Genomic DNA, 72,089 nt, shown 5'->3' with positions numbered 1-72,089 from the left:
GAACTCGTGCTGCAGAGGCTGCAGATTGCTTCATAGTGCTGTGCTTAACCCTTTGTGCCCCCAGGAAGGCCCTATTTTTACATTTTAAAAGTACAGGTTTATATTAGGAAAAGGAGAAAAAGAAAGGGATCTGCATAGTCCCAGGGGGCAGGAGAGCTGTGAGCTAAGTATACTGTTATCCAATTTTAAGGAAGAGGAAGTTAAGAACATTTCCTAAGGTCACATGGCTAGTAAATGTTGGAGTAAGGAGTCTTACCCAAGTCTTCCCAGGCTTGTCTGTCTCCAAGATCTATACTCCTCTATTATAGCCAAACAGCCAGACTTGTCTTTGTATCACCAGTCATCTCTCTTATGCCTGGATTAGCAACGGTTGGCCTTGGCTTCCCTACACAAACTTACTCATCACTGGTTCCCACAGGAGTTACCTTCTGGCTTTGAATGATCAAAATTTGTAGTTTCCTCTTAAGGGACTCATAGCCAATTATAAGCAGTTAAAAATCACAATACTGAAAGGTAGCAGGTAATGCTTATTCCCTCTTTTTCCTGCCCATTTAAGATCAGGCTTTGCAGGGTGAGACTGCTAGTAAAATTGTCTTCCCTCCACCTCCACTCTGTCTCACACACACACACACACACACACACACACACACACACACACATGCCCTTGTTAAATGGTGTTTCGGGACAGCTCTCCTTCTACGTGTGCTTATTCCTCCACTTCCTGTTTGAAGAAACTTTTTCTCAACCTCATCCCAACCTGCTCTCAACTCTTTAGGTCACCCACAGCTATTTTTTCTTTAGTTTTTCTGTTGACTTTCACATTTCGGTCTAAGATATTCTGTAATCTTTCATACGACAAGGATAGATTCTTTTCACTGAGAATCTTTTTTGTCTTAGCAGCAGACTGATGCTGCTCTCATTTCCACAGGGGCTCTGTATCCTACCATCTGATCTCTGTCCCCAAAGGAGCATTTTCAACTGGCGTTTTAAAGACCATGAAAATAACTTCTAATTTCCAGTTATCAGTAGCACGGTACTTACCAGAAAAGGTTTCTCACCCTTCACTCTGGTCCAGGCAATTACAACCACAGTACTGGGGAAAAAATAACTTGAGGTTTTGCTTGAAGGACCGCTTCCAGCTCATCTTGAGAAATCATATGGAATGATAATTTTCAGAAAATAGATATAGAAGATATTGTCCGGTTTTCACATGGGAAAAGGCTACATTACAGAACCCTTTGCTAACCCCTAAGAGTCATCATGAATTCACAAAAAACAAATCAGACCATTCTGCTCTTATTTTCACGTTTGAGAGAGCTGGTAAATTAGAGAAGTAAGACTTAAACTCAGCTCTCAATACCGTGGTATGTGACAATCGTGGATGGCTGGTGGGGTAGTTATAACTAAACTTTCAGGAATTATACATATAGTCAGTCCACATTAATCTGTTTCAGCTTCTTAAAATATAAAAGAGAAAGCTTCAAACTGAGCAATTGTTACATTTAAATACTTAAAGGGCTGTTGTGTGGAAGAAGAATTAGATTTCAGAGGGCAGAGCCAGGAAAGTGTGTGCAAATCACAGGGAAGCAGCTATTTGCTCCAGAAAGAAAAGAGCTAATACTCAGGACAGAGTTTCTGAAACTTGGGTCATGTACAGGCTTATTAACAGAAAAAAAAATTCTTGCAAATCCCTAGAAATAATTTTCTGTTACGTTTCTTAATTATAGGCATACAACTAGGTATGCAGTTACAGTTGTACACATTTATAAATTATATTTATAGGCCACATTTACAAATGTGTAAAGTACAAACAAAACTACAATGTCAACAATATTTATATAACTATTTTAAATATGAGACATGATGATGTTTTGCTGAAATAAATTCACAGCATGAATATGGCACTGATGACTTCTGTCTTGGACACGGAGAGCACTGTGAAAATTGTAATAAACCAAACCAAACACGTTTATTTTTCTGCACCCCAGAGATATTTCACTTCTGAAGCACACTATGATGTCACTTTCCTGTACCAACCGGCACTGCATAGGCTGTGGTCATTTGTCACCTGTTCAGTCCAACTTACTCTTTTCTTATTGATCCTGAGCAGTTAAATTAGAAATACTCTCACAATATGTAATAAACGAACTAAGCACTAAAAAATATCTGCTGGTGGCTCTCTGATAAAAAAAAATCTACCTTTGTGAAAATTCACAGACTGTATGACAAAAAGAGCGAACCCCAATGTCAAGTATAGGTTTTTATTAATAATATTCTAATGTTAAAGGTCATGAATGGTAATGAATGTGCTACACTAATGCAAGGTATCAATTACAGGGGAGACTGGTGTCAGGGGAAAACTCAATTTTTCTGTAAACAGAAAACTACTCAGAAACAAAAAGTTGGGGACCTCTCTTGTGGCACAGGGGGTTGAGCATAGCATTGTGAATCTGTCCACAGCCTCTGTAGCACCAGTTTGATCCCCAGCCCGCCAGGGAGCTACCCACATGGCACAGCAGACCTCTCCTGACTCGCCTGCTGCTCCCCTCAGCAGTGTATTTCAGTAGATCTGCCCTTTCTGCACCCCCTCTGTCTCTGGTGAATCCTTTTTCCCTCCTGCACCTCTGGCCTATACCCCAGTTCTTACATGAATAAATTAAAAAAAAAAAGTTGGGCCACCCTGGTGGCACAAGGGTTAAAGTCTCAGCTCTATGAAGCTACTGCCAGCCACTATGACATGAGTTCCATTCCAAGCCAGGGAGCTAGCCCACATGGCACAGCAGACCTCTCCTGTCTCACCCACTGCTCCCCTCAGCAGTGTATTTCAGTAGATCTGCCTGTTCTGCTCCCCACTTTGTCTCTGTGAATCCTCTCACCCCCTACACCTTTAGCTTACAGCCCAGTTCTTATATGCATAAATAAATAAAAATCGATCTTTTAAAAAAGGTCAACTAATTTTTAAAAAGCCATTTACATATTAGTTCTATTTTTTTTTTTTTTTTTTTTTGGTGGGACCCTTGCCGGTGGCCGGGGATCGAACTGGCACTGCATAGGCTGTGGGCAGCCTTGCAACCCAGCACTCAACCACTGTGCCACTAGGGGAGGGGAGGCCCACTTTTTTAGATTGTTGTCCAAATGAAAAGACAAAAATGTGTCCATCTTTTCTATACAACTCTTACACGTCCAAGAACAAGCTACATGTTCCAGGTCCTCCATTGTATTTTAAGTAGCGTTTAAATGAGGGTTCAAGAATGGATTGCATTCTTCTGAAAGCCCATTAGAGCCTCTTCCCCATGTTATCTGGAAGGTAATTTTCCAAAGATGTTCTTCTGGGGAATTTTGCTTTTTGGAGTGATCTTTAATTCCAAGATTGTATCATTTCAGTTTTTATGACGACTTAACCTGAATTGATTTGCTTTGAGGTCTACTTTTCCTTTTTTTCTTTTTTTAAGATTTATTTATTTATGCATACAAGAGCTGGGGTACAGGCCAGAGGTGCAAGGCGGGGGTGGAGGTGGGTGGGTGAGAGGATTCACCAGAGACAAAGCGGGGTACAGAACAGGCAGACTGACTGAAATACACTGCTGAGGGGAGCAGCAGGCGAGACAGGAGAGGTCTGCTGTGCCATGTGGGTTGCTCCCTGAACTGCCAGGGATGGAACTCATGCTGCAGAGGCTGTGGATTGCTTCATAGTGTGATGCTTAACCCCTTGGGCCACTAGGGAGGCCCTGAGGTCTACTTTTCACAGACTGTGGCAGTGACCTGATGCCAGAACAATAAATTTGTAGCTTAGTCTTTCTTCTTTCTTCGATTTCCCACAACCCTGTCCAGATAGCAACAATTTCATTTAGGTCAACCAATTGTCAATTTTTGGTTCTGGGAAAGAATATCTAATAAATCCTACTTCATTCCAGCAAACCAAGAGCACATTCCTTCTTGATGTCTAGCACATTCCGCTCTGAGCTAAGTACCATAGTTACAACTCCATCTTACATCTCAGGTCATCCATTTTCTGACTATGTTCTTAGAGAAACCCTAGAAGACCCCTCTATTTCAGTTTTCTCTGTGGAAAATATTTTTTTGCAGGAATCTGAAGCCAGGAGATAATCTACAAAATGACTCTGGTAATTCTAAACATTTTATTTTTTTTAAAGATTTATTTATTTATGCATACAAGAGCTGGGACACAGGCCAGAGATGTGGGAGGTGAGAAGACTCACCAGAGACAGAGTGGGGAACAGAACAGACAGACTGACTGAAATACACTGCTGAGGGGAGCAGCGGGCGAGACAGGAGAGGTCTGCTGCGCCATGCGGGTTTCTCCTTGGCTGGCCAGGGATCGCACTAGTGCTGCAGAAGCTGTGGATCGCTTCATAGTGCGGTGCTTAACCCCTTGCGCCACCAGGGAGGCTCAATTCTAAACATTTTAAAAACATTTATCACACTTTATTAATTCACATGTGTATACCCTAGGAAATGACACCGGCATTAAAAAAAATTGAGTCCCATAGTTGCAGAGCATGTAACATCCTTCTGCAAAGTGTCAGTTCGGTCTAAATATTTAATTTCTTTATTTGGGGCAGCATTCCTAAATTGGAGTAGAATAATTTTCCATTTGGAAGTAAAGAAGCTACTTATGAAAGTAAGTGTTCTAGTTGTATTTTTTTTTTTTTTTTTTGGTGGGACCCTCGCAGGCGGCCGGGGAACGAACCGGCGCTGCAGAGGCTGAGCCCAGCGCTCAACCGCTGCGCCACCATGGGAAGCCCCAGTATCCTCGTTGTAAAGGTAGAAATAGATACCCATGTTTTCTGTTCCTGCCTGTCTCTCTCCTAACAGCAGTCTCTCCCCATTCAGATTTCTCAGGTCTGATTTGGGCTGCCATAATCGATAGCCTGCTGAGAGGACGGCTCTTCATCGCCACCTACCGTCTGCTCCGAGAACTGCATTTGCATGTCATTCATCCCAGCCCCAAAATCCACCAAGGGGAATTAGTCTCCCAACTGCAGAATGAGAAAAGAAAGAATATAACGGAAGAGCAAACGAACATTCAAAGGTTCTGAGGCACAAGCCTGAAAAATGAGTCACCAAAGGCAATCGGCTCTATCTCTATTTGGGTTACTTCCAAAAAGGAAAACTTGTTTATAAAAGATCACAACCAAAGTCCAATAAGTTAAAGGGAAATGATATTTTCAATGTAATAATAAGACCTACTAATTATTCTCAAGTTGAATTAAAAGCGGTCATCGACTAACGTTTCTATTAAGAGATATAAATACATTTGTTTTTATAATTGCTATCCCAGATGCTCACTGTTTGAAAGGTTAGCAACTTTGAACATAGTAGCAGTCTTTAAAAAAAAAAAAAATAGAACGTATCTCCCTGATGTGTTGAGATTCTTTTTTTTCACTTCAGTGGTAATTATTTCATACTTTCACCAATTTCAGGAAAGGGTGGGTTAGAGTCAGGGGCTTCCTGAGACTTTTCAGAACAAGAATTCTCATGAAGTAGTGTGTTTAGAGAATCGTGTTTTGGAACATACCGACCCCATGTGGTATTATCTTTGTCACATTTTGCAGTTTTGTGTGAAATTTATTTTTAATCTTTAACAAAGCATGCCATGTTTACCTTAAGTTATGAAAAAGTGTAATAGTTTAAAACAAAACTTTTAAAAATAATTAAATATACAATGAATGCTGAAACATAAAAGTCAGACAGAATGTTACCTTAACAAGAAAGAACTTCCTAAAGATCAAAAGATTGTTGTTTGTTTTGTTTGCTAAAGACAAGTAACAAGTACTTTCACTTTAAGGGATTCTGATGGCTACCAAAAAGGGTTAGGAGAAATTTTTATTTCTCTACCTCCACCGAAATAAAGATTTCCCACCCTTCACATTCACACATTTGGACAATTTACTTATGGACATAACAAAGATGCTTAGAAGAGTGGAATGCTAATAATTGACTGACAGCGCCTGAATCAAGTCAATAGCATTTTTGAGCATGTCTTTTAATCTTATATAAAATTAAGGGGAATTTTATAGGTGTAGTGGCAGAATGGTCACAGGGCTGGTTCTTTATGATCGAGCAGACCAGACGGGTAAAGTAGTCCTGGAGCCCTCGGTGGCTTTCTCAGGCATTTATTGAGCTTTTACATGTAGTGCAGCAACCAGGTACACGGCAGTCAGGGGTACTGTGGGGCCAGGAGGCTGGCAGGCCTCCAAGCCCAGAGTAAGTCTTCACTCTGGGCTTCTCTGGCATCCTTTCTCCCCTTCTCTCTCCTGCCTCTTCTCGGTGCCAATATCTCCATACTGAGCCACAAGCCCAAAGAAGTAAACAACACAGCTTACAACAATGTAACAATTGCAGGTGCCTCATCAAGCAGGGCAATCCTAATGGTGGGAGGGCAGAAAAGCCTAAAAACCATTTACCCTACAATAGGCGAAGCAGGTGAAGAGACAGTACCTTTTGCCTTACCTTATTTTGTGTAGGAGCAGCGAAGAACTAATGCAGCACTGAGTAGAACAATTGCATGGGCTGCTGAATTCAGTACTGAAAGCAAATGCTTTGAATTCCATTCACTTCTCTGGTTGAGGTGATTTTAATGCTAAAATTAATGGGACTCACTGGGCTTTTAGAGATGAAAACCTCTTTTCTCTAAGAACTTATAGATCTTCCTTTAAGTCCCTAATATTAGTTAAGGAAGTTATATAATGGCATGTCCGAGAAGGACAAAATGGAAATGTAGTTCAGCTCAATTTGTGGTGGTTTGTAAAAATCTGTACCTTTCTTTATGGAGACATTGTAATTAACCAAAGCAACTTAGGGTGGTGTAAGATCTGATCATTTCCAATCTGCACATTGAATCTTTATGGGCCCATATTATATGGGTCCTCTCAATTCCTACAAAAATATTAGTCCAACAGAAACAACAGTTCTTTTTATTTATCTTATATGTGTTCTTCTGAACAATTTCAAAGTGTTTTGCTATTTTATAAGTATTTATTAACTTATTTGCTAATTGCAAATATTCGTAGTACTTAACTTGAAAGGCTGCTGTGAGTGTAACAGGGTGGTCCCCAGGAAAGGGGTTTGAATTATATATATAAGGAGCTCAGCACAGGGCCTGGTACTAAATGATAACTGTAATTAAGGTAAGTAAGGTTATATGTCCAAGTCTTGAAATCAATTACAAGGAACCTAAAAGGTGTTAGGCAGCAGTTGAGGGAAATCAAACACTTACTTTCAACTTCTGTTATAACCTCATGGAACAAAACTGGAAGTTCTTGGTAGAATACTCAAAGATAGGTAGACTACAGGTTCATACTGGGGTGGGAGGGGGAGAGGGAAGAAGGTCAAAAAGCAAAGAGAATGGCCCCGATAAGTGTAGAATTCACAGAAAATTGATGCTGAAGAGGGTTTTGTTGACCCAATCATTCTCTAAAACCTTGCATGGGACTGAACTAAATTGCAGTGTGTGATAAAGGATATTCCGCGACTTCAGGAAATCTTACAGAAAAGACCCAAAACAAAAGTAAAAACCTCTCATGGTTGAAGAGCAGCAATGCACATACTGCAAAAATTGATACTCCCCAAATCCTGGCTTTGGAATGCACTGAGTCAGCAAGTTCCTTTGTTTGGTTTAATGTAGTTTGATGGGAAGCAGTATGGCAGAGCAGTGAATAAGGTAGTTCAACTATTATGATTGTTTTAAAATGTATGCTTAAAATATATTTCATGGTATCATTATAAATTTCTTGTGATTTTTAATTGGCATTTCATAATTACATACCCCATAAGAACAGCAGGCAGTTCATATGTATTAGAAATAATAAAAGTAAGTTTTGAAAGTATTGAAGACAGAGGAAGGGGTTAACCTTATAATGGAGGATTTAGGAAACTGTACTAATTATTTTGGGTGGACTAAGTTTGTTATAAAAAACTTGAGGGCCTCCCTGGTGGTGCAAGGGATTAAACACCACACTGTGAAGCTATCCGCAGACTCTGCAACACAAGTGCAATCCCTGGCTGGCCAGGGAGCTACCCACATGGCACAGTAGACCTTCCTGTCTTGCCTGCTGCTCCCCTCAGCAGTGTATTTCGTTCAATCTTCCTTTTTTGTCCCACTCTGTCTCTGGTGACTCTTCATACCCCCCACACCTCTGGCATGTACCCTAGTTCTTATATGCATAAATAAATAAATCTTTAAAAAAAATAAAAGACTTGAAAGAGCATTGCTTTGGTTTGAGGAAAGGTGAGTTTGGGTCATTATCTAGTCAATATGTTTTATATGTAGATTTTTATTTAGTTTTCAGTTGATTGAGTAGGTAACTTAAAAATTCCTTCATTTCATCCATGGTGTGATTAACATTAATATCTGGACTGAATCTGCAATCCTTTCCCCAGTGTTGACTCTATATATCCTTTTCAGTCCTGTATGTGGAGAAGCTTTCACCTAAGTGGCTAATTCTGAATGAGGGTAGACTGTGCTATGGGCTAATTCTATCATCTCTATCGTATATTAAATTTCTTTATAGTCACATCCTGATCTGCCAAAATATTAGTGAACAGACAGTTGTAGGTCCAATCCCATAGCTCTAAAACCAAAATAGAATTTCAGGTTCTTGTAATACAAGTGTTATCTAGATAAAACTATATCTAGGTCTTCCCTGACAAGTTATATGATTCAGTGCTTTGTTTCTATAAACTAAAGTTAGAAACTCAGAGTGACTCATTTTTCTTTTTTGTATGCATCTAAGTGTACAAGGAAATCAGACTTCTTCTGGTGTTGCTTTCTTTAAGAGAAAAAAAGGACATGCTCCTTCTCAAGTATCCTTTTTAGGTCAGCAATTTTGAAGTGCAAGACTTATTGGTATCCGAGCGGAAAGGGCTGATGCTCTGATTTATCACGACTCCCTGTGAGTGGAGTTCTTCCATGGCTGGAGAGAGGAAAACATTGTTGTACTAATACTGAATGTGCTTCCTGTGTAAAATAACCTTTAACTCTGGAGATCCCCCATTTTAATGAGCAGGGACATAGTGGAAATAGAAGGAAGTCTAAACACCCCACTGGCAGCCATTCTCTCTCCGGCAGGTCAAGCTGCAGCCCTCCACATGACAGAAATCACTGCTAGGGGAATGCTCAGCTGTGCTCCCATGTCTCCTGTTTTAAGATATAATACGGTGATTGTTTAAAAATGCGTGTGACATTTTGACCTAAGAAGGTTGAGTTTTATCCCTCAGGGAGCATGAGCTGGAGGGACCACTCACACATCTTTCATGTGGACAGTAGGGAGTCTGGTCAACTGCAGGACCAGCTTGCAAACCCCCAAGCAGACTTCAGGTTCTGTCTCTCCATATCTTCACTGTGGAAACACTACTGAGCCTAAAGTGCTGCCCTAGGTGCTGGAACTTCTCTTTCTACGCAGAATTTGAAATGGAATTCCCTGTACTGAACAAGGGGAAAACCCAGCAGTGTTTAACTAAAGGAACGAACTTTGTGGGTATATATGCGTTTTTTTTTTTTTTTTACAACCCCCTACAAAGCCCAAATCTTTAAGTTCTGTGGAAAGGGAGTCGTTGTGATGGGAAATGAAGCTCCAGAGCTTCATGCTTCCATAACTTCCTATCACACTGGCACTACCTGTCCAAATGCAGACATAATCACATTCTCATAATCTCAGCAAACTACACCTTACTGATACACTCAGTATTCCCAGGATACACTTAGCACTGGCTGATGAACACGAGAGCTTTCCACAGGTCGATCAATGGCATGTCTGCCTCCAATTCCCTTGCAGATTGAGTCTTCTTAAAAGATATGTCTGCTTTTTGAAAGGTGTCTGAGCTGGGAGAGAGAAGAGTAACAGAGCTGGTTATTTTAATCTCTTTCCAATTCTGTCCCATTGTCTCCTCCCTCCTCCCCACTAGGCCTCAGGTCTGCAACTCCCTTAAGTCAGATCCTCCAATTAATCTTGATTTGCATCTGTTTTACCTCCTTATCCCTAGCAGTGAATGGCCTGTCAGTGAGTGCAGACCAAAGCTAACGACTTGAGTTGTGAGTTTCATGTGCCTTAAACTGCACTACTGGGTCTTAGAACTCTAGCTAACTCTGACATGATTGTGTCACAGTAGAAGGAACATTACCTGATAAATACACATTACCTTAGTGTCTAATAAATACTGACCAACTTCTGCTTGGTATTTGATGTTTGTTCATGGATTGCATACTCTTAGACACCAAGAAAGTCAGCATTCTACTAATTTGATGTGCAATCTTTGACAATCTTCTAGCCTGCATTTATAATTTCCTGGATTTCTAAAAAGAAATTGCTCTCTCATCATTCTTGAAATGGAATATCCATGTACTTATATAGAATTGTTCAGGACTGTATCAGAGGATCCTAAAAACCAGAAGAGAAATATCTTCTAAAATTTCACTTGAGGGTAAATAATCTGAAAGTTTCTGTTACATGAAATCAAACTAGGATATATCAGCTACACCTAAAATGGTTTTGAATCATAACCACAGCTGACTCCTTTATTCTTACCTCCTATTCACATTCACGTGTCTCTGTTTGTAAAGGTTACTCAGGGGAAAACTCTGAATACTGTTAGGTAATATATACTCTCCTTTTGCCTCCTGCTTCTTTCTTAAAGTTCTTTCTCTTTGAAGGATCTTCCCTATGACCAGAGCTTCAATTACCAATGATACGTATATGTCTCATTTATTTGTCTCCTCTGGGTGTCAAAAACCTGTATATTCATTGTCTACTTGGGATTTCCTTTTGCATATCTCAAAGGTACAAATCCAACATAAATAAAGCAGGACTCAACATTTTCCTTCAAAACCTGGCACTTTTCAGTGTTCCATAGCTGAGTAAATGCCACTATATCCACTAAATTGTCATCTTGAAATCTTCCTCTACCTGGTGCCCTATAGTCCATCTATCATCAGAACTTGTCATTGATTTCTGAGTAGTTCTGAAATCCATCTTTTTTCCATCTTCAAATTGCTCCCATTCTTTACTTTAGCCTCCTCCTTATCTATGCCACACCTACTCTGGCCCCTCTATCTACAGGACCCTGCATATTCTGGCCCTCTAATAGCCTCACTTTTCTGTTTCAGTCACACTGGCCTTCTTCTGGTCACTCATTTTGCTTCTTTCCATTTTCACTTGGTTAACTTCTGTTCCTTCAGCCCTTGGTTAATTTTTAATCATCAGATCAGAGAATCCTTTTCTGATCCCATTGATGAATTCAAATCTCCTTAATAAGGGCCATTTATTTCTCTTTTGTGGAGTTTGTTGGAGTTGCAGTTTTTGTTTGTTTGTGTCTTGTTTGACTCCCTGATTGATGTGCGCTCTCTACAAGACTGAAAATCCATAAGGATAGAAACCATACCTAGCAGGCATTATGGATCCACAAAGTAGCAAAATAGACACTGTAATGAAAAGATAGTTGGATAACCAATTAATAAAGTGGTTATTCACTAGCAAAGGCATGGGGACAATTTATAAATGACATCTATAATAATGAGCTAAAACAGAAGAATTTTGTGGATTAAGCTGTTTATTTATTAATTTCTTTTTAAAGTGATTAGGTATCATTTTTCAGGCATCAAGTATAGATCATATACAAATAGTGTACACATTTTTTTAAAGATTTATTTATTTATGCATACAAGAGCTGGGGTACAGGCCAGAGGTGAGGGGGGTGGTGAGAGGATTCACCAGAGACAGAGTAGGTAGAATGATCAAAACACACTGCTGAGGGGAGCAGCAGGTGAGACAGGAGAGGTCTGCTTTGCCATGTGGGCTTCTCTCTGGCCGCAGGGGATTGAATTCATGCTGCAGAGGCTGCGGATTGCTTCATAGTGCTGTGCTTAACCCCTTGCGCCACCAGAGAGGCCCAGTGTACACATTTATAAAGAAAAAATGCAAATAAGCTTTTGGAGTTAAGCACTAAGATCCTTCAAGGGAATTGCCAGTTTTTTAATGGCTGCTGTACCTGTGCATTCAAAAGAAAGAGGAGTTTTTATACATATACATAAACCAGACTCTCCATATTCTATTAACTAATAAAAATATTTTCTATTAAAATTAACTTCCTGAGGGCCTCCCCGGTGGCACAGCCGTTGAGCGCTGGGTTGCAAAGCTGCCCACAGCTTCTGCAGCGCCCGTTCAAGCCCCGGCTGCTCCCCGGCCACCCGAGGAGGGTCCCACATGGTGCGCAGACCTCTCCTGCCGCCCGCTGCTCCCCTCAGCAGTGTACTTCAGTCCTTCTGCATGCGCTGCTCCCCGCTCTGGCTCTGGTGAATTCTCTCACCCTCCCGTGCTTCTGACTGTACCCAGTGCTTGTATAAATAAATAAATCTTTTAAAAAAAATTAACTTCCTGCACTTGAATGACTTTTGTCCTAACAAGATGAATACATTTTCACAGTGTTTCCCACTCAAAATGAATTTCCTTGAGGATTAATAGTATGGCATGGGAATATCAGCAATAGATATAATTTTCACATGATGCTCCTTTTATTTTAAGATACAGGCTTTTATAAAAAAGACAATATGGATCACAACAAAAAATTTTACAAAAGTAATTCCAATATGTACAGATTTTCAATAAATTTTAGTTGAGGATAAATCTCAACAAATTGTCTTTAGTCAATGATTCATCACCTTACTAATCATTAACTTAGGCATGATCAAAGACAAAGCATAGATATCTCCATGTATGTGGCACAAAATAACAAGTCGTCATTTGAGAAATATTATTAGGCACTTATTCCATTACAAAGTTGTATTAATACTAACAAAAAGTTGAAATTACAAAAAGAACAAAAGCTCATTTAAATACAATAGAGGAAATGATAAAAAAATAAGAGCAAAAATAAGTGATATAGGAAACAATATTCAGTAGGAACGATTAACAAAGCAAAATGTTATTCAATAAAAAAATTAATAAAACTGAAAAACCTTTAGCAAATTGGTGAAGAGCAAGGCACAATTTTACAAAAGAAAATCACAAGCAGCAATTACAGACAAAATATTACAAGCAATTTATCAATAAAATTTTAAAACTTAAATAAAATGGACAAAATCCTAGATACATGAAATTACAAAATTGACTTTAAAATTTTTAAATCTGAGCTAAATATCAGCATTGATAAATATCAGTGCTGATATTTAGCTTGTATGCAACTATACAGCTGTGGTGTTTGTTCAGTGTCAGGGTCTGTTCTAATTGGTTGGGGCAACCATTGTAGTTGTTGTTTTGTTTTTTTTTAAGATTTATTTTTATTTATTTCTTTGTTTGTTTATTTGTTTATACAAGCACTGGGTACAGTCAGAAGCGCGGCAGGGTGAGAGAATTCACCAGAGCCAGAGCGGGGAGCAGAGCAGGCAGAAGGACCGAAGCACACTGCTGAGGGGAGCAGCGGGCGGCAGGAGAGGTCTGCACGCCATGTGGGACCCTCCTCTGGTGGCCGGGGAGCAGCCGGGGATTGAACCGGCGGTGCAGAGGCTGCGGGCAGCTTTGCAACCCAGCGCTCAACCGCTGCGCCACTGGGGAAGCCCTGTAGTTATTGTTAAATAATTTGATTACCATCCAACTGATATCACTATTTAACATTTTTTCCACAAAGAAAACACAAGGATAGGGTATTTTTTTAATCAATTTTTTAAAATTTTTTTACATCATTGTTTATTTTTAAACAATATTTGCTTGCCCACTCCCCTCTTCAGGTGTAGTCCCCATAGAGTTTCCTTCACCAATGCACCCGTGCACCATCACCTCAGACTCCTGTGCTTCTCCCTCTGATCCCTCCAACACCAGGAATTTTTATAGACAAATTAATCAAGATTCAAGGAACAGATAATTCCAATCTTGAATTCTTTCAGAACATAAAAGGAAGATCAACCCCTAACTAATTTTATAAGACTAGTATAACTTTACACAAAAACTAGACCAAAAAAAATAATATATATATATATATAGTCCAATTTTTGTTATTGATCATGAATGCAAAAGTCTTAAACAAAATATTAGTAATTATATTGGTCATTGAACTGAGCTCTTTTTGACTTTACTAGCACCCCATCCCTGGGCCACAAGGACCACCACACAAGTTCTGGCCGACCTGGCTGATCTCTAGTTAACTAGACCTTTCTGCACCTGTGACCTGCATGGTTCTACCCTTGATTCTGTATGTACTGTATCTAATCATACCCTTACTTGTTTTAATACAAATTTTTTTTCTTTAAAGATTTATTTATTTTTTATTTTATATATATTTTTCAATTTAATTTTTTCAATTTTATTATATATATTTTTACATCATTTTTCATTTTTGCACAATGTATGCATTTTCATCTTGGTTATAGTCCCCATATAATTTCTACCCCCCCTTTAGTGTGACCCTAATCCCTCCTTCCCCCCCCTCCACAGTGTGTCTCTGGTTTATATTTGCTTGTTGATTTTGATTTTTACTTTATTATAATTAGTCTTTTTCCTGGTCCCTTATATAGGTTTTCTAAATTCTTCCTATGAGTGAGACCATCCAGTATTTTTCTTTTTCTTTCTGGCTTATTTCGCTGAGCATGAGCCCTTCCAGCTCCATCCATGCTGCTGCAAATTGCATGAGTTTATCTTTTTTGATTGCTAAGTAATATTCCATTGTGTATATGCACCACTTCTTCTTGATCCAGTCATCTATTTTTGGGCATTTGGGTTATTTCCACAGCTTAGCTATTGTAAAGAGCACTGCTATAAATATAGGGGTGCAGGTGCCCTTTTGAATTAATGATGCTGTGTCCTTTGGGTAAATACCTAGGAATGGAATTGCTGGATCATATGGAAGCTCCATTTTCAGCAGACTGAGGAATCTCCACATAGCTTTCCATAGTGGTTGGACCAATTTGCACTCCCACCAGCAGTGCAGGAGAGTTCCTTTTTCTCCACATCCTCGCCAACATTTATTGTAGCCAGTTTTTTTAATCTGTGCCATTCTCACTGGTGTAAGATAGTATCTCATTGTACTTTTGATTTGCATTTCCCTGATTACAAGTGATACACAACCCTACTTTTTCTACTTACCTTCTCACTCCTTGCCTGCTCTCCAGCCTTTTCTGGAATCTCTCAGCAGGCGACTAGAGTCAAGGCAGTTCTCATATTTACTGACTGTAGTAAATAGTTTAGACCCAGGGCTAATTGTGCCCTGGCATTAATATCACTCAGATCCTTCCACCAGCGCTATCAAACAAATAGCCATTGTTTACTGAGCTACTTGCTCTGGAGACTACCAGGAGAAAAATGGGGAGTAGGCTTTAGAGTCTAATGAGGATCGGCACATGTGAAAACAAGAATAGCAACAATATGTTACGGATGCTGTGATGCAATTGTATGTGTGTATGGAATGGGGCACAGACTGTCTATTCTCCCTGGAATGGGGGAAGCAGGGCGGTACAGCAAGTCAAGAGATGTCATGCAGAAAGTAATATTTACCCTAAGGAGGAGCAATAGAGCATCCCGGAAAGAGGGAGAACAGGAATAAAAGTACAGAGGCATAAAATTAATGCCATTTCAGAGAATTCCAAGTAATTTAATCTGACTAAAGGATTTAAGAATGAAGTTGGCAGCAAGATCACAGAAGGCCTGTTTGCCATTCTAAAGGATCTGGAATTAATCCTGTAGGACAGGCCACAGGCGCTATTAAGGGTTTTGAAAGTAACAGATTTGAATTTTAGGGGACAAAACATCTCTGGCAGCAATGAGCACAAAGGTTTGGAGTAAGGCAAGGAGCTCCTCAACGCTCAGATTCCGCTAACCACAATATCCTGTTTCCTAGGCAATTTGACTGAGACACCTTGCTAGGATAATAGACAATATCTTCTCCCCCTCCACACTCTATTGTATAAACTTAGTTGTACACTCTAATTTAATAAATGGAGTGAGGTTGAACAGCCTTTGGCATAAATCCCAGATACTGAAACAGTGAGAAAACAACAAAACATGAAACACGATATCTATCCATAAATCCAATTGTATGGTTAGAGTTATGGAACATTTTAAAAGTTATGATTTCCCTGGCGAAGTGTCAAAAAAACATACCTTCAAAAATTATTCAGAACAGTCATTTGGCAAGTAACCATGCTGACAGAATGAAAAATGTTGAGTAAATAGCCTACGTGTAATTTACCATTCCTAAAGAAGTAAAGGAAGGATGTTTCTTAAGGCTTCAGAATTATATACTTTATTAAATAATAATATGGTTATGAAAAAAACAAGGGGAAACGTCACAGATGACTTAGGAGTAGAGTCAGTCTATCGTTTTTTAAAAGATAGATATATTCTGTCACACAGAAGAAGGTCTTTGAATGGATACATTTCCAGTGGTTACCCCTGCTCTCGAAATTCTCTTCTTTTTTTGTCTTACGGTGTTTTAAATTTTCTACAATGAGTATGCATGGCTTCTAGAAGGAAAAACAAGAAAGTCAAATACACTCAAAATGCCTTTGGAAGTCTTTTTTCAGCTTTCAGATTATATCAGTCCTTAGATTCTGATTAAGTCTGATGTAAACAGCTTTTGAGATAACTTTCTTTTTTCTTTTTTTTTTTTTTTTAAAGATTTATTTATTTATTTCTACAAGCACTGGGTACAGTCAGAAGCGCAGGAGGGTGAGAGAATTCACCAGAGCCAGAGTGGGGAGCAGACAGGCAGACTGGCGAAATACACTGCTGAGGGGAGCAATGGGCAGGGCAGAAGAGGTCTGCGCACCACGTGGGACCCTCGCCCCGCAGACGGGGATCAAACCGGCGCTGCAGAGGCTGCTGGCAGCTTCGCAGCCCAGTGCTCAACCACCTGCGCCACCGGGGAGGTCCTTTTGAGATAACTTTCAAGGGTGCTTTGAATATAGGCAAATGTTCTCTCTTCGAGCCTTTGTCTTCAGGAAATAAATTTTTGAATTTTCAAAAATACAAATAATTCCTCTCAATTACTTATGCCATGGCAGGAGAATTTTGATACTAGTATCTGAAAACATCAAGTATATATGCATATTACAGAGGGCTCTGTCATTGGGTTCTAAAAGGTACCATGCAATATCTATGGCAAATATGACTTTTGAATTAAATTTTTCTGGATCTAATATTTAAAAAACTCTATGCCCCTACATTTGGGCTGGCAAATGAAGGGAGGAGGGTATGATAAGAGAAACAGGTCTAGAATTTAAAAGTCATGGCATATAATCTACAAACTGTATGCGCCATAGGCAAATGAATAAAGACTCTTTATGCTGGAAATAAAACAGACCTGAAATAAGGCTGTGAAAGCATGGAAAACGGAATGCTAACCTCTGCTGTGACTGATGCAATGCAGATGAAAATAGTAAAACAAAACACCTGGATACAAGAGTCCATTCTAGTATTCATTCTCAAAACCCAGCTTTTCATAATCAGAGGGCACTCTTTTAAAAGAAGCTCTATCTGAAATGACAGTCAGCAAAGTATTTCAGAAGAAATATGAAACACTCATATCTTAGGGTTAAAGAAAAGGGTCTGTCAAATAAACTTGATGTAAAGTATTCTCAATCTCTTAACACATATCGAGGAATTTACAAAAACAGATATGTAAATATGATTTATCTTAAACTAAGCACATTGAAACTTTCCCAACACTATATGAATTTAGATCATTAAAAAAAAAAGAGTTGGACGTATTATTTATAATTTATAGATTCTTTTCTAGTTCTTTGAAGTATAGTGATTTTCTTGAACTCACTTCCCCAACCTTACAGAGGGGCAGTTGCTGAAAGTTACAATAGTCTATTTAGTAGAATATAACAGTCTAATTATTAGGTATCTTGGAGAATACGTTTTATAAACCTTTTACACTAATTCATTTTTTGCTCCCATCTTTCTCAAACAATGGAACCCTTGCGCTTCACCTACCCTAAATTCTAAGGGAAAACCATTGCCACCAACTGGTCACTAGTCCCTCTCCAAATCTCCCCATTCTTATTTCAAAGCTCAAAAGAATCCATTAGGTTGAGAACTGTCGTTGAGATGGGGAAAGAAAAAGACTTAGCAGGTCTGACCAAAATGTGTAGCCAGGAGGGAGAAGGGAAGGTTAGGTATACTGCACACCTTGAGGCTCTTAATGTTGGTGAATGTCAAAAATGTAATTTGTGGTAGGATGCCAGTTTTTGTTGAGGGTTGCCCTGAAAGGAAAGGGATAGTTGGAACCAGGTAGGGATTTAGGATCATTGTTGACAGAGTTGAGCTTTATGGTTGAGTTCCAGGCACAGAAGGTGATTCTAGAAACTTCTCCAAATAAGTTATTTGAACCACCATATATGCTTCCAATCTATTTCCCAGCCATGTTAGTCAGTCAGTCAGTCAGTCAGTCAGTCAGTCAGTCAGTCAGTCAGTTAGTGTGCCTATTAGGCACAACTATCCATCAATCCATTCTTTGCCACACTTTTCACTCAATAAACATATATTGAGTGTTTTCTACATGTCAGATGCAGACTTAATAACATGTAAGGTAAGATATAGCCTCTGCTCATAGGAGCCTGTGGGGGAGAAGAAATTGATAGATGTGGAAATAGGTTACTGTAACCAAGTGTTAAAGGATATGATAAAGTGTGCACAGGTTCCATTAGGGGCATAAAGGAGAGGACCTAGACTTCTCTACTCCATGTACTCCTCTGCTGCCATTCTCTGCTCAGCCCCTTCACCTGTTACTTCTCTTCACAAAATCTCGACATTCCATCCCTTAGAACATGCAATTAGACTGCTCTGGTCTTCTGAGTTATTGCCACAAGTTCTCTTTTCCACATCTTAGCCTGAATGGAAATTCTGCTTTCTCATAAATGATGCCACTTACCTCAAAAGTGTGCCCAGTGGTATTTACTTTCTCCCAATTTCCCTGACTCGTATGTCATCACAACCTCTTGTTCCTCAATACTTCTGCTTCTTCACTAACATTATCACATTAACTACTTTGTCTAAAGATCACATGTCATCTGCTTTACACCACCCTTTCTCTATTTTTGGAGGGATGAGGATTCAATAAATCGTAGGAATCTTTCAAAAATCAGCATGCTTTTACATCTCCTAATAATCAACCTCAGCTATCAGCTGGCTGTACTCATTTATCTGCTTCTCACCCATGCTTCATTATCAGAATACACTGTAGACAGGAGTTTCTTCCACATCCAACAACATGCATTCAGCAAATATTTGTGCCATGGAGCGAGTATTCAAGAATAGACAGATTGTAATTCCCATCTTTGAGGAGAGTGCAGTCAACAGAAATAAGCAAGTACAAAGGCTTTCAATACAAAGGCATGTTAAAAAAATTTGAAGTCAGGGGGCTTCCCTGGTGGCTCAGGGGTTAAGACAGAGCACTAGGAAGCTATTAGCAGCCACTGCAGCACATGTTCCAATCCTGGCCAGGTAGCTGACCCACATGGTTCAGCAGACCTTTCCTATCTCGCCCATTGCTCCCCTCAGCAGAGTATTTCAGTCAGTCTGCCTGTTCTGTTCCCCACTCTGTCTCTGGTGAATCCTCTCCCCCCTCCCATCTCTGGCCTGCACCCCAGCTCTTGTATGTATAAATAAATCTTTAAAAAAAAATGAAGGCAGAAGCTATTGAGACATAAACGAAGGGGGTATTATTGTAGAACTTCCTGTTCACTTTCTGAGCCCCTTGTACTATCACCTAGAACCCCTAGAACCCCTAATCACTCTTCACTGATGGAAATATGGAGTAGAAAAATTGGGGATAGGTGTACTCGCAAGGTCAAAACCAGAGGTGGGGGTAGGGATGATGAGTAAGTTGTTAAACTAATTATGGAAGTTTCCAGGAATCTGAGGTGGGGCCAGAAAAGGTTATTATAGAGAACCAACCCAACCAACTTCTAAAGCAATAAAATTCCACAAAAGAAAAACCCCTTGCCCCCAAGAATGCTATGTAAGAATGTCCCATTTTACACAATGTTTCTTGTTCTGCAAAATTCAGATCTTGTTCCAAGACTGCCCACCTGTGTCTATGCAGGCATCTCTTTTAATAAACCTGTCCTTTTCTAATGCAGCTCTTTGTCCACCTGTGTCTATACAGGTACCTCTTTTTCTTTTCTCTTTTTCCTAACAAACCTGGCCTTTTAAGATGCAGCCTCTGCCTATTTGTGTCTATGCAAATGTCTTTTTTCTTAATAAACTGGCAGTGTGCTGCTGAAGGGGAAACTGCTAAAATCTTTCTCAGAAGGACCCAGGAACCCAAGAACCCCATGCACCAAACCCCAACATTCATGAATCTGCTTTGTGAACACCTCATTATCTACACTGTGTTTCTGAGATTTTTTGCAGAAAATGAATGCAACTCTATTGACCCAGTATATTACAAATTGATGTTACTACCGGCTCATATCCTTATGGTTCTGAACAGTCCTTTTAATTCACCTTATTGATTTTCTATTTCATGATCCATGTTGAGTCTTCAATTTTCTGGCTGTTCTAAAACTACCACCAGATCCTTTCATCCCATCAAGATTAACAGTGTTGGGGCCTCCCCTGGTGGGGCAGCGGTTGAGTGCTGGGCTACGAAGCTGCCCTCAGCCTCTTCAGCACTGGTTTGATCACCAGCCACCGCGAGGGTCCCACATGGCATGGCAGACCTCTCCTGTTGTGTCCACTGCTCCCCTCAGCAGTGTATTTCATCACTCTGCCTGTTCTGTTCCCCGGTCTGGCTCTGATGAATTCTCTCACCCTCCCGCACTTCTGACTGTACACAGTGCTTTTATAAATAAATAAATAAATCTTAAAAATAAATAAATAAACAACACTTTGTGATTTAAAAAAAAAAAAAGATTAACAGTGTTGACTGGTTTTTAACTTCCACAACATTCCTTCTCCACAGTGTAGGGCTTCTTTCTTCATCAAGTTTTCCATCTTTTCCCCTGTTCGAGAAACAGGCCACTTCCATGATTAACTGCTCCATTTCTACCCTTGCTCTCCCCTCATACCTACTCTGGCTTCTGAGATATCTTTCCTTAATCACACCTTCTCAATGATTCTCTCTCCCTGGTATCTTCACTCTTGCATCTTCACTGACTCTTTCCAACATCTCCCTAATAAATGTTAGTCTTTTTAACTGTACTTATGAAACAAAACAAAACCCAACTTTTGTTCAAACCAAAATCCTGTTTCTCTTTTTTGGGACTGACAATTTTCTGGGAAAAAAAATCTATGTCATTTAACTGCAAGGTTAATATACAAAGTCCATTTTTTTAAAGATTTATTTATTTATGCACACAAGAGCTGGGGTGCAGGTCAGAGGTATGGGAATGGGGTGGAGGGTGTGAGAGGATTCACCAGAAACAGAGTGGGGAGCAGAACAGACAGACTGATGAAATACAATGCTGAGGGGAGCAGCGGGTGAGACAGGAGAGGTCTGCTGTGCCATGTGGGTCACCTCCTTGGCTGGCTGGGAATTGAACTCATGCTGCAGTGGCTGGCAATAGCTTGATACCACTGTGTTTAACCCTTGTACCATCAGGGAGGACCCCAACATCCACTTCTTTACTACTAATTCTCTCATCCCTAGCAATCTGGTTTTTGTTCCCACCATTCTACTTAAATTTTCATCAGAAGACCATGAAAATGACATCCCATTTGTCAGACTACAGTGATTTTCCCACAATCCTGATACTTGACATCATCGGTCATTCCTATGCCTTGACCGATCTTCCTGGGCTCCTTAAACATTCCTTAAGGGAGACACCTCTCTGCCTCTCTTCTCTATACCTTTTTTATGCCTCTTCTAGCTACTCCCAAAGAGAAATTCACTACATATAAAGACCTTTCTGAGTGCACACACCTTTCTTAACGTCTGCACACACAGCATGCAAGGCACTGTGCTATACAGACACACCAGTCTTTAAGAAGGAAGCCAAGCAGGTTACTTTTCACTGCTTCTAAGTCTTTCCAATATCCTGTATTACCTTAATTTACATTTTTATCCTCTCTGGCTTGGGCTCTTGCAGCTCTCTAAATGGGATCCTGGTTCCTGTCTTCTCCCTCATGTTGTAACCAAGTTAATTGTTTTTTTAAATTTTTTTGTGTGTAGAAGATGTTTTATTTATTTATTTTTTACGTGACGAAGATGTAGGGTGTAGGCCAGAGGTGGAGGGGGTGAGAGGAACTATCAGGGACAGAATGGGGAGCAGAACCAGTGGGCTTTACTGCAATACACTGGCAAGGGGAGCTGCAGGTGAGACAGGAGAGGTCCGCTGCACCGTATGTGGGTCAGCTTCCTGGCCTGGGTTCAAGCCCAGGCCATAGTGGTGACACAGCACTGAGACTCAGCCCCTAGGCCTCCAGGGAAGACTTATGATTTTTTTCCAATGTCAAATGTTTGTGAAAACGCCTCATTATTTTCTATAAGAAAAAGTCCAAAACCCAAGCCATTTCTTCCATTGTTATCTCCTCTTGCTCTTCTGAATTCTAATCAGATGGAAATGTTCCTTACTGTTCAGATTGTAACTTGCCCTTTGCAAATTCCAGCCTTTCCCCATTTCCTCTCCCTCAAGTGCTATTTTTCCCTCTTCCCAATCACTTCCTGACTCAGTTCCTTTATCTTCTTGAATGTTTACCACAATGCATTATAAATATGTTTACATATATATTCCCCCAAGAAAATAAAAGCATCTCAAGTACAGGGAAACAGCTTTTCATTTCTTTAGTTCCACAATGTAGTACCAAGCAAATGTTCAACAAATATTTAATGACTGAACTGTGAGCAATCACCAAACATTACATTGATTAAAAAAAAAAAAAGTGGAATATTAAAAATTTCTCTTCAGGTGGAATTGAAAGGAAAATATGCAAATAAAACATTCAAGCTCAAATTTCATGGTAACATGGATATTATTTGCAAGAAACAGAGGACACATAAGGACAGCAGTGCAGAATACTTAAAAAATACTCAAGGGGCCTCTTTGGTGGCTCAAGGTGTTAAGCACTGCACTATGAAGCAATCCACAGCCTCTACAGCATGAGTTCGATCCCAGGCTGACCAGGGAGAAACCCACATGGCGCAGCAGACCTCTCCTGCCTCTCCGGCTGCTCCCCTCAGCAGTGTATTTCAGTCAGTCTGCCTGTTCTGTTCCCCACTCAGTCTCTGGTGGATCCTCTCACCCCCTGCATCTCTGGCCTATGCCCCACCTCTTGTACGCATAAATAAATAAATATATTTTTTAAAGATTTATTTATTTATTTATATAAGCACTGGGTACAGTCAGAAGCGTGGGAGGGAGCAGAATAGGCAGACTGACAGAAGTACACTGCTGAGGGGAGCAGTGGGCGCAGCAGGAGAGGTCTGCGCACTATATGGGACCCTCGGTAGTGGCTGGGGATCGAACCGGTGCTGCAGAGGCTGCGGGCAGCTTCACAGCCCAGCTCAACTGCTGCACCACCAGGGGAGGCCCAATAAATAAATCTTAAAAAAAAAAATACTTAAAATCTGAAGCAGTGCAGAAACTTCAAGTTTGCAGGACCTTGGCACTGGACATACATAGGACCTAATGATGGGGTTTTGATGAGATGTTGGGATTCAGTAAGAGGGTGTCCTTGAGTTAGTTACCTATGAGAAAAATTTTGACAGAGTTCCCCTTTCAGTGGCACACTACAAATTTACTAAGGAAAAGACTTTTGCATAGACATATTAAAAGGATCGGCTTATTAGGAAAAACAGAAAGGAAAAAAGAGACAACTGCATAGACACAGGTGGGCCCAGAGGTGCTTCTGCTGATGTTTTTAAAGGAAAGGTTTGTTAAAAGAGATGCCTGTATAGACACAGGTGGGCACTCTTAGGACCAGAGCTGCATTTTTCCAGAACAGTTTTTCTTTTTCTCGTTTTAAAGATTTATTTATTTATTTATTTATTTATTTATTTATTTATTTATTTATTTATACAAGCACTGGGTACAGTCAGAAGCGCAGGAGGGTGAGAGAATTCACCAGAGCCGGAGTTGGGAGGCCCGAGAACAGTTTTTCTTGGCAGTGTTCTTTTGGGTATTCATACCTTTGTGGACTAACAATCTCCATTTCTGTAGCAGTCTGTGTGGAAGAATTTTCTATAGCAGTCCATATAGCAGTCCAGTGCCTAAGGATTTCCTGTGCCTACAAATTTCCATAGCCAGTATAATGACTATTTTCGTTATTTCTTACCTCCACCTCTAGTTTCTGGCATTGTGAAGTTTCCATTCCCTATTTTTTCCTCTAATCCTCCATCACTATCACCTGCCTCCTTAAAGTCCTTCAATGACTTTCTAAAGCTAAAACATCACCCTTAATCTGGCATATATGGGCCTCTGTAATAAACTTTCTTCTACCTGCTTACAACCTCATCTCTCACTACTCTCTACCTTACTATCTGAACTGCAACCTCACAGGCCTTTCCCACTTCAGACTGTGTACAAGCAAATCTGCCAAAAATGTTCTTTCATATACTCTACTTCATCTAGTTCATGCTCATCCTTGGCTATCAGTCAATGATTCTTTAAGTTTTCTTCATTATATGGTTGACAGCATAAAGTAATTTTTACATATTTTATTTGGAAGACAATACAATATAGTATTATGACCTTAATAATGGGCCCTTAGGCCTATCTATTTAATCTCTTGTGGCATGGTCTATGCTTGTAAAATCAGGGTAATAGAGTGGTCACTTCATAGATTATGTTACGATTCTGAAAGGCCTTTGTCTGGCTTCCACTACTGAATTCCATACAAGTTTTGAAAGAACCAACAATAAGTTTCAAGCTAGGAACTTTTATTTTGGATCACCCAATAGCAGAGGGGCAGCAACTGCCCTGAGCCACTTATAGCCAGGATGTAGCCAAGTTTTGAATTTCAGTTTTTATGCAAGGGAGGGTCACCCAAGGGTAGTGTCAGAGCATATCTGGAGCTGAGGCTATTTTGAGCATGTGCAGTGGGTGATCATGTAGGCTATACACCCCATGCCTCATTAGAATCTTCAGTCTCCTCCCAGGAGTGTGCACTTTAGCATACTAAACACTTCAGGTCAGGTTCTTTTTTTTTTTTAATTTTTAATTTTTAATTTCATTTATTTATTTTAAAAGATTTATTTATTTATTTATACAAGCACTGGGTACAGTCAGAAGAGCGGGAGGGTGAGAGAATTCACCAGAGCCAAAGCAGGGAGCAGAGCTGGCAGAAGGACCGAAGTACACTGCTGAGGGGAGCAGCGGGCGGCAGGAGAGGTCTGCGCGCCATGTGGGACCCTCCTCCCGTGGCCTGGGAGCAGCCGGGAATCGAACCTGTGCTGCAGAGACTGCGGGCAGCTTCACAACCCAGCACTCAACAGCTGCGCCACCAGGGGAGGCCCTACTCCTGCTATCTTGAGGCCTATAGCTCTCTTTTTGTTTCTCTTGTGGCGATAGGGCTTGCAGCTGGTGAGGATGTTGGTGTGAGCCTGTACAGTCTCTCAGGAAGGGAGTACACAGACAATTCTCCAAGTTCCTTCAGCATTGTTGAGGTTGTAGCATTGTATTTTAACTACTTTTACCTCTAAAAGATCTAGAAACATTGTGATTCCCAGGGAGACAAATAGTCCTGCGTATATCTGACGGATTAAGGAGCTTAGGGCTGAGTGATAGGGAGGTATCCAAGAGGATTAAGAAGCATGATCAAGTTCCTTGCTCCTGCCAATGGCATTTTCACAAGTATTAGGAGCCTAGGAAAACTGTGTTTCCTTATTGGTGCATCCAGGGTATGATTTCCACCATGGCAGGGTTCCTGAGTAGAATGCCAGGCAGCAAGAGCTTGGGTTGGAGTACAGTAGGTTGGCCAAGGAGTGGGGTAGTAGCAGGGTTTGAGGCAGCTGGACAGGAACACTTGGTAGTGGCTATCTGAAAAACTGCCTTTACCAATGCTTGTGAGTGCACTGTGGGACAAATTGAGTCCCACAGTTATCACATGGAATGCAAGCCAGGAGATGAGGATGTTTGTAAACCATCTAAAGGCTGACAGGAACAAATATTTAGAATTAAACTCGAAGAGCAGCAAGGTGCACTGCAATAAAAGGATTTGGGAAGAGTCTGACTTATCTAGTTAGTTGGAGGGAACTGATTTCAGTCCAATTTGCAGGTTAGTCCCACATATTTGTTATGATGTGGTACCTACCAGGATGTGTATGGCAAATCCAACAGGCCTGAGGATAGGTCTGCCAAATAAGGTCTTGGGTACGCCCCCCTGCAGGTGTTAAGAGCTCCAGCAGTGGGTGGTACTCTAGGTCCAAATCCATAAGGTTACTTACAGTTAGGGGCAGTTTCAATAGCAATTCATCTTTAGCAGCCACTACTGCAGAGGAAAAAGTTCCAGGCAATGAGGCACAGTTAGAGAATAGGCTGAATACAGGCTAGAAGATAAAAGAACAAATACCCATGCATAAGGGCAGATACAGGGTTTTCAAGTTAGGATTACTTACTTTCTTGGGGTTTTCTTTTAAACAGCATAAAAATTATTGAAAAGATTAAGGGACATACATTATATAAAGCACTTAGCATTATGTTATATGTAGTAAGAGCCCAATATTGGTAATTAGTTGTCAGCCCAATATTGGTAATTAGTTGTCAGCTCCCCTCCATCACCCTTTTCCTCTACTCCACTAGCTCAGGAACCACATCAGCCTGATTCATTTCTGTATTAGCACAGCAGGTCTTCCACATGTGATTAAAAAAATAAACTGGCACAAAGTCTGGCGTTCTACTTTTACCTTGCTACCTAAACGGCTGCATTAAATCATGCATCCTACCTAAGATTCATTTACCCTTATGAAAATGTAGTATTTACCCCAAGAGGTTTTGAATTAATTGAGGATGCATCTACCAAGGCACATTGCACATTTTTAAAGATTTATTTATTTATGCATACAACAGCTGGGGTACAGGCCAGAGGTATGGGGATGGCGTGTGTGTGTGCGTGTGTGAGAGAGGATTTCCCAGAGACAAAGCGGGGAGCAGAACAGGCAGATCCACCAAAATACACTGCCGAGGGGAGCAGCGGCCGAGTCAGGAGAGGTCTGCGGCGCCATGTGGGTTGCTCCCTGGCCGGCGGGGGATCGAACTCGTGCTGCAGAGGCTGCGGATAGCTTCATAGTGCTGTACTTAACCCCTTTCGCCACCAGGCAGGGAAGCCCCCCCACATCGCACATTTTCAAATGCACAAAAGGCGAAGTTTATTATTAATTCAGCGAAGCTCCCGAGTCTGTCTCCCCTGCAGCACGTCTCGCCCCGACTCCCCTCCCCCCACTCCCTGCACACACCCTCCCTGCGCCCTTGGCCCCCCAGTCCGTCGGGGCCTCGGGCGTGGGAGCCTCGTCTCCGCGCGGCTCCCTCAGGGGCCCCGCGCCCTCCTTCCTTCCTCGTCCGGACCGACGCACTTCCGGCGGATGTGGGGGGCAGCCCCGGAAACGGAAGTGATCGGGAGGCCGCCTGACGGTAACGGCGCTGACAGGCCGCTCGCGGAGCTTGTTGAAAATGGTGAGTGAGCCCCCGGGTGACCCGAGCGCCCGCGGGCTGGGGCCGGGGCCCGGCGGGAAAGGCAGCCGCCTCCCAGCCAGCCCCGCGGCGGCGGTGGGGACCAGGGCGCGGACGAGCGCGGCCTAGGGCGCCATGATCTGTCGAGTCATGGGGACTGGGGTTGGTGGGTCTCGCCCAGGCGGTGCCCGGTGGAGGTCCCGCCAACAGTTCTTCCACGTCATCTTCTTCCATCGCTCTCTCTTCTCTCGGTTTGCGCCCTTCCACCCCTGAGTCCCCAGGGTTCCCTGCCCCTTCCCCGTAGCTGCGGGGAGGAGGAAAGGACAGAACCGAAAGTGCCGCGGTCCGTGGTGTGGCGCTGCCGACTGCCCTGTCGGGAGAACCCCTGGGGGCCCAGAGGCCTCAAACTCTCTGCCTACGCTGACCCTCGCACAGCCCTGAAAAGCCACAGCTAAAGGGCCTCTCCTGTCGGCACAGCGGTTGAGCGCTGGGTTGCGGAGCTGCCCGCAGCCTCTGCAGCGCCGGTTCGATCCCCGGCCGCCGGCGAGGGTCCCACCTGGCGCGCGGACCTTTCCTGCCGCCCACTGCTCCCCTCAGCAGTGTACTTCAGTCCTTCTGCCTGTTCTGCTTCCCGCTCTGGCTCTGGTGAATTATTCTCTCACCCTCCCTCGCTTCTGACTGTACCCAGTGCTTGTATAAATAAATAAATAAATCTTAAAAAAAATAAGCGACAGCTAAATGGAGCACAGTTTGAAAACTCATTTTTGTTCTTCAGACAGTTTTGAAAGCTTGGTAGTATGCTAGATGTTGGGGGGGGGGCACATAGCAGACTGTGGCTTCTTCCTTTTGTCATTTTCCTCCGTGCCTCTCTTTCCCCCCCTTTTTTTACACTTAAAAGTTGTGATATTTGGGAAAGACCGCCGAATGGCCTTTGACCCCGACTTTGATGCCACAGAAAGCTGCTGTTGATAAATACTGCTCATGACTGTGAAGAGGTTTTATAGCCACTCTCAAATGTAACTAGTGATAACTAATTTTCCATAGATTTTTTTGTTTTCCTCTGCTACTTTATTGGGAACAGCAAGTACTACTCTTGATATTTTACAGAAGGAAACTGGGAAAATTAGAACAGTGTAACCCCTTTGCTTTGTGGAAGAAGAAACTTCTGTCATTTTTCAATACAGCAACCTGGGAGAAAGAGAATGTTTTGTAGGAAAGTAACAGGAGATACATTTGGAAAAGTGAAGTCATACAACTGTAGTCCTGTGTTCAGGAACCTGGGGCAGATAAGTGGCTTTATGCCTTGGGCACGGTAACCTGCGTTAGTAACCTGCACTGTATTCCATTCTTTTCCGGATGGACCATGATTTCTATGTCGAGGAGTTGAAACTGTTGTGTGGGTGCTTGAATTCCAGGCTAAGCACCTTGGACTTTTCTTCAAACAAGACATTGGTGAATCAGTGAAAGTTTTTTTTTCCTGTTCGTTTGTTTGTTTTTAGTAGCTTTTGTTGAGGAGGTTATATAATGTATGTATTAGGCAAACCTTGGTATGCAGAATTAGAAAATGAAATCGTCTAGAGGAAAAAACACCGAGTAGAGAGCTGTTGGAAGTTATCCGGCATGGGAACCTGCGCTAGGGTGGTATATTAAAGAAACCCTGGACAGGCTAAAGTATTTTTCCAAATAAAATATACAGAGGAGTTAAGATATCAATAAAAAGTTGGTTTCGTAGAATAGTTTCTTCAAGAATAGTGTAAGGCTGAATGCTAAAATATTTGTAGCTGCTTTATGTTTTTCTGCAGAATTGCAGGAATTTGTACTTGAGAGATTTGCATGGATATTGTCAGTATCTTGTTTTTACCTGTTGTAACATTTATTACATTTTATTTGATTGTTTTTATAGCAGTACCAGGAATTTCTGAAATTCCTTTTTTTTTTTTTTTCTTAGCTACTGTGACCTGTCTTCTACCTTCCCTGTCTTTAATATTTTTCATTTTGTGCTTACCATCCCAAACTGAGGGAGAAATCTTTTTAATGAAAGTAATTCTGAGCATGCAGTCATCCTTCTGAGATGGTCAATTTCAGAATAAACCCAACTTTCTTTGTATGTTTAAGACTTTTCATTTTGCCAGTCCTTTGCTCCACTCAGGTATTTAGCCAATCATCTCAAACTACCTGTTCATTTATATTTTTATACCTTTACCCATGTTCTTTCTTTTTCTGTAATAACTTTTCACTCAGCATTCAGCAAAAACCTCAAAAAAATATAACTGTACCATGTTTGTCCCACAATTATAATGCTTGAGATTCATTATAATTGACAAAGACCTTATTTTTTCTGTTTAATTCTCAGTGTTTTCACACAGGTGTTTGGTGTGGGTTTTTAACATTTTAAAATTTTTAACAGCATTTTAAATTTTTGTTATAGAATTCTAGAGGACTTGGATCTGAGCTCAAGGACAGTATTCCAGTTACTGAACTGTCAGCAAGTGGACCTTTTGAAAGTCAAGATCGTCTTCGAAAAGGGTACATGGGCGAGTTGTGTCTTTCACTGTTATAATAAAATATTTATGTAAATTATTTTTCATGTATTTAAAAAATTTTTTTTTCGATAAGTTATAAATGTATATGTGATTTAGAGATAGGAAGTCATATATCTCCAACTGGGCCCTGGTGGAAGCTTAGATGTTTTCTATAGTAGAAGCAGTCTTAATTGGAATGGTAGTTTCCCAGGAGAGGGCATCCTCTTAGGAGATGTGAACAAGTAGCATGGTTTGGTAGGAGTTTGATTTTTTGCTACTGATATTTTAGAAAGCAGTTTGTCTCCTTATCTTAATAACTACTGTGGAATAATTCACTTTTCTTTGGGAGACACTTGGACCTAGAAGGTGAGAGCATGGACTCTGCATCAGACTCTTTGGGTTTTGAGCCTGACTCTGCTGTTTACTAGATGTATGCCTTGGGACAAATTTCTTAATTCCTTATGTCTCAGTCCTCAATCTATGAAATAGGGCTGTTGAGAGTATGTAACTTAGTTGAGGAATGAATGAGTTAAGACATAGAAAATACTTAGAACAGGTGATGACAGTAGTAGGTACTCTGTAAGCGTTAGCTAGTATTTTTCTATTCTAACTTCAGCAGATAATTCTAACCCTTTTCCTGGATTTGCCTTTTTTTGTTGTTGTTTATGTTTTAGTTTCTGGTACTTTTTCTTGACAGATGGCTTTTCTGCTTAATTAAGGACAATGCCTTTCTCCCATGAGTATCTTGTATTTTGAATTTCATTTCTAATTTTAAGTTGTTTAATGTAACTGTAGTAGAATGTCATTCTAATACTGGTGTCATTATAGACTACCATTTTATAGTGAAAGATGCAGTACATAGCCTTTGGAATTGGATATATAAATTGATTTACAGCATAAGCATATTCATAGATCAGTCTTTAACCAAGTCCTGGCTTATTTATTCACATGAAATGTTCCTTTTTCTTTCCACTTAGACTAAGATTGCCATGAGTGGAACCATTTTCAAATTCTACTTCTGGGATAATCCTCTGTATAAAGACAGTATACAATAAATGATTGTCATAGGATTTCTAAAATTTCTTTTCATTCTCAAATGATTTGGATAATAAGATAGTCATCTTTTCATATCTAGTGTTATAAAGACCAGTAGCTTGGTTCTAGCTGTGTGTCATGTAAAACATAGTACTTTGTACATAGTAGATATTTTATAAATGTCAAACACAGTATTCAGCATATGTTAAAGACATAGTCAATACTGAAGATGCATTAAACCTGAACAGAAGAGGCTTGAATAGTTTAAATAAGAAGCATGTCATCAGAATAATAATAATAAGCATACTTTATTAAATTTTGTGAGAGTTCTCCTAGTACCTGTAATAGAGATATTGTAAAACAATTATTATAAAGTAAATTTGACTCCCCCCGTCCCCCTATATGGCATATATTGATAGTTAAATGAATTTTAGTACATGTATCAGTTCCTGTAGCCATCATCATAGTCAAGGTACAGGGCAGTTTCATCATCTCAAAAACTCCTTAGTGTTCTATTATAGTTACATCCTTGATAGATGTGATTTTTGAACTTGGGTATTGAGAGATATTTAACCTTCTATTTGAATGTTTATTTTCAGCTTTTCTTGTGTGAAAAATGAACTTCTGCCCAGTCATCCTCTTGAATTGTCAGAAAAAAATGTAAGTATGTTATGTGCACTTTATTAGTATTCTCCAGTAGATAAATACTTTTAATAGTCTTATTATGAAAAGAAATAATATTACTATCGTTTCATTTATTAAGACAGTTCTGATGTTGAGCATTTGACTGTGAAGCATGTTGAGCCTTGTTTTAAATGTCCTTTAGAAGACTTTAAGTGCTCACTTTGGCAGCACATACACTAGAATAGACTTTGAATTAGTGCTAGATTATCATTGCTTCACTAAAGCTCCCTTTCTACACATTCCTCTATTCTTGTTTATGGACACTTTAAAAGGTCTGTCCACCTCTTCACTTTTCTCATGATGTTTTCTCATTTGATGACCTTATTTTCTTTTATATTTTTGCTGTTGATCTTCAAGTTCATATCTCTATCCTTGACCTCTTTTTCAAGCCGTCAGTCTCTAAGTTTTGTCTTTTTTTTTAAAGATTTATTTATTTATTTGTACAAGAACTGGGGTACAGTCAGAAGCGCGGGAGGGTGAGAGAATTCACCAGAGCCAGAGCGGGGAACAGGACAGACTTGACTGATGAAATACCCTGCTGAGGGGAGCAGCGGGCGGCAGGAGAGGTCTGTGTGCCATGTGGGACCCTCGCTGGCGGCCGGGGATCAAACCGGCGCTGCAGAGGCTGCGGGCAGCTTCGCAGCCCTGCACTCAACCGCTGTGCCACCGGGGAGGCCCCATCAGTCTCTAAGTTATTGAGACATGTTCACTTGCTAGACACACTAGGTACACGGATGAGTGTAATATAATTCCCCTACTTATGAAGCTGAAATTTAATGGAAGGAGGAGAAGTGGATAGGGGCTTCCTAAAGTGCTATTGAGGACCAAGGATGGAGCAACCACCTGTGCTTAGGGCTGTGTAAGGTATTACAGTTAGGAACATTTGGACCATTTAGATTGGTATTCACCAGGTAAATGTGGAAAAGTCACTCTCAGAGATGGTATAGTTTATATACATGTTCCAAAGACAACTTAAAGGGTTTTGAAATATACATTTAGAACAAGAAGAAAGAAGTCTCACCACTGGGAACATGTTGCATTGTTACCCAGTTTTTAGCTATCCTATTATGTTGTTTTGCTTCCTTTCTCTTTAGTAAGGAAATGATTTTTTATAAAAAGGAGTAGAACAAATAATGTAATAAGGAAATTGAAGTTCAAATTAGATGAGAAAGTAAAGGATTCCTACTTGCTTTAATTACTCTGGTTTCATGCTCCAAGTTGACGTAGAAAGGTTAAGTGTTTTTCAAAGACTTGAGGTTGACCACTGAAAGCTTGTAAACTAGGTTTTGTGGAAGAAAGAGCTGGTATGGATAACTATTTTGATGACTTAGTGAACAGCTTTATAGATGCTACAATAAACCAAAAGACTAGGCCAGAGTTTCAAGAAAAACGCTTAAGTGGATGTGCGGTTCTGCATTTGGCTTCAGAAAATGAACTATGCACATTTACATGGAGTAAATTTTAACTTGTTATGTAAAGTTTAACAATTTTAATTGACTGTTTTTAGTGTAAGCCAGCAGATTGCGTTAGTCACTGGAAAGACAGTTAATGCAATGTTGGACTTTATTAATAATAAGCTGGGACTCAAATTTAGAGAGATATAGTTTTACTTTCCTGTGAGCTAGTGGGGCCATTAGGTTTGGAGGATTGGTTCCGTTTTGAACAATATATGTTTATAGAGAAATTTTGGTAAGTGTGAGTGAGACTGGCCAAAATTGCCAAGAGTCTAAAAATTTTGTAGATCTTATGAAGCCCATCTTACATGTACTGCGTCTGTGTACTCTTCCCTAATGACTTAACCAACTAATGGCAGCCTCTCTCTTGAAATTCTGAGCACTTAATGTAAATCCTTTTGCACAGGTTGCATAATTGACCTGTAGTATGTTTAAATTGGCACCACACTTACTTGTTAAGTACACTCGAGGCGGGTTGTTTAATATCTTGTTTAAGTTTTAGTTTCTTTTTGTAAAATGGAATTAGTCCATCCCTTGGCATATGCTTGCTAAAATTAGTTCTCCATAATTGAGAGCTGCCATGGTAATAGTGATGAAAGAATACTATTACCATCTGCACTGGTGATTCTCAACAAGAAATGATTATGGCCCCTACAGAACATACAGCAATGTTTGATTGTTATAAGTGGTGTTTGGGGGGGGAGGGGGGTGATACTGACATCTAGTGAGGAGAGTCTGCAGATTCTACCGATACTTCTAAATATCCTAGAATGCACAGAGTAGTCCTAATTACCCACAGCAAAGTATTATCTCACTCCAGATATCAGTAGTGCCAAGGGCTGAAAAGCCCTGATCTCTATGTAGTGTCGTTTCTGCTCAGTTCCTACAAGGTATACTGTTGGTTCTGTCTTGTTGTATATGACCATAAAGCCTAACTAACATTTACATATGAGGATTACTCAGTATTTAAAGGAAGCCCTTCAATTAGGATTTCAGATCATATGCTCAAAATACTGCATACTTTTCTTTAAGGAGCATTAGTTACAGTTTTGCTGTGAAGCTAATGTAATTGAGAACCAGATTGCTAGACAGCTTACGTTCAGATTTCATATTTGTGTCCCACAGATCATATCCTAGATGGGCACTTTTCTCTCAAAAAAATCCTGATTTTTTTTGATTATGATATTTTTCTTACGAATGTTAGAAAAAAGTCTTATCCAGAGAGTCCTAATGTACAAGCACATCTCAGATATTTTTTCCTTTCTCTCTCTCTCTCTCTCTCTCTCTCTCTCTCTCTCTCTCTCTCTCTTTTAAAGATTTATGTATTTATTTATGGGGTATAGACCAGAGGTACAGTAGGTGAGAGGATTCACTAGAAACAGAGTGAAGAGCAGAACAGGCAGATTGACTGAAATACACTGCTAAGTGGAAAGACAGGAGATGGCTGCCCTGCCATAAGTGGGTTAGCTCTCTGCCGAGGATTGAACTGAGGCTGTGGTGGTGCTGAGATTTAACTCCTGTGCCACCAGAAAGTCCCACCTCAGAGAGATTTCAGGTTTGTTATCAGACTACTGCCACTGCAATAATTATTACAGTAAAGCAAATCACATGAATTTTTTGATTTCCCAGTGTATATCAAAATTGCATGTACACTATAATACAGTCTGTTAAGTGTGCGATGTTACGTCTAAAAAACCCCAATGTACATACTCTTTAATATGACAGACACATCAAGTGAGCCCATGCTGTTGGAAAAATGGCACTGAGAGACTTTCCCTACATGGGTAACATCAAATGCAATATTTGAAATGCACAGTAAATCGAATTGCAATAAAATGAAGTATGCCTGTAATAAAAAATGATCACAGAGGTCACTTTTTCTAGTTGTTATTACCTTAACTCGGATAGATCTTTGTAATAGTCCTTAATAGTCCTTTTGGGAAACTGTCCATGAGTCAAGTTGATTCAATGCCTGAAATACATTAACTTGCTATACAAGTTTTTTGGAAGTTATATCAATATTCAGTAAAATTATGATTCCAGGGGAAAAAAGCTTATTAATATTCAATGCAAATTGGACCAAATTTTCATAGTTTTGGGGTTTTTTGCCCCTGGAATGAATCACCCAAAAACGTAAGAGTTAGACATTGTAGTTTAACAGGATGATATGATGGTATGGTTATTTGTTTTGTAAAATCCTTTGCAATATATACTGTCATACTTACAAATATATCATTAACTTTTGTCACTGTGTGTAACTTTCTGCATCTCTATACTTTTACGCTACCAGTTTACAATAATTCTAATCAAACAAGTGTGATTATGCTTTGTAAACATACTTTTGCAGTGTGAAAAACATTCCTTATTAGTTTTGTGAATCCAGATTTTAGGTGGTAATTTTATACTGGCGAAGTACAGTGCATGAAGATAAGTACGGTGCATGCTGGGTAAAATACAGAAATACATATTCTACAATTTTTTGAAGAAGTAGGAAAAATAACATTGTTTTTAATTCTTCTTATGGATATTAAATCCTTCATCTGAATACTGTGTTATATATGTGTCAGTGCCATCTGCTTTGAATGTAGAATGTTGAGTGTGACATTTAAAATTATGTTTGTCTTTTGTTGTAGTTCCGGCTCAACCAGGATAAAATGAATTTTTCCACACTGCGAAACATTCAGGGTCTATTTGCTCCACTGAAATTACAAATGGAATTCAAGGCGGTGCAGCAGGTGAGTTGTGGATGCCGTTAACATGTGCATCTCATATATGTGCTGGTAATCAGTTGGAAGGATTCTTCTATTTTAATATCAGCTATGTAAACCTTAGCTTCTTTTTTCTCCTACAACCTATTCTCCCTTCTCCCTTCTCAGGATAGGATCCTGATTCCTCCTTCATAGAGGGAAACAAGTCTTTAAGTGGAAAACTCCAAATTACAATTTCAGTGTCTGAAAATTTAAACCTGCATTAGCTTTCATGGTTTTCTCCTTTTGGGGGGTTTACAGTGAATTTAAGATGCCTCTAGGAATATCTAAGTGGGGTATATAGTGGGCATTTTGTGTATAGCTAAGCATGTCTGTTGCTCATGAATAAGATCTTCAGAAATGTCTTTCTAAGTGCGTAAAAACTATTTAACTGTTTCTCTTCCTACTCACCTTGGATTTTGCTTGAATTCTGCCACATCATAGTGATTAAGGACATTCTCCTTTCTTGATCTTTTCCATAGCTGATACCTTCAACCTTTCTCTATTCTGACTCATCAGCAGCATTTATATATACTTGAACCTCTTGTTCTCTAAACCAAATTTGTGTCCATCTTAAATACCTTTATAGTAATTTCTCTCTCAGTAAGTGTGCTTTTGCAAGTTAAGTTTCTTAAAAAGTTGCCTACATTTGCTGTGTTCACTCCATTACCTCCTGTTCACTCAACCTAGTTTTCTGACTTTAATCACACCAGTGAAACTGCTCGAGTACAGGATGTTTAACAACTGCCTTTTCGTCCCTGCTTTTGATGTTTTCTCAGAATTAATACCTCTGATCAAGTTGTACCTATCATTCCTTTTACTCTCTGGTTTAATTTATAGGCTCGGTGTTTAACTATTTTTAATACTTTCTCTTTCTCCCTTTACCCTCCCACTTTTTATTTATTATTTAATTTTGACAGTCTAGAGGAATTTTTTCATGCTGTAAAAGGTTAAAATATAGGCCATTAGTAATTGAAAAAATGTTTAGTCTGGTTACGTTTTCTTTGGGGGAAAACATCTTAGTTGTCCCCTTAGATTCTGACATTGTGATTATTTAAAGTACAAGTATTATGTAGACATGGAGCACCTATTACTCTTGGTAATATCCAAAATTATATGCATTGATTCTAGTTATAACTGCCGAACAATTAACAAAGAACAGAAAACTGAAAATTTGCTTGGCTACATTAAAGCTTTTTGAATATCAGCTGTGTGCCAGTGACTATACTGTGTTTATACTATATACTATAGTACAAGTTTGAGAGGAAGGTAGCTACTATCCTGTTTCATGATGAGGAAACAGAGAGTTAACACATACAAAGCCATAGGGTTGGTCAGTGGTAAAATGAGAATTTTGAATCCAGATCTGCAATTGCACAGCCTGTGGCTTTATCCACTACACATTGGTACCAGTCTCTACTGTGTGTACTTATTAGTCAAAAAAGTGACACCAGTTCAGACTGGCATTGTGTTTTAAAGGCCCTGCAGTGACTTTGACCTTTATTTCTGGTTACCACTAATGTTTTCAAGGTTTATAACTAAATCTATACTTTTTTTTTTAAAGATTTTTATTTGTTGTGCATACAAGAACTGGGGTACAGGCTAGTGTTGTGGGAGGTGAGCAGATTCACCAGAGACAGAGTGGTAAATAGAACAGGCAGATTGATTGAAATGCACTGCCAGGGGGAGTAGCGGGCAAGTCAGGAGAGGTCTGCTGCACCATGTGGGTAGCTCCCTGGCCGGGGATCGAACCCGTGTTGCAGTGGCTGTGGCTAGCTTCATAGGTTTTGTCTTAACCCCTTCCTCCAGCAAGGAGGCCCTAAATCTATACTTTAAGTAATATAAACAAATAGAATGATCAGTTTACTAAGGAGAATAATACTTTTCACTCATTGGGAATTCAGGAATCTGGTCATTTCACATATGTTCGGAAGGAGACATGGGTTAGGCACTGGGATATTTCATTTCATCACATGGTATATATATATATATATATATATATATATATATATACTGTGGTATTCCTGGATATAAGCAAAGCTACAAAATATGTGCAAATTAATAAAAGGTATAGTTTCAGTGACTATGTATTTTGAGTAACATTTTGAGGAGTTTAAAACGTTTGGTTTGTGTTAAATTCATGCTGATATGTTTTTTCCCCATTAGTATTAAAATGATAGTCTACTTAGTTTTGTGAATTTTAGAAACAAAAAAGATAAAATTAGGTCATATATTGTTTTTTTCTGATCTTGTCCTTTCATATTATCCCCAAGGTTCAGCGTCTTCCATTTCTTCCAAGCTCAAACCTTTCACTGGATATTTTGAGAGGTAATGATGAGACTATTGGATTTGAAGATATTCTTAATGGTAAGTGTCATTCAGCACTTTTTTTTTGGAACCTCAGTAATGCACAAGGCAATGGTAACAAACAAAACTAATAGGATTTTTCATCCACATCTAACTTAAAGTTGATTGGATTCACTTCTATTTATTCACTACAACAAGATAAATTTAATGGTAATTGTTCTTCAGTTGGTTTTGAAAGTAAGACTTATTTATAAAGTTCTGAGGGTATAGTCATTCAGTCAAGTAATGTTAGTAAGTTTCATGTCCTAAGGATAATGTCTGATATGAGTATAATAGAGTATTCTTAAAGATAGCTTAAACAATGTTGACTGCAATACTCAAAAAGTTTGTGGGATATGACTTTTTAAAACTAGGAAAAAGACAAAAGTTTGTTTTTTGTTTTTTTTAAATAGGCCCTCACAAATTTTGTTTCTATAGAGTAGCAAAGCAGAATTTGTCATTTTTAATGAACTTCGAATAGTTCTATCATGTATAAGATAAATGGCTTTTATGTAAGAACAATACATGCAGCATCCTCTGTTTTCTGGTTCTGAGGAAGTTAAACAACTATAGTTCTGCTCAGTATTGCTTGTGCTTATTACGCCCCCAGCAGTTCAGGAGAAACAGAAAAATCCAACAGGATTAAATTACATTAGTTTTGCTTGGCTACTGATGTCCGGTAAGGAAATATGGTGGACACAACAGAAGTCTCGTGAGGCTCCTCTTTGACTATCTTCTCTGGGGGAGTTTTTTGAATGCTGGAAAACCTGGAAATTTTACTTTTTTACATTGACCTTAGACCTCATTTACAGTTAGAAAGGCGATAGTTCCATACTTTATATATTCTTATCGTGTGTGTGTGTGTGTGTGTGTGTGTGTGTGTGTGTGTCCCTTGCCGGTGGCCGGGGATCGAACTAGCGCTGCAGAGGCTGCAGGCTGCCTTGCAACCCAGCGCTCAACCCTGCGCCACCAGGGGAGGCCCTATATTCTTATCTTTTAATTATAAAAGTCTTTTGTTTAAAAATCAACTCCTATAATTCTGTGTAAAGAAAAAAAATCTGTTTTCTAATGAAGGGGTATATATTAAACAGTTAAACATGTAATTACAAAAGGTGGGAGAGTCACATATCTCTGGTTATGACATAAGTTGATTCCTGAAAGATAGGTGAATTAGTTGAGCTAAAACTAGAGACAGAAACAGCAGTATATTCAGGGTCTCCAACCTGAGAACAGCTGAAGAACTCTAGTATTTAAGATCTTATTCTAGTTAAAGGTAACAAGTTAGCCAGTCCTGGTTTCATGGATGCAGGTAGAAAACAAGACTTGAAAAGACAGAACAGTCACCAGAGTTTCAATTTTCCTGTTGGTGCCCTGAACCTCATTTGCTACAGGGCAGCAAGAAGAGGATTAAGTCATGCCTGCATATATGGTGGATTTTGTTACAGGAAGAGGAACACCAAGTTAAGAGTGCCCAAATGTTTTATAATAGGTTGTAAATCTGTCTTGTGCTCCATAGGAGATAACGGTCTGTTTTCTGAAGTTGTTCACTTTAGAAAAAGCCATGGAAAGAGTCTAGAACAAAGACAGATACCGTCTCTAGTTCCAGGACTTACAGAATTGTGTGACACTGATTCTGTCTCCTGACACACATACGTGTGTTAAGATCCCCATGGCTGGATTTCTTGAGGAAAGTGGAGTGTGAAGTAGGGTGAGGTTGAAAGGCAGAGTGCAGGGGAGCCAGAATCTTGTGACTACAAAAAAGAAGTTTATTTTTGAGAGTTCAGTGTAAGGCTGTGAAAAGCAATGCAGTGGAAAGCAGTGATGTGATAGGATTTCATATTTAAAAAGATCACAGCTATTTTGTAGACTTCTTTTCATATTGATTCCTTGCCATCTCTCTAAGGTAGACATGAGCTAGAAAGGTTCCCTGAATGGGTAGGTGATTTTTGTTCATTTGAGAACACTGGATTGCACTTTGGGTAATTCCTCAGTGGGAATTTTGCCTGTTACATACATAGCATTTTATTCTTAATAATTGTAGCAGTAACAGTTGCTGCTTAAGCTACTTTGTTGCATGATAAGGTCAGGAGTCTAGATTGCTGAACTGATGTAACACAGTAATGTCCAGTTTCTTGGGAAATTAGTGAGGAAACATCCAAATTGATCTGTAACTCTTGGTAATAATGATTTTAATGTGAGTGATTATTTTTACTAATTTTACAGTTTATTGAGTTTTTATTGTATTTCTAGTTCTGTGCTGAGGAATAGAGGACGAAAGGAAAAAAGGCTTTATTGTCTTTAGGGAGCTTCCTGTTGGTATTCATTTTAAAGACTCTTAGGTGTACTATCACAATAAAAATAAGACTTTTGTCTGACCTATTTATAAAAACAGGAGTGAAGATTTTCAAGGTTTTTTTTTGTTTTAGAATTCTGACTTGTGGTATAATGGAAATGCAGTAGAATATAAGCATGAATTTATCTTTTTTTGAGAAAACTTTAATACGTTTTTTGTTTGTTTTCAGACCCGTCACAAAGTGAACTAATGGGAGAACCACACTTCATGGTTGAATATAAACTCGGTTTACTGTAATGCAGTATGTTCATGAGCACAGAGGCGCTGTTGTTTGTATAGTCTTCTTTTTACTATAATTTTATGTATACAACATTAAAAGTACTGACTGACACATGAGAATTTTTGCCTAAATGGTGTCTCTCATCATTTGAAATTTTTCGGGTCATTGGTTGAAACATACAACAGTTGAAAACACTGAAGGGACATGATTTTAGAACTCCTACTTTAAAACAGTAAAATTCTATCTTTAAAAATGTTAATGAGTACTGTGAAACTGTCCATAGGTTCCAGTTCAACTTATTTTCCATGTATTCCATAAATTTACTTTTGAATAAACATCAATATGACTGCAGCCATCAGTGACTTCTTTCAGAATATATACCTGTCATTGATTTTCAGTGCTAACACTTTAAGTATAAAGTAACATACTTATATTTTTACCGTTTCAATTTAGCTTTCCAATATTTTGAAGAATAACATTTGTTTTGTTGATGATACTTTAGAATTATAGCTATTTTTGATTCTTTTAGATTAGAAAGCATAGGTTCAAAAGTTTTTTTCTCATATCTAAATTGAAGGATAAAGCAACCAGCAAAAGCAGATTAAATTGTATAGATTTAAATATTGTCAAGTAACACTGTTAAAAGTAAAATTCATTTTACTTGATTATATATCACAAGATACTTTAAAAAATTAGTACATTTGGGCCTCCCCTGGTGGTGCAGCGGTTGAGCGTTGGGCTGCGAGGCTGCCTGCAGCCTCTGCAGCAACGGTTTGATCCCTGGCCACTGGCGAGGGTCCCACATGGCGCGACAGGCCTCTCCTGCCCACCCTCCCGTGCTTCTGACTGTACCCAGTGCTTGTATAAATAAATAAATAAATATAAAAAAAGATGCTTAATCATTAAAAAAAAAAATTAGTACATTCATGTACACCCACTATGCATCCACAAACAATTCCATGTTATTTTTTCCCCCTTATTTAAAACTAGTTCTTCCAACGATTGTTCTTTCTCATAAGGTGTTCTTTATGATTCTGGTATACAAAAATTGAAGATTCTTGGATTTAATTAGTGGATGGGTCGTCATTGAAGAAAAAGTATTTTTTTAATTTTTTTCAGGAACATTTCTATTGAATAAGGTTTACCACTTACAGCAATATCGCCCCCTCCTCTCTGGGATAGGGGTGTTTCACAATGTCTGCAGACATTTTTTGGTTGTCCCAATTCAGAGTGGAGGGCTATGCTGTTACTGGAATCTAATAGGAAGAGGCCAGGGTGCTGCTAAACATGCAGTATATACTACATAGATTAGGGTTGTGTAATGAAAGTACTAAAGGAAGATAATTTAAAAGCTCTAAATTTATATTCAAGCAATAGCCCCTGTGTCTTAAAAAAATGTTACTGCAGAATGTTGTAAAGCTTCCTATATCCAGAGTTTGGTCCCTGCAACCAAGACTCATTTGACTCAAGATATCAATAGTGTCAATGCTGACAGATGATGTATTTTTTAAAAATTGCTCCTGACTGTTAAGACATTTAAAGCCATCTTTACCAACACAGTATTTGCAACCTGTTTTACATTTAAGTTCTGAGAAAATACAGAGATAAGGTTCACCAATGCATGGTTTCTAGATACACATTCTCTTTTACTAGTTAAGAAAGTTTCATTAATTCTATACTTTAGATCTAGTTCTTCTGTACTTTAGTTCCTGAAAGGATGCCCTTCCTGACCAGTGAGGGAGTACTATAAAGTTAATGACCATAGTTTGAATGGGGAAGCCAGTGCTTTAAACATAAAATTGGTAATCATATGGTTAATGCTTACTTTCTGGAGGTCTTTTTGTTTCCTCTGACCCTCTACCTCCTGTGTATTTATACCAGTGAACCTCATTCCTAGATGTCCCGTAAGGACTTAGTCTTATTTTGGTGTGTGGGTCTGAATCTCTGAAATTCCAAAAGAACTAGTTGGGTGTATCCCAGGAAGTACACTTTTAAGATGCTCTTCAGGGCTGAGAACCTTTGATTTATATGCTTCCTTTCTTTGTTTGCTTATGGCTTTTATTGGTGACATTCAGTAGCATCGGCTAATTCTGGCGTACCTCAAGTGTAAACTTTATTAATATTTCTTATAATCTGCAGTGTTTGCTTGGCTCTGGGGAATTACTTGGGTTCCTTCACAAGTCAGTTACTGATCTCTGGGTTTCTTGCCTATGTACCAAACTTACTATTTTTTCAGATGCTATGATTTTGTTGAATTGGAAAGAACAATGTAAAGAACAGCCAAGATAGCCTTTATGTAGATTTCTGGTGGTCAAATAGTATTTTCGCATGAGTAGGTTCATGCAGAACCTACATATTTGGCAGGAAGTGTACAGAGGTGATGATGTATACTTCTTAGTGACTCATAATGTCAAATTGTCCTACTTATTGGTGTTGCTAAGTATGATCACTTAATTGATGTGGTGGCACCAGAGTGTCCCATTTTGAAAGCACAGTTTTCCTGTTGCAATCAGAAAATAATCTGTGAGGAAATAATTTGAGAACTTGTGTATGTCCTGTTGCTCAGGGACCAGTCACCCACAGGCGTTAGCACCCATGAATTTTTACCTCAATCATTTATAACTTGGTTTTTGGGGACTAGGGAGGAGACTACAAAATCGCAATATTTTATTCTTCTACATTTATTGGCTGACAAAATTTTGTGAAGTCAGGTTTCTCCATTTTTCTTCTCTCTAAGGTATCCTAATTAACTGATGGATTTTTAATATTTCATAATCCATTTCTATTAGTACTCTGATTCCTTAAGCCTAATTGTTGATTCCTTAAGCCTAATTCCTTAAGCCTAATTGAACAATTAGACCTTCATTTTGGAAACAAAATTACATTAGGGCTAGGGGGCTCCATATAATTCTTAACATTGCTAATGTTATTTCATAGAATATTGAATATCGAATATCTTGAGACACTTTAATTATCGATATTGAAACCATAATTACAGAAAGTATGAGCAAAGAAATAGTGAGCCATCAGTCAGCATTTAGGCTGACCTTACTACTACTGATGTTTTGCTGAGTCACATGAGAAAGTCACAAGATCACAAGAGGCAAGGGTATCAATAATAGCCTTGCTCCATTCTGTGCAGTGTCTTAAAAATAAGCATTTTGAAAAGAGACAAAGGGAACTGATAAGGCACAAAAAGTAGTTTATTGTGCTTCCTAAGGTTTTTATTAGGGAAAATTTCAAAATGCAAAAGTAGACAGAGAAACACAATTAGCTCATGATCCCATCATCTGGCTTTCATAATTTACTTATGACCAATCTTATTTACATTTTTTAAAAGATTTATTTATGCATACAAGAACTGGGGTACAGGCCAGAGGTGTGTGGGGGGGGGGGGCGAGAGGATTCACCAGAGACAGAGTAGGGAACAGAACAGGCAGATCAACTGAAATACACTGCTGAGGGGAGCAGTGGGCAAGTCAGGAGAGGTCTGCTGTGCCATGTGGGTGTCTCCCTGCCTGGGGATCGAACTCACGCTGCAATGGCTGTGGATAGCTTCATAGGTTGTGTCTTAACCCCTTGTGCCACCAAGGAGGCCCCTTATTTACATTTTTCATCCCCTTTCCCCCTTGATAAATTTTTTTTAAATTCCAGACATCATTTCTATATATGAATAATTTTATATTTTATATTAATATTTATGTATGTAAATATTAAGCTAGTGTAACCACAATACTGTTACACCTAAGTTAATAATTCCCTGTAATTAAATGTCCAGCCAGTCTTCAAATATCTTATGGTCCTATTGTTGGTGTATTTGGCAGCTGTTTTGTTTGAATCAGGCCTAATCCAAGTAATTTACACACATTGTGATTGCTCTTTGTCCCAATTTTTCTTTATTTATGGGTTCCACCTCCATCTCTTCTTTTTCTTGCTACCTGTTGAAGAAACCAAGCTATTCTGTAGAATTTCCCAGTCTAGATTTTGCTCTTTGTATCTTTAAGGTGTAGATTTCCACCATTGTGTGTTTTGCCTCCCTCTTTAGAAATCTAAGAGGGCACACCTCTCTGCTCCTGGTCCCTCCTGTGGGCATGTGACCTAGGTCAGTCAGTCAGACTTCTCCTGGACTTGGACAATAGAGCAAGGGCAGGAGGGTGCCAATGAGGTGACACTGATGACAGTAGCGGTGCCCTTCCTGCTGCAGGATCACTGCTGTTAGTTGCCTTGTCTGTGGGGCTGTCTTCATGCCTGATATTTTCTTAACCCTTTCCTAGGCATTTTGTTGAAACTGTGAGCTTCTACTCTCATTCCAGTAAATCCAGGGTGCTTTAGAAAACCTGAGTACGTCGTATTGCTTGAAATGAGATGTCTGTATGATATTGTAATTGGTATCAGACAACTGGTATTTCAGGGGCACATCCTCAGGGAAATGTGAGGATTGGGGACTAGGTGAACTAAAGTAGGTCAGGCAGTGAATCTAGATAGGAAATAACAGTTGTCTTTGACAGGCAATTGTAAAATAGCTAGTCTATCTAGTCACATGCAGTCACATGCTCATTTTATAGCAAATTTTGGACAAGAAGAATATGAAAATGTCAGGATGATGGGGTGATTGCTTCTGATAGCATTGGAAAATTTAAAGTCAATAATAAGCTCAAATCCCCAAATCAACCTAAAGAATGTTAAAGAATGTTAAAGAAGCCTAAAGAATATTATTTCTTCAAGTTGTACTCAGCAAAAATCCAACTCTCCAGAAGCAGTTCAGCTCGGAGGTTACTGCCGTGCCTGAGTTAATTTGTGAAAGTTGAAGCACTGACTCAGGACCTTGAGAACTGAATTAAGTGAAAACATAATTTAGGAGGGAAGTATTTTTTTCACTTAGAAGAACAGTGTTCCACTTTCTGTACTTGAAGGGGTTAGTGTACCAGAGAAAGCCAATTCCTCCTTTGCCAGAGAATTCTTTATTTCCAAACCCATAGCTAGTATAAAGAGCCCAGTATGCCCCCTGGAGGCCAAATCCAAAGAAACCCAACACGCAGCAACAATGTGGGGACTTGGCTAATTTATAGCTATAGGAATTTCAGGAACGTGTGAAGGAATAGATTTTGAATATGCTTTTGGATTATCAATGTGATACCCTTATATAAGATGATTTTATTTTTATTTTTTATTTTTAAAAAGATTTATGCATACAAGAACTGGGGTACAGGTCAGAGGTGTAGGGGCTAAGAGGATTCACCAGACAGTGTGGGGAGCAGAACAGGCAGATCTACTGAAATACACTGCTGAGGGGAGCTGAGCGGGCAGGTGAGACAGGAGAGGCCTGCTGTGCCATGTGGGCCACCTCCCTGGCTGGGGATTGAACACGTGCTGCAGTGGCTGAGGGTAGCTTCATAGTCCTGTGTCTTAACCTCTTGCACCACCAGGGAGGCCCCAACACAAGATAATTTTATTTTTTTTTTATAGAGGCATGGTTTTATTTACTTATTTATTTGTTTGTTTGTTTATGCATGCACTGGGTACAGTCAGAAGCGCGGGAGGGTGAGAGAATTCACCAGAGCCAGAGTGGGGAGCAGCAGAGCCAGAGTGGGGAGCAGAACAGGCAGAAGGACCGAAGTACACTGCTGACGGGAGCAGTGGGCGGCAGGAGAGGTCTGCGCGCCATGTGGGACCCTCCTCCGGTGGCCGGGAGCGGCCGGGGATCGAACCGGCGTTGCAGAGGCTGCTGCGCCACCAGGGAAGCCCACAAGATAATTTTAGATTCACTTAACTCAAGAAGCTGCATGTGGCTTTAGAGTTTGCAAATTTGAATTCAACACAGGTTCCATGCTAAATGAAACTGAGATGCCAGTAGTACGTGTAGAGCAGTGTTTCTCAAACTACTTTTTGCATAATACTCACAGGAGGTATTTTAAAAACACAGATTGTAGGGCCCCATTCCTAGAGTTTGTGATTCAAGAGGGTAGAGTGGAAGCCTGAAAATTTTCATTTCTAACAAGTTCTCAAATGATGGTGATGCTGCTAATCCAGGGACCACAATACTGGATTACCTGGAGAACAATGTTTTGAACCTACAGAACATGTCTGTCTGCTGCTCTCAAAACTTCTGAATTAGTTGATCTGTTAAAAGCTCTCCAGGTGATTCTACGTGGCAGCCGGGATACAACTGCTAGCCTAGATTGAGGCTTGGTATTCATATTTATTTTCACTTTCCACCCCACACTGTACACTTAGGGCTAAGATGCACTCATTTCGGACAGTAGTTTCTAGATCTAGGTGTTTATGACTTACCTGGGAGGTTTGTAAAATTGCTTCTAAAATCCCACTCCATATCTGTTCTAACCAGTAAGAGTTTTGGAAATTGAATGAGTAACCAGAGGGTTATTTAGTGAGTTCAAGAATAGAGAAAAGATTTCATGAGGTTGTGCTATGCTGGCTATGAATGATGATCCTTTTGAGGAGAAATGGCAGCACATCTTTGGTGATGAAAATATCCATTTCTATTAGATATGGTGTATTAAACCTCCCTTATATGGTGCTGGATAAAGAGGAACATGTTTTTCATCTTTATTCTCCTTTATCTGAACTCCAGGTCGGTCTTATTACAGGAGATTAGTTTTTTATTTTTGTATTTCTGTCTTTATTATAGTCCCCTATCAGCTTGTGTGTTTCTCTAGTCTTTTTTTTTTTAAGATTTATTTATTTATGCATACAAGAATGGGGGGGACAGGCCAGAAATATGGGGGGGTGAGAGGATTCACCACAGACAGAGTGGGGGAACAGGCAGATATGCTGAATACATTGCTGAGGGGAGCAGAGGGCGAGTGAGGAGAGGTCTGCTGCACCATGTGGGTAGCTCCCTGGCAGGGGATCAAACTCATGCTGCAGTAGCTGCAGGCAGCTTCATAGGTTGCATCTTAACCCCTTGCACCACCAGGGAGGCCCTGTTTTTCTAGTCTTTTAGTTTCACATTTACTAAACATCTCTTAGGAAAGACACTTTGGGGTGTCTTTGGAGATGGCTAAGCCAATTCATGCTATATTTTTACCCTGGGCTACCTCAATCCAGTCCCCTGTTACATACTCAAACAGTTTTGGCTCCACTGAGAAACCGTCTGCTAATCCTTCAACTGTATCAAGTAATACCATCTGTGGTCTCTTCAGTTCAGATGAAATGTGTAGGATCATGGAATGCTGATCTTGAAGAAACTTTGAAGATCATCTTCTCTAACCTCAAAAAAGGCAATATTGAGTTAGGTACAGATAATGCTGATGTATTTGGGGGAGCACAATATAAGCAGGGACAAGTCCACCTCTGTATAATGGGGTAGCTGAGTAACTGGTCAAATCTCTGAGACTTACTGCCTTCCTTCTCTGTAAATGAAGAAAACGAAGATCTACTTTGCAGGGTTATTAAGAGGATAAAATGAATAGATACAGCAAGCACTTTCTAACTTGTAAAGTGCTATTTCTTTCAGTTTTGGAACAGGAATGGAAACATAAATAAATCTGAGAATCACTCAGTTCTTACATGGTCTCCCAGTCCAGAAGACATTAGCTAAGTCTAAAAGTAAAGGTCTTGGAAATAAATTCTATTATTTTAAATTGTGAGTGCTATCTGCTAGTTAAGCAGTAATTGATGACTCTTCAGGAAAAAGCCCTAAACAATGTTATCAAACTCAAGACTGTCTGCATTCAAAAGATTCCAAAGAAGTCAATCATCCAGTTGTACTTAAAGGCATTTGTGTTATTACAACTATGACTTGGAAAATGGCAGCTATTGAAGGACCTGTGAAGATACCAATTTAAAAGGTATATGGGCCAACACATTTTCCAGTTTATTTGCTAGGCTGGCTTAATGATTGTTGCATGATATCAGTGGCTACTCCCATAATGCATTAAAGACAAAATTTTGTAGGCACTGAAAATATTCAACAAACATTTATTGAGAATACACTGAGTAATCAAAGAATATCCCTGTCCTCAATATGCTCATGGTCAAACAGGCAAACAAATGCCAGAATGGAAAGTGCTAGCATCTAAATATGCACAAAGTGCTCTGCAGGGGCTGGAGGTCTGGAGAGAAGAGAAGAAATGGTAAGAAGGCTACACTGAGAAAGCAATGTTTTGCTGTTACTTGAAAGTTTCAAAGGACTAAAGTGCAAATGGAAAGGTATTTTTTAAAAAAAGGTGGCATGAAAATGTGTTTTGAGAGACCAGGATGGATACCAGGATGAGTGTAAGGGAGCAAGAAATAGACATCCTTTCACAGAAATAATGAATACTGGTGCAGTAATATTACTTGACAATTAGCTGCTTATTCAGTTTTCACATTTCTTTAGAAAGTATTTTGTTATCCAATCACTGCTATTTACATATAGAGTTAACATGCCTATCACGAATGAAACATTAAAAAGATGAAAATGGATTATTTCAATGTGTCCCTTCTAGGGATTTTCATTTTTTTTAAAAGCTTTGACTATTACCAGTACCTTGATGGGCTCTATCAAACAGCATTATCCAAGTAGAGATAAAATTATAAGTATTTAAAACTTTTGTCATTATTTTCCTGTCAGTCAAGTTCTCATAATTTTCAAGTTGTGCCTTCAAAATCCTTGAGAAAGGTCAGAAACCTATTTTGCAGATGAAGAAACTGAGGTAAAAAGTTCTTCGTCTCAATGTGATTGGAGTATATCAAGGAGATTATTGCTTTTAATTGTATTGTGTTTCTTAATCCCTTCTTACACCATTCAATTCCTGTTTCCCCCTAAATCCAAAAGTGGGAAGTATTTTGATTTGTTCTATTGGAAACAGATCACATGGTATTTCTTCATAAAGTGCTCAAAGTGCATGGTACTGTCAGGAGCTCGTGCCAGGAACAATTTCCCTGAGTGTTCTTTTTAAAACGAAGGACGTAGAGCTTTGATTATTCAGGAAGGATTGATTGTGGAGCTAGGTTATAGCCTTCAGAAGTCAGAGAATGATATGCGCATATTTTTTTTTTAAATCACAATTTGTCATCTGTCCGAAGTGTCTTCATTAGATTCTACTTCTGTGTGATGCATATAGCTTCCCTCATTCCAGCTGGTGCACTTGGCGACACTGCCAAAGCAAACAAGACATTTTAAAATTGGGATTAAGGCAACACCCAAATAATCTGTATTCCTTCTTTTTCCTGGTTATATGGTTTTTAATAAATTATGCAAAGAAGGATCATCCTGGTATTTTGAATCCAACTGACTTGTTATGCATAGTGTTCTGCATATAATAAAAAATCTGCTTGAGTTCTTTCTTATCCAGAGCCTAGACTATCCATCTGCCCCAATGTCTACACATATAAAATAGTTATAACTAGAGCTCTTACTGAAGTTCATGTTTAGTAGCTATATCTGAAGTTAGGACAAAAAGATCTGGAAATAATTTAAATAGCACATAATTTTAATTTTAAAAATATCGAACAGCATAGGGTTAAAAGAATCTCAGAAGACCTTCTACATTCATATTATAAGAAGCATTTTTGAAAGGATAATTACCTTTTATCCATCTGCACTAATTATAAAAATTTTCTAATTATAAAAAAACTGTTCATAAGTAGAAATGAAAATAAAATTCAACCTGTTATCCTACTCTCCATGAATACAATTCTTTTTTTTTTTTTTTGTGGGACCCTCGCCAGTGGCTGGGGATCGAACTGGTGCTGCAGAGGCTGCAGGCAGCCGCGCAACCCAGCGCTCAACCACTGGGCCACCAGGGGAGGCCCTCCATGAATACAATTCTGACTAAAGTCATTTTTCATGATACGGATGCAGCATTATTTCTCTAACCATTTCGTAGTGTTGGTCATTTTAGTCATGTAAAATTTTTGCCATAATGAACTTCTTTTCATATAAATTTTTGACATTGCTGAGTATTTTCTTCAGATGGGTTTCTTTTCTTTGTTTCTTTTTTTTTTTTTAAAGATTTATTTATTTATACAAGAACCGTGGTACAGGCTAGATGTGTGGGAGGGTGAGAGGATTCACCAGAGATAGAGCAGGGAACAGAACAGGCAGACTGACAAAATACAGTGCTGAGGGGAGCAGCGGGCGAGACAGGAGAGGTCTGCCACACCAAGTGGGATTCTCACCAACTGGCAGGGATCGAACCCACGCTGCAGAGGCTGCGGACAGCTTCACAGTGTGGCACTCAACCACCCGCACCACCAGGGGAGGCCCCAGATGGGTTTCTAAAAGGAATCTCCGGGTCAAATGCTATTAATATTTTAAAAAAACTTTTGATATATGCTCATGAATTACTTTATAAAAATGATAGTATTGAGGGCATCCCTGGTTAAGTCTCAGTGCTATCACCACTACAGCCTGAGTTCAATCCCCAGCCAGGGACCTGACTCACATAGGACATAGCAGTCCTTTCCTGTCTCACCCACTGCTATCCTCAGCATTGTATTTTAGTAAAAAATCTACCTGTTCTGCTCCTCACTCTGTCTCTGGTGAATCCTCTTACCCCCAGGCACCTCTGGACTACACCCTTGTTCTTTGATGTAAAATAAATAAATAAAAATGATAGTATTGAGTAACATTAAACCCAACAATGGGTAAGACCTACTGTCTCATAATGTGCTCACTAATACAGCATATTATTTTTAATTTGTAATATGAGTAGGTGAATAGTCTCTTTAAAAAAAAAAAGACATCAAGTAACTTCTCATCAATTACAGAGGAACTGTCAATAATACTGTACTCTATCTTACACAGATCTAGGTGTCAGCATTCAGTTGAGACCACATGCATTGAGGTGAAACTATGAATAACATTTGGACAGCCTGTTAAGAAGTTCACAGTCTTGGTAGAAAGTTTTACGATTGCAAGCATGTGATACTTGCTCTCTGACAGCCACATCCACTGTGCATACCAGAAAGCCCAGATGCCTGACAATTGTGCCCCACCTTCTGTAGGTTCCTATTAGTCCTGTGAAATGGGCATAGCCCAGGTGAGACAGGTTAATGAGCTCGCAACTCAAAGTTTTAGCCCCATAGAATGATTCAAATATCAATATATTTGCTTGGGTGCCTTCGTAACCACTTATCTAATTGGCTTAAACTTTTTGTTAAAAAGACAAAGGGAGAAATAAATATTGTCTTATGCTTATGTCTGATCTTTTTATTCTATGAACAATTCATAACTTGAATTTTGTAATTATTTTTATTTGCATACTTGGGCATTTACATATTAAAAGGGAGTCATTAAATTAGTCCAACTCTCTGGAAAGAGATTCCTAATATTTAGTGTCTGCTATCTGCTTTTGTCATTTATCCAAGAATCCATATTAGAGTATATCCTTTTATGGTAACCTTGGCCATCAGAGGCTATTATACTCTAGAAAAATCACAGTTTGAATATATATACCTATATTCTTAGATACTAATTTAATTAACTGCCTATATTTAAAGAGATGGGGTAACTTCTCAGAGTCTCTATCCAATCCAGTCTTTCTTTTTCCTGATTTTGGTCAGCCATGTTATCCGAATCTGTAAAATTATTGACAGGTGTCTTCAAGTCTAATGCTTCTTGAGAAAAGTTCACCCTGTGATAAAACTTCAATAGATCTATGTCATATTACTGGCAAGTTGAGGGAATTCACTCAACCTGGTTATCCTTGGATAAAATGATTTTAAAAATTACATACCATAGACTGGTGGCTGGAAGTAGTAACAGAACAGCAGACAACAGAAAGATAAAGCCTGGGTACCAAGCAACGGTGGCTGAATAAATTCCATTGAAAGTAGAAACTGCAATGACTCCACTGAGTGTTTCTGAGAAAGCAATACAAGCAAAAAGGGTACCTGTTTGGGGTCAGGGTGTAGAGGGAAAAAAAGAAAATGCTGAATTACAAAAATGGAGAAAATTATTGTTTATTGAAAAGAACAAACATGGAGGTACTACTTGGTAAAGCTATTCTGTCAAGCTCTGTGAGAAATCAGTAATCCATTTTGCAGGTAAAGAAACGGAGGTAAGAGTTCTCCTTGGACTTGATGGGAGAGATGTTGAAAACACAATAGCCAATATCCATAGGGCACAGCAAAAAGGACACAGTGGCTGACTTATTGGAGCACCACACATCTCCCCTCCCTGCCCGGCCTCAGCCAGAGACTACATTCATCTGAGGTTCTAGATGCTATAGCCCACTTTCCCTTGTGACAACTTGTTTTGTAGGGATAGAATGGCTCCTAGCAGCAGATCTTTCCTCTCTTGAAAGGCAAAGAAATCTTTTTATCAGCCTCTCAGATCTGGAAGAGTGACAGCTACAGGCAAAGCGAAGTGCTCTTATACATTTTTTTGCAATTGGAATTTGAACCCTCTCTCCAAAGTGACAAAAATTCAGTTACCTTAATTTTTTTAGATGCCTGCCTGTTTGACTTACCAAGTCAAAGACTGTGCCTTAGTGAATTAAACTATGGTTTCTTTTGTTACTGTTTTTTTAATACTATGGTTTGATGTTAAGTGTTTTTTTCTGTCTTATCTGCTTGCAAGAGTATAAACCACGCTGAGGTGGTTCACAAGGGTGAGAAGAGTGGAGATTCTGCTGCCCTTCACACTTGTCACACACCAAGTCTGGCGAAGGGGAGGCCATGAGCACTGTTCAAGAAGCATGAAATGTCTGCATGGTCAGTGCAAGTTCAGAGTCAGAAGATGGTCATTATTCTAACCATTTTTAATTTTGTCTAGAATCTAAGACCATATTGATAGAAGAGTTAAACCTCCAAAACATAGCCTGGTCATTCAGACATACTTTTCTTCCTGTTTGTCAAATTTTGCAATACAATATAAAACATTTGTAACCATTCTTATTTCTCCATGACTTCCTTGGTATAAGTTCCTATATAGTTTCTGCTGATGCTATCATTAAACCACTATTCTTTCTCCCTACTTCACCAAATTTACTTTTCCATGATAATGGCCATGTTCTTTTATAAAAATGCAACTTAAGTAAATAGTTATATCTGAACTGATAGGAAGGCAAAGTCAAGCTTGAGGATTACCCTTCAAACTGGGTTATGGTTTACATGTTTCTATTTTCTCCATGGTCTTACTCTTTTAGACTGTGTATTGATTTTTATCTATGTAAACTTTTTACTCTATTACACATGTTTTGACACAATGCAGCAGATTCTTCCTTGAACAACAGGAAATGTTCAGAAAATAAACATATCTCTTCAGAAATGGTGTTATCATTTATGTGGTTTCCTTGGACTAAAATGAAAATCCTGTCTATGCCAAGACACCTTCGTTCACTGCTGTGTCCCCAGGGCCTAGCTGTGCTGGTAAATGTTTCATACGTATTTGTCAAATGAATGAATAAAATCTTCATTAAGGAGCCAGTTATCAGTCATTAAGTAGAATACTTACTGCCTCTGTAAATGATGTTGATACGTCAGTCAGCTTAATTGAGAAGAAATCCTCTTGTCTACCTTATTATTTTATTTTATTGCAAATCCTTTGCTACAGCCAGGGATAGTGCCATGGAGGACAGACCACAAAGCAGTAGTCCCATTATGCAGTGGCTTGAATATATTCTCGGTGGGAAGAGGCAGGCAGTGCAACCTCTGTTCTGACACAACCAGCCATATTATTATAAAGTAGTTTCAGCTTATTGCTGACCTTCCCTGAGAAGTTCATGCTTAATAGCTGTCAGAGATTAATTGGATTAAATAATAAGTGGTATTTAGTTTTTATCTAAATTTTAAAAAATTCTCAAAACTGAAATCATGTTACTGTGTTTTCATTTATAATCATGAAGATATCAACAAAAACAAACAAAAAAAGAAATGGGGAAAAATCAGAAGAAAAAAAAACCCACAAGCAGCACAGAGATTTCAAAATAATCATCCAAATCCAGTTTTCATATTTAAGGTAATAGACTGACAGGCATCTGAAAACTTCTGCAGCTTTCCCTGCTTCTCTTATTATTTTAAGTATATAATGTTTTCACAAAAATATTTGTTTTTAGAAAATGACAGGTGGGAATTATTCAGTTATGGAAACTGCAATACCATCAGGCTTACAGGTGGGAATATATTCAGTTATGGAAATTGCAACACCACCAAAGGATTACTTAGTTTGTATTTGAAAAATGAAGTAATTATAAAATCCCAAAATAATGGAATCCTAATTCACAAAATCAGAATTCAGAAATGCCAAAATGCAAGCCAACCTTTTAAACTAAACACTTAAAAAGGTCACTACATTTAATAATATGAAATGACATTTTTAAAGATTTTATAAATCAAATATAAACAAAAACAAAGGTCTATTTCAGTTCTAAATCAAGCAGGTACCTTCTTTCTTAACTGAAAAGCTTCACTGATATATAATTCACATATCATAAAACTTTTTTTAAAGTTTTTTTTATTTATATATATATATTTTACACTGTTCTTCCTTTTTGAACAATGCATGTTTTCCCCTTTCAGGTATAGTCCCTGCAAAATTCCCATCACCAATTCACCTGTGTGCGCCATCACCATAGTCCCTTGTAATAAGATCAGATTCCCTCTCCTGTTTTGATCCCTCTCCCTCTCCCACTCCCACTCCAACTCCCTGCAGTGTGTCTCTGATTAATAGTTGCCTGTTAATTTTATTTATTAATTTATTATAATTATTTCTTTTTCCTGGTCCTTTATTTGGTTTCCCTACATTCCTCCTATAAGTGAATCCATTTCATATTTCTCCTTTTCCTTCTGGCTTATTTCACTAAGCACAATCCCTTCCAACTCCATCCATGTTGCTGCAAATGGCATGATGGCCAATAGGTATATGAAAAAATGTTCAACATCACTTGTAATTAGGGTAATGTGATACCACCTTACCCAATGAAATACCACCTTCCACCAGTGAGAAAGGCACATATTAAAAAAAATAGGAAACAACAAATGTTGGCAAGGATGTGGAGAAAAAGGAATTCTCCCACACTGCTGGTGGGAGTACAAACTGTTCCAACCACTATGGAAAGCTGTGTGGAGGTTCCTCAAACTACTAAAAATGGCACTTCTAGAGGATCCGGCAATTCCACTCCTAGGAATCTAACCAAAGGACACAAAAACATTAATTCAAAAGGATACCTGCACCCCTGTTTACTGCAGCACTATTTACAATAGGCAAGCTATGGAAACAACCCAAATGCCCAAAAATAGATGACTGGATCAAGAAGATATGGACACAATGGAATACTACTTAGCAATAAAAAAGTTTAATGTACAGTTCAGTGATTGTTAATATGTTCACAGAGTTGGACAAGCATCATATTATCTAACTTTAGACCATTATAATCACCCCCGAAAGGAAGTGACTGCTAAAGTGACTTCCTTTCTCTTAAACATTAATTGAATTTCTGTCTCTATGGACAGAAATTGTATGGAAATTTCATATAAATGGAATTATATTTACATCATAATATGTGGTCTTTTGTGACCAGCATCTTTCATTTAGCATAATGATTTCAAGTTCATCCATGTTGTAGCATATAACAATTCATTTCCTTTTATTGTCAAGTACTATTCCACCACATTTTATTTATCCATTCATCAGTTCATGGACATTTACATTTTCTACTTTTGGTTAATATAATGTTGCTACGAACACTGTGTACAAAATTCTGTGTAGATTTATGTTTTCAGTGCTCTTGGGCATATACCTAGGAGTAGAATTGCTGCTGAATCATAAAACTCCAACTTTCTGAGGAGCTACCAAGCTGTTCTGCCAAATGGCTGCATCACTTTGTTTTCCCACAATCAGTGTATAAGGGCATCAATTCTCCATATCCTCACCAACACTTGTCATGGTCTTTGTTATTTTAGTCATCCTAGTGAGCCCTGTAGTTTTGATTTGCTTTTCCCTGACAGAAAATGATGTTGAATCTTTTTTCATCTGCTTGTAGCCATTTATACATCTTTGTAGAGGTGTCTATACAAACATTTTCCCCAGTTTTTAATTAGTTTTTTTTGTTGAATTTCAAGAGTTCTTAAATATTCTACATGCAAGCTCTTTATCAGATGTATTATTCGCAAATATATTCCCCTATTCTGTGAGAGGTTTTTTCATGTTCTTGATGCTATTCTCTGAAACACAAAAGTTTTTAATTAGGACAAAGTCTAATTTATCTATTTTTTCTTTCATTGTGCTTTCGTATCATATTTAAAAAAACCATTGTATAATCCAAGGAAGCAGGTAGATATTTGCATACTATAGTAAATTTATATTTCTAAGTGGTTTTCCAATTAATCATTGTATAATCTATAAGTGAAAATCTATCTCTATATAGTTATATCTCCTGAGTAGAAAATAATAAGGAAATACATTTTTTAATTTACTGAATCATGTAGTCTTCCCAGTGTTGACTAAATTGGCATAAATATAATAGCATATTTATGAATTATTCATAAATTAATATGAACATTTGTACCAGAATAAGGCATGAATCAAAGAAAGCTCCAGAGCCTAATAAAATTCATATAACACAAAGGGGAAGGAGGACAACCTGATATGCTTAATATCTTAGTAAACAGTTCTAACTTGAAATTTAATTCATTTGCTTTCAGTATTGGTAATTCTTCCCCTTTCCTGCCAACTCTAATGTTTTGTGCCCTGCTCTGTGCTTGGGAAGCTGATTATATAACTTGAACTTCCTTGCTTGTCTAACTTCCTGTTGTGCTTGTTCAGTGGGATGTGGCGTTTCTTCTCCGCTCCCTCTCTGCTAGGGCCATCCACTACTGCCTATTCCTCTGCACTGCCTTTTATTAAAGTCTCGGGCATAGTGGATCCTTTTTCCTGCCAGGATTCTGATTCAGGCTCAGTTCTAACATACATATGTCCCAAAGCTAGCATATAATTGGAGGTCTACATATTATAATCTAAGTATTTAAAGTTTTAATACTAACAAATCATTAGCTAAAATATGTTGTCTCCCTACTCTGAAAAATACCCTTGTAATGATCTGGAAGGCCAGACACAACCTAGAATTCTCAGACCTTTTAGATGTAGGGACATGACAGCATGGGGAAAGTTGGCCCTTTGCCCTCAGGCCCTGGCCTACAGGCTGCAGCCCACCAACACTGTATAGTACCACTTGCTCATCTGGCTCAAAAAGCCTTTATACATGGCCATAAACATGCCACTCAGGTTTTCCAAAGATGCATCAGACCCTTCTATAAGGAGTCACTGCTTAGCTATCTTTTTGATCTAGAGGTGAACATACTGAAGTCACTGTCCACCCTCAGGAGAAAATGTCTAAGGAAGGTCTTCTAGGCATTCACTAGATATGAGCCCAGAGCTGTCTGGTTGGGAAACATGGGGACTTAGGTGCCTAGAGTGTAGTTTAGAAGTGTGTATGTGTATGGGTGGGAGCTCCCAGTGGGCATATCCAACTGGCCAGAGGACTCCTCTCCTCCTGGACAGGGCAATGTTGAAAGCAAGTCCTGTAAAGCATGAAACCCTGGGTAGTAGTCCCTTGCATGAATATAGCCTCTTCCTAACACAGAACTTACCACTTAATTCAAAAGTAGTTTTGTGATGAAAAAGGGTGATAGAATATTTTGAAGACTTAAACACTGATTGTACATAAATTTGAGTTTTTACAAATTATAGATTAAGATTATAGATTAATTATATTTCTTAAACAAATTAAACTCACCTTGTTCAGTGGAACCAACCACTGCTGACATCATGGACCGTAGAACAGACAGTGGAACGACAGTGAAAAGGAAAGGCAACCTGACTGTGAGAAAGAATTGGAAATCAGAAAACTAATGGTCAATTTTAATATGAAACACTTTCAAAATATTTCATTTTCTATAAGCATCCTAATTCACTGCAGCTGAAGATTAATTGTAGTCTGCTTAATAAATTAATTATAGACAGGTATGTTTGTTAGTTTACTTTCAAATTCACACTGCAGTGCTAAGAACTAGAGTTCACCAAAATTTTAGGTCCATATATATGTTTCCCTAATCATTACCTCTCACTTAACAAATCGCGACTTAGCTTTTTTTTCCGTTTTTTTGCCTTTTCATCCCTAGTGCAATTTTTAGTGTTTGCACTCTTTTATTATATTGACTCATTTATTAATAAACTGGTTCTTTATCAATTTGTTTGTTCACCTTTTTGGCTGATAAACTTCATGAACACAAATTGCATCTGGCCTTAAAGTATGACTTTAATAATCAGTAGCATTTTCGTTATATTATAAAATAGCAATATATTATATTTGCAGATTGCTTTAAGGTTTTTGACATGCTTTCATATATATTAACTTACTTTGCCTTGGCAACTAACTCTAAGGGAGACAAGGAGAACTGGCATTTATTGAATATTGGGTGTTGTGCTAAGTGCTTTATGGTTAACTATTTTAATATGCATTATTGCCCTCTGAATTAGGGACTGTTATGCTGATTTTTTCAGATGAAAAAATGAGGACTCACAGTGGTAAAGTAACTTTTCCAGGATCACCTAGATCACCTGGATGCTATGATAGAATCTAAGCCCAATTCTGTTTGGTCCTCCCACTTTTCTAAAGGATAGCAAGAGGTCAACACTGCCTTTGCAGAAAAAGATTAAATTGGACTTTCCCCATGGTCCCAATATAGAGAGCCTACAAACCTTTCAATGTAGTCTCTCATTCAAGCCCTACAAAAACTATTTCTGACGTAGGTATCTAAGGGTGCAGTTCAAGTTGCCAAAAAGTAACTTGCCAAATGACAATTCATGAAATGACCATTTGTAAAACCTTGTCAAAGAATTTTCTTATTGAATATATTCAAAGAATATGATTTGTCTTGTGAATCTTTGGTGTATACTTTATTTTTAAAATTTTTTATGGGATGTAGTGTTAGCAGCATTTTATGAAATACTCAGTCTGGTGAAACCTATATCAAAGAGATGATTCACAAGAACATTTCTCAAAAATTTTTTTTTGGCAAAAATACACATTTGGAAAAAATTCAGTGGATTATAGTTTCTTGCAAACTAGCTTTTAACAAATAACTTTTAACTGAACTAGAATGGATTGAATGGAGAATTTCATATGAAAATTTCTCTCCCAACAGACTGAATTTATTTTATATAAAGATCAAATACACAGTCAGTTCTAAGGCTACATTTGTTACTCACCTAAAAACATCATCAGTGTTGTTGTGGCAAAAGCAGTCATAGCCATTCCCACCATGGTGGTAAAAATTCCAATGAAGGCCATGTAAATGTCTTTCATACAGTAAGAAAAAAGCCATATTCCTAGGAAACTAGTCAAGAAAGAGATGCTACCCAATGCTGACCCATAACCTATAAAAACTTCATTCCAGCAGAGTGGTGAATCTAATTCATAAAGGATAAAAATGGGGGCAGCGCCAATTATCACAAAAAAGTAACTGATCATTGTAAAAAGTAACAAAAAGAGCAGAGATCGTCCCCTACCAGCAGAATTTTTAAAAAGCATGTAAGTTCGGTTAAATAGGTTTTTAAACGCTTCACTGCATGATACGGAAACATTCTGAGATGAAGTCTCTTTCATTGAATCATCAAGAAAAAATAAAATATAAATCAAGTTAACAGTATGAGCCAGAGTAATAACTAAAAATGACCACGTATAATCTAGTTCTCTAATAAAATAGCCAGAAGACAGTCCTGTTAATCCAGTAACAAGTCCAAGTAAGAAGTCAGTTATAGCTATTCGAAATGTTCTTTGTTTCTCTTCTTTACATTGGTCAACGATATAGGCAAAACAGGCTCCCAAAAATGTGGTAGAATTGCCACAAAAGGAAGCAATAAAGGTAGATGCGATCAATAGCTGGAATGGAAAGGCAAAATAGGAAAGCAAACAGAGCCAAACACTGGTTGCGAGTGCACCCATGCAAGACAAAATCATAGGGAATTTTCGTCCTTTGTGATCACTATAAGACAGAAATATGAATGAAGACACTAGACCCGGAATTAATCCACTTATGTCCATCTGCAGATTAAAAAGGGACACTTTTTTCTGAACTTCCTGCAAAGAAATAAAAAGAAGACAATATGTTTACAGAGGTTTGTACAATAGGCATCAAAACATCATGGTGCACAATTTTCATGACATTGCCAGTAGGTCACAGAGGTGGAATCTCTGGTGCATGAGTTTGATACAGCTTAAATCTTTGTCCACTTTGCAACGCAAATATCAAGAAGTGATATAGTCATCAAGGCATCAGGTTCCCCAGTGGGGACTTTAATCATAAAAATGTGTACACCAGTGTGTCCTGTCTTTGGACTCATAATCCAAAGTCTCTGGGACTGGCGAGAAAGAAAGAAGACTTTCTTCTATGAACAGTTAGTACTGAGAGATCATGATCCCTGCTCTAAAGCAATAGCAATACCCTTGTAGCTCTAGAGCATCAACTCGAAGGGGAGGTATCTAGGCCAGTGTTTTTTCCTTAAACATTAATCCAATTAAAAAGCAATAAGCAAAACAATAGTCAATAAGTTTAAAATTCTGGTAAAAATCTTCAAAATGAAATTACTGTTCTGGGCATTGGGGGCTCTCAGCAGCTGAACCAGGCTGAAGGTAGGGTCAATATGCATCACCTACACAGTCACAGACGCCACCGAGTGACTAGCTCAAGCCCTGTGTCCCCTCATTCCTGGAGGGCAAGAGAGTCAAGTACACTCCTCCTTTGTCTCTCTTACTCCTCCAAGGAGTTAAGAGAAGGAAAGCACAGAAATCGATAAGCCTATTAAACAAAACCAAGAAGGGGAGACACTTGCCTTTCTATGTTTATGACCTCAGTATAGACCAACACCTTAAGGTTTGCGTGACTGTCCAGAGTAGTCAGTTCCAAGGAAATTTCTCCATGGAAATTAGGAATTGAATAAGAACCAGGGCAGTGCTGAATAGCTAGGTCTCACCCCAGCAAGGCTATGATTCACATCCAGGGAACACATAAGGAAGAAGTGCTAGAACCTTTCTTCTCCAGCCCTCTGCCATTTCCCCCAGGCTTCATCTCCAGTCATAGCCCCAGCTCTCTGAGAAGAAAACTGAAGAGCCATCAGGTAGGTGACACAAATTCCCTTTAATTTTTTGTTCCTTTGTGGAGGAAGAGCCAAGACTTGCCATTATAAAATAATACTGAGTTCAGAGTTTATAAGAATGGTCTGTTTGTCAAGAATTATGGGGAAAAAGTTCTAGAAGCTGGATGCTATCTCTGTTGCATTTGGACATTGATAGGCTTTATTAAAAACTGTCTAAGGGGAATGGTCCTATACCTCCTGTTTTAACCAAATAATTGGGGGAGGAGGCTAGAGAGGGAGAAAAGGCTCTATAATGTCTGGCTAAATATTTTTGGTGTCCTCAGAGCCAAAAGGAGTGCTCTGCTGCCTTGATGCCCTCACATACTTGGGAGTCAAAGCTGATTTGATAATATCAGATGATGAATGACAAATGGTGGGCAGTGATGCTCCCCACCCCATGCTCATGACAGGCTCATCACAGTCTTCAGAAGTGACTCAATTTCAGGGGTCACTGAAAACTGGGTCACGCACATGCAATGGAAGTGGGCTGTGAAGAAGCAAGTAGGAGAAAGGCAGAAACACCATGTTTCACTCCACCAAGAACTTGTTCCTGCTGGCCTTGGTCCAACGTGCAGGCTTTTGGGTGGGAAGGAGAAAGAAGATAGCCACAGAGGAGATGAGACTTTGCTGAGATACTGAGAATGGAGAAGAATCTGTATGACTGAAGAAGGGGGTTTTAAGTAGAAGAGGCAGATTAAAGGTGTTAGTAATCTTCAAATGGAATAAACGAATAAAGACTTTTGGACTGGGACTTAGGAGTTTTATGGTGATCCTTGAGAGAACAATGTATGGTGAGTGCAATGTCCTCTTTCGTGTAAAGGTTGCATGTTCCCATTACAAGTTCCTTTTTTATTATATTTTAGGAATATTTTAATTTCTTACCTCCTGGAATGCAAATACTGGACTGTTTTCGTTCACTTCACATTTAGAAATATTGCTATCAGTTGTAATACTAGAGTTAACAGTTTTGTCCCATATTCTCTTATACACATATTGTGTTGTCAGTGGACCAACCAAAGCCATAGCAAATGCACTAATGCAAAGGGCAGGTTCTACAAATAAAATCTTCATATTGCTTGGTAGATAGCCAAACTCTACAGAAAAGAAAAAGGAGAGAGTTAAACAACTGTATTCTTATCAAAGATGCTGCTATTTTAAAAAAATCTTTATCCTTTTGGTTTTTTGTTGAGGCAACATTGGTTTACAACACCATATATGATTTAGGGGACTAGGTTCATACCTATTCAGATGTCTGTTACCACACCACACACCCCACCAGAATACCTAGAGTCCTTGCCTTAGAGAGCAGGGGGCTCCCTCCCAGGTACCTCCCTCCCCTATTTTTCCCCTCTACAGAAGCTGTATTTTTTTAATCATGTGGGGTCAAGAAGCAAACTAGGAGACAGAAAGCAGTAAAAACTTCCTAATTCAGTAACTTTTACAATATTCAGTAAAGTAGAGGCTGTCATACTTCCCATTTTTAAGAGTAAGACCTGTTAGGGATCAAACCATCTTTAAGAATATTAAAAAAAAAAAAAAACCCTTAAGTTGTCACCGTCACCATTTTGGTTAGCCAGTGATCACATTATATTGTGTATTACCAGTTGGTTTTCACAAGGGAAAAGAGGTTCCTCTCAGGGCACTACAGTTACGAAACTGTTACTGTTTCTTCCCTGCATGTAAACAGCCACTAGGAAGGGCAACTTTAAAAAACAGCAACCAGTCATAAGGGGATTTTTTTTTTTTTTTTTTAAACTCACCCCGCAGTTACCAGTCTTTCTGCCAGGCTAGGCGCAGGGATGACAGTTTTCCGGGTTGATTCCTCTTTGGCCGGTGCCCTGCGCTCCGGAGGCGCCTCCTGAGCAGCAAGTGCCGGAGCCTGAGGTAGCTGAGGACGCGCGAGGGCACTGACCTCCGGGGCGGCCGGGCCCTCACCGCCCTCTGACTCGGGCGGTTGCTTTGGATTAGCCCAAACAACACTCACCGGGACACTTAAGCCCTCGTCTGCAAGCAACCCGAGGAGAGCGCACTTCGGAATCCAAAGCGACAGCGGCGACCGGGCGCAGCGCGGCCCTGGCTGGGCACCTCGGTGGCCGAGCCCCGGCCTCGGCAAGCTCCGGTGGCGCCGGCGCGCCAGGCAGCTGTTCCCCGAGCGGTCGCTTCTCTGCCCGCCGGTGGTTCAGTGCCCCTGTCGGTGGGTCGGCCGTGGGACTTGTCCTCGGCCGGGACCATACCCGGACCAGCCAGCACCTACCCGCCCGCCGAGGGGGCGGGGCCGCCGGGGTGCAGGTGCGGGGGCGGCCTACGCTGCTGTGGCCCGGGCAGCTCCCCTGCGATTGGGCCCCGTGGCCGGCGCCCCCACGGCGATTGGGTCGCCTCGACGTCACTCTCGTGCGCCAGTGCCCGGGGCACCCCTCCTGCTGCTTGGCGCAGCCTCTTTCTCTTCCTCAGTTCTTAGCAAGTGGTAGTTACGGAATGTGTCAAAAGCCTTAGATTCGAATCCTGATTGCTAATTAGTAGCTTGTAACTTTGAAATGACCACTTAACTTTCTTCAAAACTTCAGCAAATGAGCATTTACGAAGTGCTTGTTAGGAGTCTGAAACCGTGGAGTATGAATGTTGGAAAGATGGTATGCAAGACACACTTTCCTAGGAAGATAGATAATATTTTTAAATTGCAGTACTGTGTGCGCTAAGTGCTAAATGAGGGTCATACTCAAAGTGGAATGGGACAAAGAAGCAGCCCAGGAAGGAAGAGTTGGTCTGGGAGTGGTAGACATCTGACTGTCTCACAAGGACACCAGGAAGAGTAAGTGAAATAATCCATGCAGAAATGCTGTTGAGAAGTGTAAAGCCCTGGATAATCTTAATTATTGTCACTGAAATAACACTTGTACTTGCTGAATGTTTTTTTGTTTTGGCAGGTTAGACCCTCTTGTTAACTGTCAGGAGTAAAATGACCATTTCTGGTGCTTGGACCCTGTAAAATCAAGGTTAAGGTAATGCCCCTAATCGCAATACCTTAAAACAGTGAAGGTTATTTATTTATTTATTTATTTATTTATTTATTTATTTATTTATTTATTTATTTTTATAATCTCTCAAGGTACCTGTCCATCTTGGGGTTGGGGAGGGTAGCTTTGTATCCTATCATTTTCACTCAAACAAATTAATGGAGTCATCATCTGAATATTTTTGCTGGCATGGGGCAGAAAGAAGAGAATATAGTCTGTCTAACATACAGCTTTTAAAAAATTTCCCTCTGGAAATGGTGTGTTCCACTTCAGTTCAAATTTGATTGGCAAAAGCAAGTCATAGGGCTTTATGGAGAAGTGTAATTCTACTGTGTGCTCCAAAGGAAAGGAAATACTTGTAAATTGCTGTCATGACATCTTATGAAAATCAGTAGAAAGGAAAGGCATTCAGAAGATGTTCTTATGGACAGAAAGAATTAGTCTCCAATATATTTCTATGCTTTGCTGTCCCTACTCCTCCATGTGAAGAAGAAAGCTAGGCCTTCTTAATTTATTCCAGTTCATATCTCTATGGTAATATGCAACCCCCCCCATAATATTAACTGCTTGAATATGTATTAAAGAAATCTTAACCAATGTTAATTGGATATCACTGTACTGGGTACTGTGGATGAAACAGAAGTTAACATACCATAATTATTTCCATTTATTTAGTAAGAAAAGATGGGAAAGAAGTAAATAGTGATTTTTAAAATCATGTCTGGATATCATACAGACCAGTAGCTACCCTTTACTTATTACTATTACTATTCCTTCTGGATTCCTGATCAAACCTTAAAGACTGTGAAGCTGACAATAAAGTCTAGACAAAGGAGGCGTTCCCATTCATTGGGCATAATCTCCCTGACCATGTTTCTGAAATGTGGGTCAATAGGAGTATTGACACGGGTCACCAGGAAAAATTTTGACATTTTATGTTTTCAAAAGGGTTTTGAATCATATTATAATCCAGTTTTGACCCTTGATTTCAGTGCCTGTATTTGCATTTCTGTTTGTGATCATATTGGCTCCAAGAAGAAATATTTTAATAATGTGACATTAAAGAGAAACATACTAAATAATATAAGTGATTTGTCCAAGCTATGTGAAGACCAAATGGTGTTATATCATGTTCAAGACATTTTCATTGCATTCCAGTACAAAGTGTGGGAGAACTGAATCACCACCTTACATGTGAATAGACACACTGAACTCAAAAATCCCACACTATACTAGGCAAGGCCATTTCCAAGTGGCTGTGCCAAAACATATAGTACTAGCAGATTTTGTTGGTTTCAAGAAAAAAGTGGCTTTTTCAGTTTTGGTAAAATCAGCCAAGTAAGATATGATGAAAAGACCTCAGTTATACCAATTACTGCTTCGTACTGATTGTCAACACTGTGCTGGTAAGAGTCTAATGGTACACCTTCCAAGTACAGATTGCTGAAAGGAAATGTAATCTGTTTATATGACCTTGGTCAATAAAATGCCAAAAACAGACTTAAATAGGTCTTATCTAGCTGAGAAATTCATAGCCTGACTTTAACCCTTGTCTTTTTGACCACTGTTGCTCTGTTGACCTTTGCTGCTTCTTGTTAACCAGGGTTTACCGATCTCCCTCCAGTACATGTAGCACTGTTTGCAGTGGGCAAGGCATTCTACTCTTACACGCAAAAGCTAGATTTATCATTTTCTGTACCAAACTCACCACAGGAAAGGCTGGAGCCTTAGGCAGTCAGATTAGATTTCTCGATTTTTTTTCCTGCATGACAGAAGTAAATAGATTTGACTCATTTAGGTGAAGTAAGCACCGTGAAGAATTTCCTTTTCAAGGAAGGGAGAACTCAGAGGATGAATTGATTTCTCACGAGTAGGATGAACGCTCAAATTTGATTTGTGTAGTAAATTAAATATGACTTTATTTTCTGCCACAGCAGGTAGAATATATATGAAAGCTTAGAATAGAGTGTGACATGGTGGGTATTCAGTAATGTTTGAGTTTGAATGAAATACCTTGTATTGTGTTTGAGAAGTTGTAGAGAAGAACCTGGCCACTACTCCAAACTGACTTTTTCTTTATCCCAATAGGGCAGCTTTCCTCTTAAGAATAGTCAGTCCCTGGGTCTCCCCAGTGGGTGGCACATCGGGTTGAGTGCTGCACTGGGAAGCTGTCTGCAGCCTCCGCAGCGCCGGTTTGAGTCCCGGCTGGCCAGGGGGATTCCCACATGGTGAGGAAGACCTCTCCTGTCACGCCCACTGCTGCCCTCAGCAGTGCTTTCGGTCCATCTGCCTGTTCTGCTTCCCCATCTGTCTCTGGTGAATCCTCTTACCCTCTTGTGACTCTGGTCTGTACCCCAGCTCTTGTATAAATAAAAATAAATCTTTAAAAAAAAAAAAGACTAGTCAGTCCCATTTTTAATGAGTTTGAGTCTGTGAATAGGGAAGGGTTTCAAGTTAGCAAAGTAAGTTAAATTCATGGACATGTGACTCCACAATATAAACCATGTTTAGAGGATTAGCCCTTTTCCTTCCATACCTAGCTTCTTACCCCAGGACCATCATTTCTCACCTTGCTGAGGCCACAGTTTCCTATGTGAGCACTCTACCTCTACTCTTTATTCTCTATAAGACAACAAGCAGAATTATCTTCACAAAGATACAGGCTCACATCATTCTCTTGCTTGAAACCCTTCAGTGGATTCCCCATTGAATTTAGAAGAAACTCAACCTCTTTGCCTTGGCCCGAAAGGCCCCAAATGACCTGGCCAATATCCATCTCTTCATTCTTCAACTGCCTCCAATGATCAGGATTGCCACACTTCTTCCTTTTCTTTTGTTACCTAAAGGTCACCTTAGATAAGTCTCCGTTGAGCACCCTACCCAAACTAGGAAAGTGGGTGGTTTTCTGCTATTCTCTAGCTCAACATCTTGTTTGATTTCTTTTGACACTTCATAATCTCTTTTATGTACTCATGTTTACCTTCTTTGGTCATTTCTTCCCAGCGCTAACATGTACATTACATGCACATAAGACCATGACTAACACATCCAAGGTTGTGTCCACAACAGAAGTGGCTGACGTACGTTAAATTTTTATCAAATAGATGAAATGGGGTGGTTATTTTCAGTGCTCCCAAATTATGGACTTGTACAGTAAATTTACCCTTGGGTATCACAGAGAATAATTATCTGACATATTTCTTTTTTTTTTTTAATCTTTTTTTTTTTAGAACTGCAAGTTGTTTTTTTTTTTTAATTTATTTATTTATACAAGCGCTGGGTGCAGTCAGAAGCGCGGGAGGGTGAGAGAATTCACCAGAGCCAGAGCAGAGAGCAGAGCAGACAGAAGGACCGAAGTACGCTGCTGAGGGGAGCAGCGGGCAGCAGGAGAGGTCTGCGCGCCATGTGGGACCCTCCTCCGGTGGCCGGGGAGCAGCTGGGGATCGAACCGGCGCTGCAGAAGCTGCTGGCAGCTTCGCAACCCAGCGCTCAACCGCTCCGCCACCGGGGAGGCCCCTGACATATTTATTTCTGTAAGAGACTGTGTTTATGTTTACATTCTTTGTCTTGCTTAATACCAGAATATTCAGCAAACTATAGTTAGAAACAATATTCAACATGATATGCAATATTGACAGAAATGAATTTTTTTCTTAAAAAAGGTATTATTTTTTAGAAGGTATTTTAAAATGTATTATTTCCAAACTGATTGTCATTCTAACTGAAATTATTTTCCTTACCAGAATAAGAGAGAAAAAAGTTCAGTTTCACTAGCAATCAAATAAACTTCCCTTAGAATAATGATTATGATATCATCTTCCACATTCAAAATGGACAAAGATTTGTGTTTAAGAGAATTAATTTGGCCATCCTGAGATGAAATGAATAAACTTCTGTATACTATTGGTAAAAAGTGAATTGGTAGAAATTTTTTAAGTAATAATTTCAAAAAAGTACTAAAATCATTAACATTTTGGATATGCATTGTCTATTATGCTTTATAGCTTATTATGATATGTTTTATATCATAATTATGATATGCTTTATAGCATAATTATGATATGCTTTATAGCTATAATCATAATTATAATTATGATTATAATTATAACCATGTGTATATTATATATATAATAATAGGGGAATAGTACATATATGTAGTGGTGTGTTTAAAAAGGCAATTTTTTTCACAGACTAATTACATGGAAACATTTTTATGCTTTGACAGTAAATGAAAAGAAAAAAGAAAATAAACGTACATTGTATTCTCCAACTTGGCTCAAAATTAAGTGTACAGGGGCCTCCCCGGTGGCACAGCGGTTGAGCGCTGGGTTGAGAAGCTGCCCGCAGCCTCTGCAGCGCTGGTTCGATCCCCGGCTGCTCCCCAGCCACCGGAGGAGGGTCCCACATGGCGCGCAGACCTCTCCTGCCGCCCGCTGCTCCCCTCAGCAGTGTACTTCGGTCCTTCTGCCTGCTCTGCTCCCTGCTCTGGCTCTGGTGAATTCTCTCACCCTCCCGCGCTTCTGACTGTACCCAGTGCTTGTATAAATAAATAAAAAAAAAATAAATCCTTAAAAAATAAAAATAAAAAAAAATAAAAACTAAAAAAAAAAAAATAAGTGTACATATGAATGTATAGAAGAAAACCCATAAAGTACGATGTCAAATGTTAATAGCAGTTATTTCTGAGTTGTGGTATTGTAACAATTTTTGTGTATTAGATATCATAGTATAATTTTCTACATTTTCCACATTTTCAAGAATGAACATGTATTGATTTATAATCAAAGAGTTTATATGAAAAGAAATGAGAGGAAAATGATAAAACAGTTGCATGCGAAATCATCCATACTTGTTACAAAGCTTTAGGGAAAAAGTTCTCAGAATTTCTCAAAGGTTGATATCTTCCAAGAGGTTCTCTGAATTTTAACGTTGAATCAGCAACCATGAGACAAACTGACGTTCTTGGTCTGTCACAGGAGGCACATGATAAGACAGGATGGTAAGGATGACAAGCAGTCAGGAGTCCTTTATCTAGAAAAGTTATCACAAGAATGGGGAAATAACTGTCATAAATGAAGAGAGAAACCTTTTGGGTTGATTGGACCAATCTATTTAACCAGACTCGCAAAACACTAGAGGCTCTTAGAACAACTCCCTAAGTTGGTCTCTAGCCCCTAACTATACCCAGAAGAAAACCAAGGCCAAAGTGAGCCACTGTTATTTGCCACAGAAATATTTGCTATTCCACTGTCTGGGCTCACAGAGATCTGGAAAGAACCTCTTTGGAATATAGTCCCTCCTGCTACTCCTCTCTCCGCCATTTTCCTAAAAAAAATCAATGTCTTTCTTAAGGAGGAGTTTAAGAAGGCAGTTAATATGCTTAAGAAGGAGTTTCACGGAGGAGAAGCTCTAATAAGTGTACTTGCCCCAGGAAGGTAAACATAATAAGATGGATTTTTAAACATAATAAGATGGAATTTTGCCATGCCTATCCATAAACAGTTTATTGGTAAAATAAACTAATGAAGTGTCCTCTCTTATCTTTCATTCCTACATCTACTCCCATCACTACTCAGTTTTTACTACTGGTGTCCTCCAGGACCTGGCATTCATTCCCTGTGAAATGAACAATCACACCCCTGGCCTCTAACTCTGATGGGGAGCCACAGTCAGAGATGTCTTTAAATGAGAGGAGATATAATTTTTCTTGTTACCACTCACACCAATCCTGAATAATTGAATAATGATTTATTTTATTTCTGTCCCCTGTAACTCTGATATGCAAAAAATTTTCAGGTAATCAATTGTAATATGCAAGTGTTCAGAATATCATTAAACAGAACTCTTTTAGTGGACTTTTAAAGAAAATATCCTTCCCCAAATAGTCTGCTAACCCACAAATGCCCTATGTGGGGTTCCACTTCTCATCCTAGCCAGACCTATTGTCATCCTTGAGTGTTCCCTCTGGTATATTCTCTCCACAAGTGTTCACTGGCACCTGTTGGTTGTGCTTTATTCTTTCAGCAGAAATGTACTGTAGTTTCAGCTCCAATGTGTAAAGACCTTAGAAGATGTCATTCCTTATAGCAAAGAAGCTGACTGAGCTGAAAATTAATGACATATTTTAGACTCGTCAGACTGAGGTCTCAGCATACAGCTACACCCCATGATCTGGAGATCAGGTGAATCCAGAGTCACAGCTGAGATCTCCTTATCGGCATAGAATGTACTGGGGCCACAACCTGGTGGGAACACTTAGATAATAATTTTTATGAATTGCTAGAGGTCAAGTATGGACTAGGCTGAAAATAAGAAGCTCCTGGGGTTTGCTGTGTAAGGGGCCCTGTACTTTTGTGGGTATTAACTCCAAGAATCCCACCAGGATCTCACCATGAAGAGCCAAGAATGATTCCTTTTCGGCTTTTGTAGTGGGAAGGGAATATTTACCATTTTGAAATATGCTTAGAATTTTCTCATAACAAAGACTTAATTTATAAGGGAAAAGACTTGTTCCACTTGGGGAAAGGCACTTCCTTGACACCAACCCTCTCTCTCCTTCCTGTCTCACCTAAGGGAGGAAAAAATAGCTAATAAATATTTGTGAAGATGGAGCCCAGGGACACAAGTCCACTAAAAGTCTGATACTGAATTACAAGATTATGTAAGAATGCCTCCCCTCCCCTGTACCTTCCTATCACTAACAGAGCTCTGTCAAATGATAGTACATTAGAGCTAAAAGAGCTGTAAGTTACAAGACTGTTAACTTTGAAATCTCTGGAACCTACAACAACAAGAAAGATTAACCACAGCCTAAAACCCTAGTCATATTAACATAAAAACTTACACTAAAGGCCTATTTACCTCAGTGTCTATTATCTGACTCATCATGTCCATCATTATCAGTTTTCTACAAAAAAATTGCAAAGCATGCTAAAAGGCTAGCGAAAAAACACAATCTGAAGAGCCTCAGAACCAGATACAGATAGGGCAGAGATTTTGGAATGACTGAATGCGCAATTTAAAATAGCTATGATTAATATTATAAGTGCTCTTTTGGAAAAAGTAGCTAA

At 39.2% G+C, this 72,089-nt stretch overlaps 2 protein-coding genes across 2 annotated transcripts; one reads left to right on the top strand and one right to left on the bottom strand.

Moving 5' to 3' along the window:
* Nucleotides 1–19,221: 19,221 nt before the first annotated feature.
* Nucleotides 19,222–40,937, top strand: POMP (proteasome maturation protein; the record flags this gene model as incomplete). The annotated part of the gene is given in 9 exon segments (XM_084234885.1): nt 19,222–19,320; nt 27,371–27,497; nt 27,500–27,528; nt 27,530–27,562; nt 29,988–30,085; nt 31,716–31,776; nt 35,888–35,989; nt 38,275–38,368; nt 40,870–40,937. Coding segments are annotated over 9 exon segments (711 nt in total).
* Nucleotides 40,938–49,936: 8,999 nt separating this feature from the next.
* Nucleotides 49,937–63,076, bottom strand: SLC46A3 (solute carrier family 46 member 3; the record flags this gene model as incomplete). The annotated part of the gene is made up of 5 exons (XM_084234971.1): nt 49,937–50,021; nt 52,605–52,761; nt 58,605–58,688; nt 60,080–60,950; nt 62,888–63,076. 5 exons carry the CDS (start codon nt 63,074–63,076, stop codon nt 49,937–49,939), a joined length of 1,386 nt encoding a protein of 461 aa, XP_084091097.1.
* Between the last annotated feature and the right edge of the window lie 9,013 nt (nt 63,077–72,089).

This window comes from Talpa europaea (genome assembly GCF_964194135.1).
Source record: "Talpa europaea genome assembly, chromosome: 6".
NCBI lineage: Eukaryota > Metazoa > Chordata > Mammalia > Eulipotyphla > Talpidae > Talpa > Talpa europaea.
This window is presented reverse-complemented; position numbering and strand designations above follow the sequence as displayed.